The following is a 60,948-nucleotide window of genomic DNA, read 5'->3' as shown; positions in this document are numbered from 1 at the left end:
TGATTGGATTAAACAACGTCATGAGCAGTTGTCATTGATTGATGAGAAAAGGTTAAATGCCATTTGTCATGATCAATGCTATTAAAAGGGAATGACCCGTGCTTACAACAAGAAAGTCAAAGTGCGACTGTTCGAAGAAGGAGACAAAGTGTTGAAACAGATTTTATCAGTACAAGAGGAGGTCAAAGGCAAGTTTGCACCAAATTGGCAGGGCCCTTTTATCGTTAAGAAAGTGTTGCCTGATGGAGCACTTGTTCTAACAGAAATGGATGGACAAGTTTTTCCCCAACCAATCGATTCGGATATGTGTAGGAAATTTTTCATTTGACAAATGAAACTTTTCTTTTAAGGTTAATATGAAGAATGGAATGAAAGTCAGGCATTCTTCCTTTCCAATTAAACATTCTATTTCTAGTTATCCTTTTTGAACCTCCAGAATAAATTATTTCATTTGGCAACCCCTGAGGATCGCAAACCCTACACTGAGGCAATTTTGAGTGAAAAAAAGAGAGAGAGAAAGAAAAACCTCAAAAGGTAAATATGATAGAGAAACAAAAGTGGAAAAGAAAATTAAAGAAAAGAACCTTGATTGAGACGAAACTAGGGCAATTTTAGTTTAATCCTAAGAAGGGTCAATATGAAGATGTGATCTCAGATGATTTAAACATTTATAAAATTTGTTTTCAAGTCTTAACCTTTTTTAGCACCCCACCAAACCCCATTAAAAAATTGAAAGTCTTGACTTCTGTTCTCTGTATCACCTCTTTTAGAAAATTTTCTGATCAAATGGTAAATGATGTCAATACACTTTCACCGATTTTACAAGGGAAGGATTATCGTATTGATGCCATCATTTCTTAAAATACATTTCTGAGTTAATAAAGAATATCGACAGAATTTGTTTATTAGGTGAAAACCCGAAAATGCACCTTTGAAAAAAGAAAAAAAAAAGAAAAAAAGAAGAAGAAGAAAAAGAAAAGATGAAGAAGAAGAAGGAAAAAGAAAAAAAAGAAAAGAAAAATAAAAATGAAAAATAGAAAGAAGAAGAAAATAAAAAGATAGGCGTAGCCTTAGTGAAAACCCAAAAGAGCACTAAAGTAGGGTTTTATGTTAAAAAGTGAGTTTGGATTTGAAAGACTGGTGACTCAATTCCTTGAAATTTCTCTTTACATTGTGATTATGTTGCCAAATGTGGCATTTTGTTCGAGCATCAAAGTATTTTGATTTATCAAACATAAACTCTTGAGTGTACAGGTTCATTCCTTTAAAGTAAATTTTCTTTCAATAAAGGTAAACAGCTGTTTTTCATGTTACTAGAATTTTCATCATTTGTGTAAGTAAAATATTTTTTTATGTGTTTCATGTCTCATTCATCTCTTTGAATTTATCAAATGACAATTCCTCTGATTTATTGAAAGTCCCTGGATACCAAATGTCATACTTCATTAACGTTGGAAGTTAACAAAACTTGATACAGTTCACAGAGTAAAGTTGACTTTTCGCTATATCGGGGAAGAACGTTCAAATACTCATGTTTACATATTTCTTGAAGAAGGGGGTTGATTGGATGGTGGTAACATTATTTGTCATTATGATTATTTCTATTTTTTTGCAGGTTCGAATATCAAAAAACATCACACTGGGGCAAATTTTTTGAAGAAAGTTAACTTCCTCCATCAGAATTTTTGAAATTCTACAAAAAGCATTATGTAATAACGGCAGGATCGAGTTTTATCCCACTGACTGATGTTAAGGTAGGATCAGGTTTTATCCCACTGATCAATTTTACTGTAGGATCGAATTTTATCCCATTGACCGATGTTACGGCAGGATCAGATTTTATCCTACTGACTGATGTTATGGCAAGATCGGGTTTATCCCACTGACCATTTTTATGTTTACATGTTTCAACTCACGGCAGAATAACTACAGGTAAGTATTTGGTTTCTGCGTCTTTGTCTCGAGTTTTTTCGAAATTCAGACAAAGAAGGGCAAGCTGTAGACACAAAAAATTTCATTTATTTAATTTAATATTAGCTTTATTTTTTTATTTTTACTTTATTTCATTTTTATTAAATGATAGTTAGTGTTATTTTTATTTATTTTTATAAATTAGGTTCATTATTTTTATTTTTATTTTTAAAATACTTTTGCAATAAATTTCTGAAAAGGAAAATTCTCATAAAAATTCAAAAAAATTGTTTTTTTAATTCTCTTAGATTCAATTTCTTTAAAATAAATGAAAATTGTGCAATGTAACTTCAGTTAGGAATTAAATTTGTTTGTTTATCTATATTGATTTTGAAGAACAAAAACAAAGGTAATAATGACAAAAGAAAAAAAAAAAAAAAGAAGGGAAGCTCTTTTGTACAGGCCATCCGGATCGATTAAAGAAGGTAAAAGAGCGGTTTGGTACTCTTTTGTTCCTTTTCATCTTGGTAAATACATTTCTTGCCATTCTTTTTTTCTTTATTTTTTTGCACCACGGACATATATACTGATCAGTAATTATTTTTTTTCTAATTTTCAGCTTTGGTCCGAAAATAGAAAAGGTTTTGCAGTGAAATTTCTGTTCATTCTAGGTTAGTTTACCTCTGATTTGTATCATTAATTTGCCGAAATTTTTGTTAATATTATATGGACTGATATTTTAAATATTTTTCCAGGTTAGTTTTCCAGTAAAAGAGACTTTTTCTCTTGACATCTAAACAAAAGGTTGGGTTTGAGTGTGCAAGGTCGCATCATTAGCAAACGGCTTAGCAAAGAAACATCCAAATTTTCTTCAAGTCTAAGACAAAAATATTTGCATTTAGCTAGTTAAGGTTTCGTTTAATAAAACTGAATCTGAATTCTGAATCCTGAATCCTGAATACTGAAACAATTAATTTGCTGAATATTAAGCACTGAAAAGAGACATATGAATATCTGAATTTTAATGCTGAACATATTTATACTATTTGATAAATATTTATAACTTAATGCTTAATAAACTAAATTGTTCAATTTTGCCCTTCTATTTTTCAATCCAAAAAGAAAATAGAACCTATGATTTAATTAGTTTAAAATTGTTAGGTATGAAAATGACAATATTTATTTTTAAATCAAAGTAATATAAAATAAGAAATATATTATGGAAAAGTCCAAATATCAGTGCAAATATATTTTTAAATCAGAGTTTGATAAGAAAAGTCCAAATATAAGCAAAAGAAAGCTGCAATAAACAAGTTTTAAATTCACACCAAATTATATAGAAATTTAATTACTTCAATGGAATTATGTTGAAGCAAAACAACAAATAATCAATGTCACTTATCTTGGAAAAAATGAATTTGAGATCGGTGAGTACGGTAGCAATAAAAAAATTTGGGAGGAAAAAAATGACAAAATTATGAAAGAGTAGAAAGATGGAAAAATATAAGGAGTAGACAAATGTAAAGAGCATGGAGAAATTGTAAAAAAATCATTAAATAGGGAGAAAATAGAAGTAGAAAGCCATTAGACAGAGAATGTCAGGTTATTTAATTAGATAAGGATTTTGGATAGAGAATATTAGGTTGTTTAATTCAATAAGGATTTTGAATGCAATTAACAAACAATGATAGATTTGGTAGATAAGATAAAATAGTTAAAGTAAATCTCTTGATTCTTATCAAATTAAGCATTCAGTTACGATTCTTGTGCTGAAAAAAATACATACAAATTCAGCACCACTTAATAAGTTCAGCAGAAAAATTTTTATTTATCAAACACCCAAAACATCTAAATGTCTGAATGAATTCAGTTTCAGACTTTTTTATGTTATCAAACAGACACTAAGTTAAGGATCATTCATTACATTCAACAAAAAGTTATGATAAGAGAGATTGTAGGTTGTTCTATTCTCTTATAAGGAGAATTGCAATTACCCGATCCCTTGTGTTTAAGTTTTTTGGTAAGTACGCTTCTTTATCTAGTAATGTTTTCTGAATTTTGATTTAGTCTCTAATCATTAATTCATTACTATAAAATAATAATACTCCTAATTCTGATTTCTTCAACAAGTTCAATGGGAAGATTTATATGGTAGCAGAGTCTCGATTATCAGAGCTTCCTATGGAGAAGGCAAAAAAGAGTGTACCTAATGGACCCGTTAATGATTCTGAGGGCACAAATCCTAAGACAAAGTGCTGGTACTTCAGAACCGTCAATAATTTTCAAGCAAGAAAACCAAATTTTCACAAATCGTAATGGACCCGTTAATAATTCCCTTCAACTCAATTCAATCAAAGGCAATATATGTTCAAATACCAAGAAAACCAAATACAAATCACAACTTTATCAATCACCATCTCCCCATGTATCAATTTTCAAGCAAGAAAATAACTAGACTCACATGTGATTTTAATTGAAGTACTGGTGCTTGAGCTTCAGTGTGGTGGCAGGCTGGTAGCACGAAAATTGGAGAAGAACGGGTGCTGGAGCTTCAAGCTTTGAAGCTTGAAAAGGCCAAAATCCGACGGCAACAGAGGATTTCGTAGCTTGATATTCTTACCGAAGCAATGGCTGCTGCAGCTTGAAGCCTTGAAGCTGTCGGCTGTAGCTTGTGGGTTCTTGGTAGAAGCCGCAGCGATTTGTCTTGTGGACTCTTGGTAAGAGCTGTAGCCGAAGCTTGAGGTGGTTTGATGGCTTAAATTAGGGATTTGATTTGGGTAGCGGAGAGGAGAAGAGAAACGACAAAGGTCTGCTTGAGGAGAAGATGAAGAAGACCTGAAGCTTTTTGACGGAACTTTTTGACTTTGAGGCAAAATTTGTTAAAACATTGCAACTAGGGCCTGCAATTCTCTGATAAATTACAAGCCTACTCCAAATGTTTTCATTTACTTGCAAAATGAGTCTTGTATTTCACAAATTAGCAAAAATTTGTGGGATCGAAGTAGGATCGTAGGATCACGATTCTACACGATCTTACCGATCCTATCTCGATCCTATGTAGATTCAAGGAATTTGCGATTCTGAGTGCGATCCGGATCGATTTTGACTTTCCGGATCGTAGGATCGTACGATCCGGATCGCGATTGTACGATCTTACGATCCGGATCGCGATTTTAACAACCCAATTATATAAACATCAGTGCTAGTCAAATAACTGGACCAAACATTGCTTACATAGCCAAAGAGTACTTGATAGTATCAAACTTACAGACTAGAAAATCTGTAGTAATCAAACTTATTCCCCACGTACATCTTGGCCTTATTTTACATCAGAATTCAGAGACAGAGAACTAATTTCTCATGTATAAGCCTCATCTCCCCTTCATATTTCTTTTAAATCTGAAGCTGAGCAGAGTTCTTTGGGATAGCACCAGCCTCATTGAGCAGTGGAACAAGTTCACCCAACTCATGCTTTCCTGTCACAGCTGCAATCACACAACCAAAAAAAGTTGTAAGACTCCCCTAAAATCCAAATATATAAATATATCATTTGTTAAGTACTCTTTCATATTTTATCCTTCCTTCTCTTTTACTAATAAGAACTTGGACCCTAGGGAAGGGAGAATGTGAATAACCAATCCTTTTAAGTTACAATATCTTGAGATACTAAAAGTTGACAAAACTAGTAATCATTGGACTACCATGGTCTACATCAACCATTGACAAGGAAGAATGTGATTGACCAAGCTCTAGAGAAAATTATATCTTGAGGCACTAAAAATTGCTCAACAACCTTTAATCACCTAATTGAGATATAACTATCTCGAGACATTTAAAAATTATGGTTCATAACCACCAAAAGAAAATAACCTCTCTTGTGGACCATCACCATCGTCCACAAATGGATAGACTTTTATTTATGAGAAGTATCAATGTAAATTGGATCTATATCAAAAATTTCATGAAAAAGAAAGAAAGAAAAAAGAGCAAATGGACTTACTGTCACAACCACCAATGTGTTTGCCAGCAATGAACACATTGGGCACTGTCCTTTGGCCGGTCCACACGGCTAGAGCTGACTGCATTTCAGTTCCATCAGCTTCAAAATTGACAAACAAACAACAGCACATCAATTTCGACATCAAATGAAGCTGTAAATCAAGACATGAAATTGCGAATTTCCAATCATTGATCAACAATAAATTGTTACTAGAATACAGCACTTACTTTCCTCATCAAGTTCAACAACTGTATGAGTTGCACCTAGCTGGTCAAGCAACTGCTTCACCCTGTTGCAATAGCCGCAGAATGTTTTACTGCACAAAAACACTACTAATAAGGATCTATATCCAATATCTAAGCCAATACCTATTAACAAAAATAAACAAGATAAGATTAGTTAGCCAAAAAATCAAATATAGCCCAGATCAAGAAAAGATTAATCATTTCCTTTATTGGGGTTAGGAAACACAGGCACACACAAAAGTTGTAATAGGGGGCAGAAACCTGAAGACAACAACAGGATGTGAGGAAACAATTTGTTTAACTTTGGAAAGAGCCATTTCTATTTCTTCCTTGCTCTTGTTTGAACTGAATAAAGATCCCATATGGGCACAAGAATCCCCTTATATATTTCTTGCTATAACAGGATTTGCTTATCAGGTGTTATGTAACTGGAATTCAGCGTTAGTACGTGGGGTGTTGAGATGGGGACAGATATATGAGGCTGGGGCGTTGGAATTTGGGTTTTGGTTAGTGTACTTGAAGAAGGTAATCAGGCGCAGTTGGCTGTGTTTTGTTTAATGATTCGGTTCAGTCAGATTTGTCCCCAGTTTTCAGCTGTCTTTGCTTCTGGAAGGTGGTGCAGTTTTTCCTGAGAATCTCTGATTATTCAATGGGCGGTAGCACTACCAGTAAAGCATCTTTGTTTGGGATGTTCTGTAATGCATTGAATCAATTCCATAATCTCGTAACTTTATTTCATTTTATGAAATCTTGTAAATTGCATCTTATAAGCCTTAAACTCTTTCCTTGTGATGTATTGTACCCCTAACTTTTTTTTTGAACAATTTGCTCCTACTGATTGTCTACCACTTTATTTTGAACAAAATGGTTTACAAAATTCTTTTGGTTTCAAGGAAATGAGGATGGGATAAATCAGATTAGTATTACAAAATGTTTTATCTGATGTAAAATTTTCTGCAAATGGAAGAGCCAGTGCTTTGTTTTCTTGAATTGAGTACAAATGGATGGTTTACATTGTATATCTGTATGCAGGACCACTATTATCTCATTACACTAAGCAAGTAATGCATAATCCTTCATGTCCTTTAACTCAATGTCAATGAACCTCCACACAGCTTCTGCATTCAGCCACTGTTTGGCGATGTACAACTTAGGCCTCTACATTATTAATCTCACTGCCAGAAGATTTATATATTCTTCTAGATATATAAGCTCTGAAACCATCAAGAAATTCCAAATTAAGTAACACTGGAAATTCTAAAAAATTCAGAAGGCAGGCTAATCCTCAGCATTCGAGAGATCAGGAATGGTCAAGAAAGCTAATGACAAGATTTGTGTTAGTGTGGTCATTTAGATGAAAAGATGGATTCTAAATCTTTTGACAGTCTTGATTTTGCCTTAAAATCTGATGATGAAGTCATTGAAGGGCTTCCACTCCTCTTAAGATTCCAAAATCCACTCCATGTGCCTTGACTTGTAGAAGGATCAGTTGGAGTTGCAGCCCTTTCTTTGCTAAAGCTGGACCTAGCTAGTTCTCTTAGTTGCCTCAGCCACGGTCTTTCATCGGAACTTCTGCTACTGGATCTCCTGTCACCTGAAGAAGTAGTAGTCCCTTCACCTTCAGCAGTATTATACAAAGGGAACTTACTTTCCAGGTTTTTTATCCATCGTTGAGGAATGAAGAGCAGAAGAAAACCAATCAAAGCGATTTTCAAGCCAGTCAAGAAGTTCCCAGCAGGGTCAAGTTTCTTTGCCTGCCTATATAATGCGTAACTTTGATTGATCAGTTGGGCTAAGAATGCCAACAAGAAGAGTGAGAGCATGAAGATCCCAATTTTTGTCTCATCCTTGGCCGAAAATCCTTTATATAAGAGCACCAAACAGGTAGCAAAAATGCCAAATTCACAGGAAACTGAGATGATCTCAACCAACTGGACCTTTTTCTTGATGAAAGGTTTCTTAAGCACCATGAAAAAGAGTTGAAAAGAGGTTATGCAAAGTAAGGTAATCGTGGGAGTTCTTGAAGCCCAGTTTTCTGAATATGCACCAGCAACAATCCCCAGAACAACACGTTTGGCCACTTCAAGCAATGTGTAGTATATACGTAGAATTCCAAATACTTTCTGTATAAAAGGTGCTTCTGCATCTTCTGTCTCATCATCTGAGGCAATAATTCTGTCGCGTTGCTTTTGGACATTTCCACCTGTAATCTGAGATAGCATGTACTTAGGGGGACCTCGTAGATCCTCAAACAGAGGTCCTAACATTGTTAGACATGTAGATTTTGAATCGTTCTTCCAAGTCCATTGGCCTCTTTTACCAGGGCCTAGCGTTACTCGGATAATCTCTTGGTACCAGTGAATAGCCTCTCCCTCTTGATGCACCTCCTTGTATTGAAGTAGCTTTCCAAGTGTAATTCCCACAGATAGGAACAAAAGCAAGGCCAGCAGGAGAAAAAATACTACAGCTAATAGCAAAATGCCCACAACCATCCCAGAAGATGCTCCTCCTTCAATCATAAAGCAAAAAAGCAGAGCTTCTTAAACCAAATTGTAAGAATTACTAAAGATGGATATTGAGCAATTGATTTATGCACAAGTTATTTATATTCTTGCTCAGCAAGTCAATGTACTTCCTAAAGAAGTATGAATTGCATAACATAATGTTCCTTATGTTGACCTCAGACAGCACGATTAAGGGTAACAACGCATTGGACCAGTATTAAGGAGTTTTCAGTGGAAGATTGCTACTACACATAAGGAACTCCACACACTACACTAGTTTCATTTAAAAAAAGTACTGCTTGACAAAGGAGATGAGCTACCATGACATATCCCTTTTTCTGTATTAACCATACCACAAACTGAGAGAGAGAGAGAGTCTGATAAGTTGATCAATACCAAAACATTATTCTTCTTTTTCCTAAATTATTTATGGGGGAAGAGGGAGGTTATGGGAGATTATTGATGGATTTCAAATCTAACAAACATCTAAGCTCAATGGTTAAAATTTTAACAGCCTTGCTACTGATGTTAGTCCATTAACCAAGAATCAACGGTTGGAGATATGTTATCTGGACTCAAGATTTGATGCTGTTCAATGAACTTAAAATCTTCTTTCTCTTCCAATATAGATAACAACGAAGTGCAAAGGAAAACTGTCAAAGGTGGGTTTCTTCATGCAATGAACTTTTATTCTACACGTACCCTAATATATCCTGTTATTTGGAGGAGTGGAGTTAAGCAATAAGGAACCTAAATAAAAGGAAAAATGAAAAAGGAACCTGAATTACCTTTAAGCAAAGCTGCTGAAGCCTCACAAATACAAGGCAGTGCAAGAATTAGAAGAAAGATCTCAAAGCGTGGGAATATCAATGCCCCGTAGCTTCTATTTTTTTCAGTATTCTTCTTTCTCAACCATAGAATTGAAAAGAGTAATGTATGCAACAACATTAGACTGCCATAGATTACTGCTAACCAGAACATGCTTCTTTTGAAATCTCTCCACCTGAAAGAAACAGAATGTGGCAAGACATCACTAATATAAGGATTCTTCCAACACTTGAATGATAGTAAATGGGAAATTTTGATGCACCAAATTCCAATAACAAAAACAGGCATGCAAGTACACGGGCAACAGAGACATCAGAAACAAAGCACATCGGGAAACAGATTTTAGTTTCTCAGTATTTATTGCACTAACGGTCAAAAGGCTTCAATGCCTTTCACCAAGAAGCACAACTAATGATTGATGTTTTATACATAATTTGACTAGGCTATTATACATATTATCTCTGCTTATCTCTCCAACCACTATTCAATTCATTTTTTGTCAGGGTAACATATTTTCTTCATTAGCTAAGATGATAATATCTTTTAAAACTTACCCATGTGCAGTTTGAGGATTCACAATATGCTCTGCTTCAGGAATCATACTTTGGCCCTGTGTCACATCATGAGGCAATGAGAACTTGAAACACAAACTAAAGTAGAATAAACACAGAAATCTTGGACAGAAACCTACTTCTGACCTCAAAGAATGTTCTGTATTCCATAGGAGAGAGTGGCAACCCATACACTTTTGGAGCTTTGAGAAAATTTTGCTCTTCAGATGTCAAATCCATAGCAACGCCCGGATAGTGATGTTTAGAAGTAAAAGAATATGGATTCGTCGGGGAATTTGTACCCCCCATGTGCGGTGGAAATTTCAATGTTTCCCATGGGAGTCTAAAATAGGGAATACTCCATTGTAAACCTCTTGCAAATTCAGAATACTCGACAGGCAAGGAAACTGCTAACCACCTAGACAGTGCATAGACCTGAATGTGGCTTGCCATTCTCTTCCTCGATAGAAAAAAGATATTCAGTTAGGTTGAGCATTATGCACAAAAAAATGTTTAGTTGTTTTGCACACTTCATGCAATTTAACTTTATAGTAAATAGCCTAGTTAATATTGCCATGATGAATAACTATTGGAAAATTCATTTTTAATTCTCATAAATGCAATAAAAGGATAAGATGGCTATGTGGAACATACTACCAAATATTGTCTAGCATGCTCACTTCTTTCTTCCCAAAGACTAGAAATTCACACCCTTTTTCTGTAAATTGAGTGTATGCAACAACTGCTGCTAATGTAAAGAGATGCCAGTAAATAGAAATGTAATTACGTTATTAGGGGTATACATCCCATAAAAGTGAACATTCTGAAGTTTTCTCATGAAAAGAGAGCACTAAATCTGAGAAATATAGAAATAAATAGAAAAAGATAATGGAATATGCTTCCCAATTCTGAAAATGTGGATTTCAGATTAAGCTTTTGACCATTGCATCATGTTTCACAGACAAGTAGATGGACGTTGATTCAATTAGGACACTAAGAGACGAACAAATCTTAGTATCCAAATTTCTTGTTTCATAATAACTGAGAAGATTAGAGTATGTGGCAAAGATGGGAACTTACAAAAAGGCTTCTTGTGGGTTCAGATGTCAAAAGAGGAGTTGGCCTTTTGAAAGCTCCAACTGATTGGAGGCTTGCAGTTGAAATAGTCAGAAAGCCTGATACTAAAGATGTAACTGCAAATGCAGCTGTTATGAAGGAGGAAAGCACCAGAGAAACAACAGATACAGAGTCTGCAACAAATACAATGAAATGAAGGAGATCAAGAATAAGAAGAAATAAAGAAGTGGTATCCAAAAGGATTTAAAGTTCTTCTAAATAGGGGTGGCCAAATGGAAAAGGAATAAAACCCTTACAATGTCTCACATGCAGTATATTCGAACCTAGGTTTCTGTTTCCAGCAACATCCTCAGTTATATTTTCTGGAATACTGATGGATATGCTACCGTCGTCTGCTTGTACATCCACGGTATATGTACTTGTGCTCAATTTCTGAAAGCTGGAAATGTATGGAACGACGTATGAATCGTTAGAGAACTATGACAGGCACTTACAAGTAGCAATAGTTTTTTGCATCTCTAGCAGTTAAAATTTCTAATGTGCTTTAAACTCTCAGATGAATAATCCCACTGATCACAGAATAAGCTTATGATGGCAAGAACTTCAAACTGAGCAAATAACCAGCTACTATAATTTACTCAACTTCAAAGTTGCTAACCTCTCCAAATGTCCTCCAGAGATGGATATATGAGAAGAATTAAAGCCAAAAACAGGCTTCATGAACTTGATGAGTACTGGAATACTCTCATCTTTTGTCCTCGTATGAGAAGTTGTACTTAACCTGACAGTAGGCCTCAGAGAGTCTGCAGGTCCAAGCACAAAACAACATCACAAGAAGGAAAAGGATGTGTGAAAGACAATAAGACATCACACTATTACTTGCCTGGAATGTAAAGGATTTTCCAAACAAATGATGTTTGAACACAAAAAGAAAGATCTTGGATGTTCTGGTTAAAACTGATATGTTATGGAATGTTCTTTACACAGCTGTAATACATACCATAAAGGAAAGTTACTGGAGCCATGGGAGAAACAGATGTCCCCTGTCTACTAAGAATTTGGTTTGAATCAAAGCTAACTGTGATTATAGCCATGTCAGGTATATCTTTGACCTGAGTACAGACATAACAAGTAACCAGAAAACATTTACAGATGATTAGACTTAGGAAACAGTCATTAATGCCATGAATTGATATGTGTGTGGAAATGATGCAAAGAGAACAATAACCTGAAAGCCAAATCTACGTTTCCCAAGATCATTGCCTCTAATAGGAAGAAGTGAACCCAGACTTGTATTTACAGTCTTCATAATTTCAGCTGACGAGTTGAGAACAGGTTCGGTAAAGTACAAATACAACTTTAGGTTCTTGGTCTTATTTGTTGCCAGCACTGTTCTAGCCTCCCTGTTAATCTGAAGTACCTTTGCAGGTATATGAGTCCTTAAGTTGGCGAATACACTTCTTCTATCTGGTGTTTCACAAGAAACAAATGAGAATTAGTACTGGCTGATGGTTCTGAAAATAAGAATAGTAAAATTTCTTGGATAATAACTTTCAAGCATTTATCTTTACCATAGACCTCTTCTTTAAAACCCTTAGATAATTAAGAAGTTGCAATAGCTAATTCAAACTCAACAATCATGCAAACTTTGCAGTGTGTGCAGCTTTTACAGTCTTTGTACAATGAAAAGAATAGGGAGTGTGACAAGAAGAAGAGCACAACCAAGGAAATCTGCCATTCAGTCATGCATGAATTTCAAATTTTACTCTCTCTAGTAAGGTGAAGACTTACCAAAATGAATATATAAACTTGAATTTCCTGTCCTTGTAAAACTGTTTCCCGCAGAGTCTGTACAAAAATTTTTGTCCATCACCACTACCACCCTTCCATATTGAACACTTGTGGACAAACTCACAGTAAGTGAAAATTTGAGGTTTGGTTCAATGACATTAAGCGTGTTTGGCACAACCTGGCCAGCACCATAAACAAGAAGCTGTAGATAATAAATGTAATTTGATCAGAATCTTGTTGAAATGGAAATCTGGATGCTAAAAATCTAGGTTACTGAATAAATATACTGGGTAATGTCTATGAAATAATGAGACTGGAAAACAGAACTCATGATGAACTATGAACATATTTGAAATCAGAATGGTCAATGATTCGGAACACTGAAGCTTCAACATCTAATTTTCAAAAAGCAGCAATGAGTATGTGTCTCAGAATATAAATGGAAGGAAAGAGGACTGTCTTTCCACTAATAAAAAAGAAACACATCCATATAATGTGGAAACCACTGTATAAGAAATGGAAGACAGTAGTGTCATTTATCTTCTTATCTTGTATAGTATCATTGATCTGCTTCTCAAGTTCAAGATGGTAACGTACTCACATTGCAGGCATCAGGAGAAGAACACTGGAAACCACCTCCGTCAATACAGGGTTCGCTGAAAGATACATATACAAGAACTTTTGATGCATTTGTGAAGTTTGTTGATGCTGTTACAAAGGCTGTTGGAGGAATAGTGTCTGTGAAAAGTAGATGCAAGATTAGATTCCAATGTACTGAAGTTGCAGCCAGAAATCCAACAAATAATGTGTAAGCATAACATGATGAGGAGGGAATCAGCATGAACTTTTCCATTCATGATTTGAAAAATCAAATATTCATGCTATATGTCAGCCTATATCAGTCAATGAACGGTTTTAGCTCCACAGTACAGCCCCCAGAAAATTTGTTTTGATAAAACCTACCGTCCTACTTTACCACCACTATAGTTAATCCAGAAAGCTTGAGTTGATATAAAGCCTTATATCATTGTTGTAGACGGACACATATGAAGATATGATACATAAAGATTCTCTAACTCTTTCCATGATGAGGACATCTTACATTGACTTGACACATGAAGTGTTTATGTGGATACAGCAATAAGACAATCTTCCAGATGATACATTATATGGTCATTTTCAAGTTGTTTCATCACATCCCTATGGACTCAAGGAGAAAGTCTAAGTTATCTTCCAATGATACAAGTCCTGATAATATATGTGCACCCTGTTAAGTTGATAAAGAATAATTTTGCTTCTATGTCTATCTTAAGTGATTATGTGTTGTATCAAATGCGTGTGTGCAATACTTAGTTTACACACAGTAGTTACTTGATTTTTTTAACAGATTATGAAATATAACTTCATTAAAAGATTGAAGAAACGATCCCTGTTTTTTTTAGCATGTTTAAGTTGTAAAAACCAAAACACCACAGACGATCAAAATCAGTTGAGGCCAATGTCTACAGTAAATTGCACCGAGACTGGAGACTCTTTCAATGACTAACAGAATAGAAGCAGCGTGGGACTATGTAAAGTACTATTAAGTAAAAAAGTGAATTTTGAAGGAAGATTGCTCAACCAACACTCCAATTGTAGCTAGTGCAGCCAACTCCTTGAGACGCATTGGTGCAGACCTCAAAAGTGTGATTTCCATCCTGCAGCTGCGCATAAGATACACTTCTATTCTCACAGACTGTAGCTAATCCATCATCCAGCTGCAGTTGCAAGTTGCAAGCAAGAAGAAAATTGTGAGCACAAGAATAAGGAAGTAAAATTAAGACGAATACAGCCCAACAAGACTCAGCAGAAAAAGTCCAAAACCAGCTAAGTTAGCTTTGAACTAATTGCATCTTCTTGATGACAAAATTAACCAATTTCAGTATGATTACTTTATCTAGCCTTTCACACTGTCATTGCTCTTTTTACTTTCAAATTTGGAGTGGACTTCCTATAACTGTAGCTGCAACTGGATCACCCCCATTCTCTTCTTTTCTGCTCTTCTCTTTCCTAAGAAAAAAAAAATTAGTACTTTCTCCCCAGTCCTTCTTTTCCTCCCAAACCTCTAGCTCAAAAGGGAACAACACCAAAAGAGAATGCAGAAATCCACCAAAAGATTGCTACAAGTAGTACTCAATTGTGTTTACTTTTCTGAAATGCTGATAAAAGTTTGTTACTTTAACCAATTTTATCAATTAAGATTCCCAATAACTAAAGGAAACTAAAAGGAAACATCTTCACACATCAACCTAAACAAAATTATGCATAGTTGCAAGCCAATGAAGTAATGCATAGGCAATGCTCCAAATAACCATTGCATGCATCAAATAACCTTGCAGTTTGTAATACATTCTCTGCAACTTTCTCCATTCACCACGACTTCGAAACGAAATGTTGCATAATCCCTTTTAGATACTGCATAAGGAGTCTTTAGCAACTTGACAGCAACCTCTGAATTACCACGCACAGCTCCCACACCGAAGAGCAAAATAACCCATAACTGCAAAACCAGCCAGGATGATGATGACATGTTCTTTAAGCTTATCATTCTTAGTACTTCACTGAAGCTGGTTAAAAACCAAGTAAAGGGACCATTAGGAATATCTCAACAATGCATTTTTCTGCATGCAACAGGTTTTTTCTCTCCTCAGGAACTGAAAACTCAGTTAACTCGAAGATGTACTTCGATTATGAGCAATGTGCATTCTGCGTGTGGAGGAGAGTGAGATTAGCAGCTGCAATGAATAATTGAAGTAAGAGAGAGAGGATTGGAGAAATGGGATTAGTGGTTGATGAAGGTTCTGCTGTGGATTGTGCACATGAGACTGACAGTGCAACACTGTCTAGTATAGTGTGTCTAGATAAGAGATCAGAGAGAGAGAGAGAGAGATTCTGAAAGAAATAAGAAGTGGAAAATAAATGAAGAGAGTCCAAAGAGAAAGGGAATCATGCAGACCTATAAGTCAATGATACAGCCATAAATAGGACAAGAGGCTTTCAGTATTATGAGAGAATCAAGAAAATGACTCTGCAGCCATCAACAGCTAATAAAATAAGAGAAAGAAAGAAAAAAAATAGAAAGCAAACAAGAAAATTAACGAAAAAAATAAAGAGAATTGGTGCAAATTTGACAGATGAAGTTTAGGACTAGTAGAGGGGGACAGTACAATACAAAGTGTGGAGTTGTGGCCAACGGGAGTTGCATAATCTTCTGCTGTATGGACAATGATTATGACAAATGTCATAAGGCGACAGGACATGCAGAAGTGTGAAGATAGTTAGTTAATAGGATCTTGCCATTCTGTTCTGGAAGAAATTAGTAAAATAATTGTCTTTAATTGGTGAATATAATTCACTATCTTTTAGAGAATATTGAGTTTATTGTAAGGTATACATTTTTTCCCTTTTGTTTTTTGTTTTTTGATGTTACATTTTAAAATATGTAGTGCTGGTGCATCACTAACTAATATCTTGATGAGGGATCAAGCCAGGATCTTTACCAGCCTAGTGGCGGACTGGTAACTGATAATATACATGGACACATTTTTATTTTTTATAACTTGCGTTTAATATGCACTTGTTAGTAATACAGTAAATTTATATTTAACATATTACGTAAATTTATATTAAAAAAATTAACACATGAGACCCATTTTTATAAGGTACTGATTGGACATCTATTAAACAAATACTACATATATATGTTAAAGATAAATGAAGTATTCCGTCAAACATCCGTTAGACAACCCCTAAATATATTAGTAAAAGAGAAGTTTCAAGAGAGTAAGAATCTGCATATGATTTCAACATTACTGTGCAGTGGAAATGTATAAAATAGATCATTTTTTTTGTCGATACGATAGCTTCCTATATTATAAACAGATAGATGCGTACACATTAATTTTATATATAGAGATGTACGCTACATTTTAGATAGAAGTTCTTAGAACCCTGTGACACCGAGCTATTTATGCTCTTATTGTAGGCCATAAAAGTACTAATTTCACGTGCATTTACAGCTTATGGCCTCCAGTGCACAAACCATCACATTGGCCTAGGAATCTTTATTAAATTCAGTCTATTACTGCTACATGCCAGACCATAGAGTACAGCATCAATAAATCCTAACCCCAAAGGCCCTACTAATCCAGCTCATTCTCTGTATTTATTGTCCCTAAAACCTTGTACGATTAAAGAACAATGAGTTATGTGGTAATAATACCCTGACATGAAGCAACAAAGGTTTGCAGCTGTTTGCTACTTTGCTCCACTTTTAGCTGTTTGAATTTATGGCAGACCTACCATTTTTGGTATGTTCCCCTCGAACATTTCTCTCCATGAGGTATATATGCTTTTTCATTTTTAAGGCAACACGAGGCGTATCGCATTTAATCCCAGGAAATTCCTGGTGTTTACTAATGAAGCTGTTAAAATTCTCTTGTTTTAAGGAAATCTGAGGATAATTACATTGAATTCGACCAATTTGTTACTGTAATGCGAGCTAGTAAGATTATTTTATTCTTAGGCCATCATTATATGATCAAAATCAACTTTTCCAAGTGAAAGTTTAAATTCCTCTCTTAATATAACTGGCATTTCACTGCCTTCCATCTTCTCCTTTCCCATAAAATTCAGGTTGGTTTTCAAAGAAAGTGATACTTTGTTTCAGTGAATTGCATGTTTCTCTGTTATAAAATTAGCTCAGAAGGGCAACGTGAGACGGGAGGATGCCTCTCTATCCTCTTTTCAGTGCCCCTTAATGTTCTTTTTCTCCCCTCTCTATAAATAACACCAATTGTAAAGGTATGCTAGGTTGAGAAGGAAAGATAGGTCAGAGGAGGAACTGTGCCTAGAGATAGCGTTTTTGAGGTCAGGCTTGAGGATAGAAATCATACGCAAAAACAGTCACCACAACCATCACTATGAATGATAATGATCTCTTTTTTCATTTGTTCTTCCATTTTGTAACTTAAGAGGGGCTAATATATAGCCAGCGACAATCTCTCTCTTCTTGTCAATTTCCATTTACGTCCTTTTTTTGTAGAGCATCATCTTATTGAGAAGCCTTGGGGTTGGTTCAAATGGTTTCGGGGAAGTCTATCTATTTAGTCCCGAGGTCACGGGTTCGACTCCTCTTTAACACTTGTGTCTCCTTTGAGGGGAGTGCACAAGTATAGGAAGATTAGTCTGATAAAATTGAGATACTCCCTGTGTTAATCAAAAAAAAAAATACTATTGAGAAAAGTGACCCTTAATAAAAAGACAAAAGCAAATGCAAGTCCAAATGAAATGAAGGGTGAGTAGGTAGTGGCACAAACTCAGAATACAAGGCCCTTTACATACAGCTAAAGAAATGACCTACAAGAGAGGGGGGAAAAAAGGACCAGCAAAGAATTTGGGTTTTGTTCAACACCTAACTTAGGACCCCAGAGCTAATAATACTGAGGATTGTCTTGGAAATTAAGAAGTTACAATAAGCAGGTTTGAAAAATTGATCCGTAAATCTGTAGGGTTGATTCAGATGTACTGCCATCCTCAATACCTAACACATGGTCCTTACTGAAGTTTTGTGGTTTATATATTATGTATCTGCCTGACTGTGACTGACTCAATTGCCAAGATAACCAAGTTTATTCTTCTTCTGCATTATTGTTTTTCAGTTGATAAAATGGGAAAGAGAAAGAAAGAATAAGTGACACCTGCCTAAACTAGCACTGAGCTCTAATGTGTTGTAACTTGTAAGCAAACATACTAGACATGGGCCAAATGCAAATGTTAACAGATCCCATATGCCTCAAGCAGAGTAGTTTCACAAAGAATGGGTCAAATTTGTCAAAGTAAATTTAGACGCTTTTCATTATTGCAAACCTCAAAAGAACACTAGTTTTTCAGGAGATATCCAATTACCAAAGTGATCACATAAAGTAAATCAGTATGTCCTAAAGCAATAGGTGCTCGGCCCACTTGACAAATGACAATTCATAATTAAGACAAACAATCAATAGTCTCTCTCTTTATCCATTCTACTTCCTGAGTTACTGGATCCTTTTGCCGCTTCCCACACCATAACAAGATGGTAAATCCTGAACATGCCTCACTCCAATGGCAGCTCAGCTATGTTTCATTTTTCAGTTCGACTTCCTTTTCAGGAAATGAATCAGGGCGTAATTAAATGTAACTGCGCTAGAATGGCTCTCTTAATACAAGACAAAGCACCAAAGAGCAGAAATCCAATGTCAATTTCAGATGCCTTTGGTCCTAGTTTCCAGAAGATCCTCTGTGACTGTAAATACCTTAATTTTCATCATCTGAATTCATAATCTAAATTCCGGTTTCAATATGATTTACAAATACAGTGCTTGAATCAGAAATACCCATCCTTGTAGACAGGACAGTTGAAATGATCTCCACTAATCGACCCAATAGATAAAAGGGGGAATACGCTAAACTCTTGGGAATCTTCACAGATACTATGCATCAGGTTTCATAAGATCATTGATAAACATCAGCTTGAGGAATCCATAAGCGAAGGAGCTTGTCATAAAATGAGCAAGTGGCAACAAGTGACTTCTTTCTCTTTGCTTCTGCATGTTGCTCCCCCCTCTGCCAATCTGCACCATATGCAAGTGAACCATGTTTCTGATATGTTTCAATTAATTCTGCTTTATCCCCATCTATTTTCACAACACCGAATCCATTATGCATGCACGCTGTCAAAATGAGCACAGGCGTAGAAGGATGATGCTTGATTCTCCAAACTCCTCCACCTAAACAAATCGAAGATTCATTTATCGGTCTAGAGATTGATCTAATATCCCATATCCTTAAGTTCTCATCGTAGCTACCAGTGAGTAAAATATTAGCATCATGTGGGCTCTTTGTGATACAGCAAACTCCCATTTTATGAACTTTTGTGTTCTGGAATACCAATTTAGAAGGGCTATCTCGCAGATCCCAGCAACTGAATTTGCAATCATCTGATCCAGTATAAACAAGATGCGGTTGGTGGATATCAAAGGAAGCAGTCCAGAGCTCAAAGTCATGTGCTTTCCATTCTAGTACAGTACTCAGCTGCGACTCTGTGAGGGAAATTATTGAGACTGACCCATCTGAAAGTCCCACAGTGATGGAGGTGGCAGAAGGATTCCAGTCTAGACACAAGCACATGGACGAACTCACATGCTCATAACAATACTCTTTGAGAAAATTTCCTGCATCAATGAACAACTATAAATCCCAAAAGAAGATGGATTATTTAGTTAAAGATGACGAAACCAGGGAATTTCAACTGGAAATCACATATGTTTAACTTAGGTGAAGTAAAAAAACATACGAAACATTTGGATTTTTGGCTGGCATTCAAGCAACGCATATGTTCATATTGCTCATTTTTCAACTTTTACCAGCCTAGAAACAGAATTCAAATGCAAAGCTCCCAGTGCTACTAATATAACCTTGTGACAAGCACTCAAATGCAGCCAACCATCAGGAAGGTTGGTGCTGTTGACAAATGAGCTCCAGCTTTTTCTGTGACTGTGGATCTTGGAAGTACATAACAACTAACAAATTTAGCTTTCAGAGGTTCACACATCCTATCTTGCATTTCAAACTCAAAACAGGATTACTTTGAATCCCATGCCAGGAAAATATTCTGAGATCACATTAAATGCACAAAGAATTGTCTTCTCATCATGGTCATGCGGAGCCAGATGCCTTGTAGCAATTAGATATTAACACTCAAACAGAAGTACTGGAACTTCTTCCTTTTCGACGAGTATACTGAAGTAGCCTATCAGATCATTGATAGCAAATAACCCGGGCTTCTGTAAAACATCTAAACATAATTTTGTAATTCAAGGTTGCAAATGAAACGATATCCAATTAAAATTTGTGCATGACAAGTAAAAAGTTCTGAGAAGCACATCCATTAAATAAATTTCATGGTAATATGAAAGAAAGCACATCTATTAAATGAAGTCTTTTGCTGTTGCAGGTGATTTACTGTTCTAATGACAGTACATAACCATTTGTTTTAATCAATACATCTCAGCAGAATTATACATAAAAGGCTGGAATCTTCAAAGTCCATTTTGTTCATTTTCGATATAGATTTCTTGCATTTTCCTTCAATCCAAGAACCAGCAAAGATAGCAATCTCAGAAAAGGTCGGATCTTCATATTCTTGTTCTTCCCTTGTTTCCCTCTTTTGTAGGAAAATGATATCCACAGGTTACACAAATCAAGGAGGGAAGCATAAGAATTTACTAAAAGTACGAGACTAAGGAAAATGAGGCAGTCTCTCATTTCAAAAAGTTACCAACAATAAAGAGACAAATTGAAAAATGGAACATCAACCAATAATGGTCTCAAGCATACCCGATGTTTCTGAGCCCTCCACACAACATTCAAGTCGATGTATCCTTAAGTAACCATCAGCATCAGCTTGAGCAAGAAAAGGTACAACATCTCCCCCTACTGGGCTCCATTTTATATCAAAAATCCCAGCTGTTTCCACTCTGTAAGTCAACTGAAGACGACCCACCTCAGCATCAACATCAAAAAGTGATATGCTACCAGATCGTTTAGGCTGATCACCTTCTTCTAGCGTGTAGGTGGAGGCAGCGAGGACATGCTGAAACGAGTCATGGGGACAAAACTCCACAGCATCCGCATTACCATCCAAATAACAGTGATTGACATCCATATATTACCTAATCATTTTCAATATAGCATGGAAAAACAAGAACAACTGATCAGCTTTCTCTTAAGCATTTTGTCAAACAACTTGCGGGCATACACGGAAACCAACACCAAAACTCTTCAACCTGTACTGTGATTAACAATTCACCCGAATACAACATAAGCAATAATTACTGATTTTCATGCAATCATTATCCCACAAAAAACAAACATTTTCAAGAGTGTATAACCTTTATAAGATATGATTAAGTAAAAGGGTTGAAGAGAGGTGAAATTACTGTTGGTTGCGGTTGCGTGTTTCGTCCTTTCGGGTTTTCAAAAACTGGCGGGGGTCGTCCGCCCGTGGGTAGCTTCATATTACTAGGAGGCATTTACGCGCTTCGCGCGATAGAAATATAAAATGCCCTGCCCAATTTTGAATTAATCAAAATAATAATTTATGTAGAAAATAATTTTTTAAATATAAGTATTGTACATGTCTGAAGTGTTGTTGATATTTCTTGGATGTTTTTTCACAAAGCGTTTGGTGAATGGCAATTGGCAATGTACATTTTTTAGAAAACCATTTCTGACGTGGTGATGGAGTACCGCACAAGTTCCTCTTGTTTATGATTACAATTAAGAGGCCAATATTTAAATATCTGTACTTTGTTTCCAAGGCACGAATCTTCAATAATTTTCCAATATAAGGTTTTTTTTACCTACCTTTATTACATGCAAACTATTAATTTTGTTATCAATTATTCTTATTTAGTAGTGAGAGGTAAATAATAACAGACTCTAAAAAAAGTATAAATTAATTTTAATATTGTCATTCCATTAAATATTTTCTTTTTCTTTTCATACTTTTTTATCATACATGTTTTATTACGCACCATTGAAAATGTTATTCAGGGCGTGTAGTAAAAAGGACAAAAAAATTATCAGTCACGTGTTTTTTTGTTACCAAAGTTAGCATTAACTTTATTGCTAAACGTCAAAGGCTAATAAGTACATTCCGTTGAAACACCTACTATTAAAGTTTAACATCGATTTGAGGTAACCGAAGTACATTCTTTAGTAGAGCTTGATAAGTTCATTATCAAAGGTTGAAGCAATAAACAACAGCAGCAACTTGCTGAACATTAAATTTCCAGTGGGGCAAATCATCAAATGGAAAATGCAAAGTGCCATGGATACAACTTCTCTATCCCTTTTCGATCGAACACCAGCACCGCAAAGGAAGTCTTGGATTGTGGAATAAAGAGCAATATCTGACCATTTCTTAGAGCGTGATCAATAACAAAATGGTTCCAATTTTGATCTAATAATCTGCCAGTCATACCAACATGATAATATTTGTGACCACTTGTAAGAGTTATGGTTGGCGTGTTATCCTCATTTAGCCTCAAGTCTGCAAATTCTGGTAGGTCCTATACGTGCGCGAAAAAAAAACGTTATGAGTAAAACTAATAAACCTAATAAGTGGAAAACAAAACCTAATAAGTGGAAAACAAAACCTAATAAGCGCCCAAGCCTCAGGTCTGTAACACTTTATTTCCTAACACACACACAAAAAAGAAACCTAATAAGCCTAAGAAGTGGAAAACAATACCAGTTTGTATTTGTACTTTGATAGATAAAATTGATAAAAGCAATTGAATGCAGTCCAATCATGTTTTAGGAATGGATTAATAGACGAGGCAATATGGATGATTGATTCTGGGACTTCATGGCCTGCTCATAAAGTAACAAAAGAAAGCATATCAGCGATACTAAACACCTTGGAAGCCAAAAAAAAGGATACTATCTGTAACAAAAAAGATTAAGGAAATAAGTAGATGCCTTTGTTTGTGAGCATTGGTAATGGAAGAGTCCAAGGCATTAAAATGTGAGTCTGTGTCTCTGAGAAAGCTAAAACATCATAGATAAGATTTCCCTTCGTGCGCAAGAAAACCATATTATTTTCGTCGATAAGATTGTCTTTGCAGAAGGAATGCCATCCTTGTTCGAAACATCCATCTTTGATGTTGATTTGCCAATGCTGTATACCATGGTAGATTGTAATAGCATGACCGTTTTGAAGACCAAGTGAATGAAAAATAGCAGCAGAGATTTCCTATAAGAGGAAAAAGCTAGTGTGAATTTATCTGTTTTAAAAGAATGTATAATAGTGATCTGAACAGGTAACCTGCTTTTCTCTGTTTGAGCAAAAGAAAACGTGACACCATGGTCTTCCTTCTGGTATTTGGGATATCTCTTGATCAGCTATTTCTGTAACAATTATAGTTAGCAATAAAAATAAAAATTATGTTCATGACGAGCGAAAAAAGATTCGAACATATAATAATGGAAACTGGGAAAACAGGATCATATACCTGTATTTGCAAAAGCTTCTGAACTGATATCAATGATGTTTTGCAACCACTGAGTGACGGAAGTGAAAGAGTATAGAGATGGTTCACCTGTGTACTGCAGCACCATTGGATAGTCCTCAATGAATTTTCTGCTGATATAGTATACAGCTGCTCCTTCATCTGATGTCTTAGTTGTTGCAGCATGGATGTGTTTCTTATCAAATGTGCAAAGGAAAAACTTTATGTTATCTGTTCCAATTGCTTTCCATTTTTTGAAAGGATTTCTAGGCTTATCCATTGGAAAAGTGATGGGTTTTGCAACAGGCGCTAGAAAGAAATGGAAGCATGATTTCATGAATGTTTGAGATTTATTTATAAGACCATGTTGTTTAATACATGATGTAATGAAAAGAAGGCCATCAGAGAGGGTAGTTGAATGAGTTAAATGAGAAATGAATAGAGAGACTACAACACGGTCTTCGGTTGTATGTGCAATAAAGAGAGGTGTCTAGATTTTCTAAAATAGCAACAGAGCAATTGATTATGTCAGTTGAATAGAGTTTAGATATATCAAATAGAATAGAGAATCTCTGAACACTGATATTTGTTCAGATACAATTTTAATAGCTATATTAAAGGCTCTGCATTGCAATTGATTATCAGAAAGTTGTGCCGCAGTTCAGGGATCAAATAAGGAAAATAAGCATAATGACATATAGTAGATAGATGAGCTGTAAACAGGCCATAAATAAAAGGGTTTAAATGTCACCAATATGTCTCCAGTGAGACAAGTTTACACAGCAGATAATACAATGACAAAAGATCGCTGGGCAAGAGCAAAAGTGTGATGATAGAAGACCTTCTTATAAGGACAAATAGACCAAGTATTACTTGTTTTTTCGCAACCTGCAAAAGTGCAGGATGCTGATATAGTGTGTAATAAGACAATATGCTTAAATAGGCCTACACAGCAGAAAGAGTAACAACAACAGATGTTCTGATGAGGACAAGCAGATCAAGCATTCTTTGGTTTTTTGCTGCTTGCGATGGCACAAGTATCTGATATAGTAGCTCCGGCTTCCTCGTTGAGTTCCATTCTTTTTGCAAGGCAAACGCGTGTTTTTGAGGAACCACACGGCGTATCTGCACACCTAACAAACATATCTATACACAAAGCCCAACAAAGACCAAAAATAGTGATTAATGGAAGGGATAGGAGATACCTGGAATGGTAATAGCAGAAGGCTGACTTTCTGCTTCGGAAACGTGTTGCTTCTTATCAAAGCAGAGTTGGCTCTTGGGAGAAGAACATGGTTTCTCTGCGCAACAGAACAAGCGAAAAGAAATAAAAAAAGATTTGGGAACGGGCATTTTAAAAAGTATATGGCCAAGCATGCAGCAACTACCTGGAGTATCAGCTACAGAAAGCTGACTGGCTACATGAGAACTACTTAGGAGCTGTTCCTCAAGAAGGTCATGGTCTCCGCTGTCTTCAAAGTAATAAACAATTGTATATCGCTGATAAGTCCCATCATCTTTGGTATTTCCAGGCTTAACCTGAGCAATGAATGTCTTGGACTTCAATGCGTCATGAATTAGTTCCAGCGGGAGTTCTTCATTCTGAGAATAAATTCAGGAGAATGGCTGTGTAAGAAATAGCAACAAAGGGCTCCATAATACGCACTTTTTTGTTTTATATAGCAGAGCATCAGTTCATTAGTGTAATATAAACCTTGTTATAAAATTCCATTGCCTCAACAGCAGAAATGCCAAGCAATTGCTCAGCTAATTCGCCGAATACCGAAGCTGTCATAATGCCGGAATCATCACTAAGATCAACATCAAAGCGGCACCTGGTTCGAAGGTTAAATAACATGAAAAAATAGTAAATGCTTCAACAGTACAGATCAATGTTCGGTAAACAGGAATATGTAGCTTACCGTGGGGTCGCAGGCTGCCTTTCGTTACAGTGATTGCAGGTAAAAGTGTGGCCATAGTTGGCCGATGTTTGACGATGACATTTAACACAAGACATATACCAATATTTTTGGAATATGTTCTGGAAACAGAAACGAGCTTTAACCCAGGCGAGCTGCGAACATCAAAAAAAAAACTAAAATGCACGGCATATTTTCTAGTTTGATAACAAAGCGCAGGTATTTCAATATAATGACCTTCTGAGTTGCGAGAACAACCTGTACAGTTGAAATTTTGTGCTTTGACTGATGAAACATCCTGGGACTATGCATGTTATAAGTTTTTTCCTGAACCAGTGTAGCAAACTGGCTTTCATTTCTCATGGCCCTTTGATAGAAGATAAAAGTAAGTACATAATTAGTAGGTACAATATACAATTGCTACTTTTGAAATCAGCAGAAGGTGAAAAGAAACACTCCAAACTAACCAAGTTTTCAAATGACTTGCATTTCCAACAGGCGGATCAATGAGAAGCACGGAATCGTTTCTAGTGGAGAGGGCAATTCCTGGCAGAAAGAAGAGTGCATGATATTTATATGATCACAAGTCAGGGTTCTTTTTTGATGAAGAAGATATCTAAACTGGATGTATTTTTCCCCAATTTAAAGTCACTGCTTATAGTGAAGCTAGAATTCAAAGATAAGGCAGTATCCCCATATTAGTATCATTTGTGAACTTTGCTGTACCTAAAAAGAGACAACTTGATAAGCAAATGAAGGAAGAATACCATTGTAAGAGACAACTTTGACCCTGCGGCAAATAAGAACTGGCCTCTTTTTAAGCAACTGCATAAGAACCTTGCCTTCAGTTTCAACAAACCTGTTCCAGAGAGAGAGAACAACTGGCTGCATTCTATTTTTCAAAGCGTATGATCAGTGTTATAATAAACCGTAAGACACAGACTGTATTCGTAAGCGATAATTTGAAGAGAAGGTTGCATTCTGCTTTCCAAATTATACGATCAGTTTTGTAACGAATCACAACATATCTGCCTGAACCTGTAAGCGATGTGGAGAAAAGAAGGAACAATCCGCAGCAAAACAGGTTTTTTTAGAAGCTTACTCTTCGTTAACGATTACAAACCGCTGGACATATGAATCCTGCGATTGGATTTTGATTGGCTCAGCAGATTGTACATCGATGACCACTCCGAGGACATCTAATATCAAGGATTTAAAAGTGTTAGCTATTTGAAAGGAGGATTTGATGATTCTAGCAAATGTATCAGGCATGCAACTTAACGTTAGATTACCAACAGTTTTGTTCTTCGAATCAACAAAGAGCGGGAAGTCTCTAAAAGGGATGTAATCAAAATGGAAGGGCAAGACGGAGCCATCTTCATCGTTATCCTCTTCAACAACAGTACGAGTGCTGATAACCCACTGGATGTTTATTCCATCAAACTGGTATTTCTTCTCTATCTCCCTTACTTCGGCATTGGTGATGCGATACCTTTTATACAGCTGTAACTTTGGGCCCATCTTCTCAATAGCATTGTTGAAAAGGATTCCTTGGACTGTAGAACCCTGCCATAAATAAAAAACAATAGATCAGGTTAGCTTGGCCCCTTGGCATAGGTGGATTGAGAAAGGGGAAAAAGTGCCTGGCTAATACAGCGATGAATTAAACAGACCTCTGAATCAGAAAGGACAAATTTCTGATATCTTGTTGGGCTGGTCTTGCCAGAACCAGGATGCATTTTTTCTTTGACAAAAACCTTGGCAGACCAATTCTGCATTTTTGGCTTGATATCAGCAATCTTTAGGAACTCAGACATCCTACAGTGAACACACCAATTACATATAAGTGGCAAATACATCACAAGTAGTTGTTAACAAGCTTAAACAACAAAAGATTAAAAATACAATGGCCAAACCACTAAGGAGCCAAGTCAGAAAAGCTCACCAAGGGGAAAAAAATTACTGTTTAGCTAACTGCAAGACCTCACGATAAACAATATTTCTTGTTTTGACACAAGTAACAGAATCACTATAAGTTCCTGGCACGATGAGGACCTTGACAGCTGCCGCAGTTTTTGCACGAGAAAGAGCAACGTATAGTTGTCCATGAGAAAACACAGGCTCGCGTAAATAAATTCCCACGTAATCCAATGTCTGACCCTGTGACTTGTTAATGGTCATCGCAAAACAGAGTTTAATTGGAAACTAAGTCCTCTTAAAAGGGATTCCGTTCTTTTCATTATCGGATGACTGAAGCGGAATTCTTGGGAGAAAGACTTTTTTCCCTCGATGCTGTCCGACAGCAATTTCGGCACAAATTGTATTTTGCTTCAGTTCTCTACAAATAAGCCGAGTTCCATTGCAGAGGCCTTCAGCCGGGTTCAGATTACGCATCAAAATGACAGGACTGTTTTTCTTCAGGGTTAACTTATGAGGAGGGAGGCCTTTTGGATTCAAAGAATTAAGGAAATCTTCGTAATCTCCTTGATCTCGCTCATTAAGTGTTCTATCAGTGCTTGTATACGTAAAAGGCTGACCCGGGAAGCGATCAATTATCATCTGATTTATATCATCAACTGCACTATTCATTGCGGAGAGAATGCACCTATTGATCATTAGATAGGGGTCGAAGGAATAAATCCGTAAGTCGTAAAACACTGAATCCACTAACCTGTGCGACCAAGTTCCCAGACAGAAAACATATTATTTTATGTACTATAACCCATGAAACAGCGTAGCAACGCTCAAGTAAATACTATAAAGTGGCACCGCACTATACTATATATATATATAGAAGGCACAGGGCAGAACATAACCTGTCAAGAGATTTTTCCTTTTCATCGTATGGCACTAACATGTCATTGGTCAGAGTTATTTTTCCATCGGCATCTTCTGGCTCAGTTCCATCTCCTACTCTAAGAAGGAAATCTGAGAACGGGCTGTCTAGAAGAGCTCGCATATTCTCTTTAAGAGAGACCTTCTGTAGACTGCTCCACAAAGCAGAGTTAACAAAACTGGACTGAACTTGAATATCTCTTGTTGCATTTTGAATAACCGGGAGAGTCTGACGAAAGTCACCGCCAAAAACCACGACCTTACCGCCAAACGGCTTATCACTATCCATGATGTCCCTAAGGAGCAGATCGAATGCTTCAATGGCGTCTCGCTTCGCCATCGAAGCTTCATCCCATAGAATTAATTTAGCCATGACAATCAGTTTAGCAGTCGAGCTTTGCTTACTAATCTGGCAAGCCTTAGTAGCTGATGCATCAAGAGGGAGTTTAAAGAGCGAGTGCGCAGTTCTCCCTCCAGGAAGAATAGAGGCTGCTACACCTGACGATGCGACCGCTAACGCTATATGGCCATGTGTCCGCAGAGTAGCAAGCAAAGCACGATATAAAAAGGTTTTACCTGTTCCTCCAGGTCCATCGACAAAGAAACTCTTGCCATTAGGTAAAAATATCTCAGACATAATGGCACTATATGCAGCTTGCTGACCAGCGTTCAGCCGAGAAACAGTCAGCAAATCGTCTTCTGTACAACGCACGCTTTGCTCACTTTCGATTTCCTTGGTCAAGCGTTCATGCTCAGTAAATAGAAAACTGTCAGGAACAAGATGGTAATCACGTACGTGTTTACCCATCTGCTCCAAGGATCTATTTATGTCCTGTAGCACACATCTCCTGACATAATTAGAATCACAGCCGGTTATAGAGCTCGTTCTTTCTAAATCACTGGACAAGTCAGCTTCATATTTCTCCCATAATTTGATGGGATTGGAAGGAGTACAAAAAACAAGTAACATGACAAACAAGGCTCTAAGTGAACAAGGCATATGAAAGGCAGTGGCCTCATCAAGAGTGTCCTCTATGTAGGTATCAGACTGGAGCAGGCCCATTCGAAAGGCAGCTTCTCGATATGAAGATGCAAGCTGTCCATCGACAGTGAGAAGCTGGTCGAATGATTTTGGCGCACGAACATGAGATAAAAGCAATCTCAGAAAGTATCGTTCGCCCTCGTTGGGACGGACAGTAACCACTCGGCCGATCACCTTTCTACGCTTTCTACAAGTCCATTTTTTCTTATTAGGGTGCCAAACAAAGTACTCTGGAAACTCTCGATACAGGCATTTCAGTTTACGTGCCTGTTTACTGCGCCCGTTCATGGCAAAAAATTCAGTCAGCATCGTCTTAGTAAAATCTGTACTATCAACCAGATTCGACAGATTCGTATTCTTGTGGAAAGAAACAACTTGTTCTCCTGGAAGATGCAACTGAAGTGTGTAAACGGAAGGCGTCATTTCATTCAACGGGAACCTATAAATGCGCCACATTTCTTCAGCAGCTGATACCCATCTAGCAGACTGAAATTCATGGATCTCATCTATATCTTCTGGATCATTCTCAGAATATATGTGAAAGCTTACTCGGTCGTGCCCCTTATAGACATATTTGTACAAGTACTTGACCAGCTTAACAGTGGAACAGATTTCGACATTTAAGTGACAATCTATAAGAGCCAACAGGTATGGAGTATAGGGGACAACCCATCTATTATCCAAAGAATGGTTTCTCACTCTAACGGACCTGCCATTATTCCTTCGCCTATAATGCGGGTAGCCATCTTCAGAATGCGTAGTATGTTCAATATACTCCTTTGGGTAATGATTTTTACACACTCCATTGCGCATACAGACATTGTCTTTGTTCAGCGATCCACAAGGGCCGTGCATCATGTGTTTTATAACAAGGGAGTACAAGTAACTTTGTTCATTTGGGTCGGGCAGCTCAGCAGAAACCATTTTGTCGTATGTCTCTGGATTCAGTGGTTTAGCTTCTGGTTTCAAAATCACCAGAATGTGGGCATGAGGAAGGCCTCTTTTCTGGTATTCAATTACATAAACAAAAGCTGCAACTTCACCAAACAGTTTCTTTTTAACTATCTCTGTTTTTAGCACCTCAAACTTCGCACGAAACACTCTAGCAACCAAATCTGGTCTATCCTGAGCTTCCTCATCATACTTCAAGTTATCATGTATCTCTTTCCACATTGTGTTACAGGTCATAGTCAAGAACAGGTCGGGCTTACCATATTTCTGTACCAGAGACATAGCGTCTAGGTACCTACGTCTCATATCCCTTGGACCACCAATGAAAGAAGCTGGCAGGTATATTCTACGTCCAACCTGGTTCCCAGATGTACAGCCAACAGACATGCTATCAATGACTCCCTTAAGGATCTCGGACCTAATTTCGTTCTGTTTTTTTCTATGAAAATTAAGCCTCGACGTTTCAATTTTAACATAAACATCAACTGCAAATTGCTGTAATAGACGCCTTGCATGTAACAACATCGACCTATCACTATCCCTTATCTGAAATTTATAACAGTAATACTCCCTAGCGGACACAGTGTCTCGTTTTGTCTTCTTGTTCTCGGCACCTGGGAAAAAAATAAAAAGTACAGGAAGCGTTTTCAATAGGCGGACCTATGATTAGGCTGGAGAAAGTTTGTTTTTTATGTCTGTTTATGCACGATAATACCTGTTTTCTCGAGATTAATCAATTCAGAAGGTCCTTCAATCAGGGAAACATCGTCCAGCATATCAATTTCTTCAAGTTTTCTTTTTTTTGGATGCGAAACAGTTTTTTTTGGAATACCATGATGCCAGCCAGACTCCCCACGAGGAAACAATAGCGGATACTGCAAGGGGTCATAACAAGCAAAATAATGTTGTATCCTATGGCTGGAACTCGAATGGCTGTACACCTGAATGTGAACATTTTTCTCGAGCTCGGCATCATCGTCCTCTGTCCAGATTGCAGCTACTTGAGAAGTAGCTGGAAGATTGTATACTCGCTGATCCAACCCTGGATCAGAATTGAGTATGATCCGATGGTGTTCAAGGTGAGGAATTTCACGAAGACTCTTAAAGAACTTGGTATAAGGATTTGTCTGAAGTATATTCATTAGAAACTTAAGAGTGTCCACTCGCAAACGGGGCGAGTCTTGAAGTCTCCTGGACACTTCATCATCGTAGTCATAGAACAGCAGCTGAATACCAGTAGGAGAGGAGGCTGAAGGAACGAGGCTATTAAGGAAGTGATAGACTTGACCTTGTATACGAAAGGTGTAAACCCCCTTGCTATTTTTTGTGAGATTTCTATCATATCTTGCAGCAAATGTAGTGAAAGCAAGATTGTTGTTAAACGTGCGAATATTCCTTCGAAATTCTTTACTTTCCTCATCCGTTCCAGTGAAAAGACGAATGAGATCATAAGGCATTGCATGCTGCACAAGTGAAACGCCTCCGTTTGAACAACAAAAGCCTGGAGGTTCAAGGTAGAACCTCTTTGCACCACAATGACTACAACAAGGTACATCAGGAAGGACAAGGGGTTTAGATGGAATCTTGTCTAAACGGGACAGGCGCGTGGCGATAGGCTTTAACCTCTTGGCAGATTGACCTTCATCTGCTAGGTGCGGACTAACCAAGTTACGTTTAGCAATCCTATCTAATGGAGAAACAGATGGGGAAAGTGGTACGAAGGGAGAGACTTCTTCAGAGTTCATAGCATCACGAGCTGACAAGAGCGGAAGAAAAAGATAAAAATCATGAACAAAAAAAAATTATGAAAAGGGTAGAAAAAACGGGATTGAGTAGCAGGAGAATCAATGGAAGAGATAGTTAAAAAAAGAAGTGTTGTATTGTGGCTGCATTTTATAAGTGGATAGTTGCCTGGGAAAAGACTATACCTCTATGAGGCAGAAACGAGGGATGGGGTGAAGGAACTGGAGGAGGTGCTTGTTGAGACGAGATAGAGATAGCAGTAGATGACTGAATATTAGCAGGCTGAAATGGCTGGTCGTTCGAACTTGACAATGCAGAACAGTTAGAATCGAGACCAGCCCTGGAAGTAAATTTCTCACTGTCCTGTCTGGAATGGTTATGCTCATGAACAGTCAAGTTAGGAGCATGAACCGAAGAGGATTGCGCTTTCTGTTCAGCATATTTTTCTCTCCTTCGCCGCAACATTGCATCTTTTAAATGTTGTGGCATATCAGCATAACGCTTGCGCCGAACGGCATTACGATCCATAAAGGAAAGAGGAGCAGAAAAGGCTGTTTTGGTCCCTAAAAGGTTATGAAGAGGGGGAAAAAAGGAAAGACGAAAAAGAAGAAACAGAAATAAAAAAATATACATTAAATTGCATGTGCGATACAATATCAGCAAGGAGGATAAAAACACAGGCATATTAAACGTAAGGGAGGGAAAAAATAAAGCTAACAGGCTATCAGTGAACCAGGCAAGCAAGCGAGAGCCATGCAAGGCAAGCAAACAAGTCATAAAAAAAATAATGAATACAATCAGTAAAAGGCCTGCAGATTCCTAGCATTCATGGAAACGAAAATGAGATTCAATAGTGTGGGAGGAAAAAAGAAGAGAGAAGAAGCAGTGGACCAAAAAAAAAAAATTGTAAACGTAAAAGAAGAAACGGAACAAGGGGTTCTGCATGGCAAGAATGAAACAGGAGAAATAACTAATAAGAAAGTACCTTTACGTAGAGCAGGAGGCAGAAAGAGAGTAGAACGTGGAGGAAACAACCTTGTGATTTTGCAAAGGACAACTGAGAAGGAGTGAAAGAGGAGAAACAAATGGAACAAAAAAGTCAAACCTGGTTGCAAATAAGAAGGAAAGAAGGAAAAAATGGAGGAGAGTAGTCACCACAGGGACGCGCAGATCAAGCAGGCATGGAAGAGTTCCTCGCTGGAGAGAACAAATGCAAAGGATAAAACAAAGACAGTGAGCTCGATAATGCTAATGAGAGGTAAAAAAGAAGGAAAAAGATAACGTAAAAGATGCAAAAAAACAACTTACCAGGGTTGGCCACCGGACAGGCTCACAGAACTTGAAGCAGACAAGCCAGTAAAGCACAAATATAGAACCCATTGGTAGAAGAGTTCCAAGGCGCAGAGGTTTCTTTTTTGTTCCAGTAAGTTGGCAATCGTGCAGATACATAAAAACAGAAAGTTTTTTGAAATACATTTAACAAGGAACAGAAAAAAAAAACGCATGCATGTTTTTGTACAAAGCAAAGACGAGCTGAGCACGTAGGAAGTTGAAAAAGAAAAAGTCAGCGCAGTCCAAATAAATATAGGATCTGATTTGTGGCAGAGGTAAACGGTCAACAGGACCCACCCCTCCAATTGGGTAGTTAGATTTAATTTTGATGGAGGAAAGACATACGTCTCTTCCTTCCCCCCAGCAACAAGTTGATGAATTTAGAGGTACGATATGTGGCAGAGGTTCAAGGGCAGCATGGCCCACCCCTCCAATTGAGCAGCTAGATTTAATTCTGAGGGAGTTTTTATTTATTTTTTTGATCGAAGAAAGCCATATACGTACCATGAAGGGGAAAAAAAAGAGACCGGGCCTATTACTATTAGGCACGCATTTAAAACCGGAAGAATGGGTACTGACACCCCAAAGTCAGAAACTAATGACTTGGTCAGGGAGCATAGAGCTGTCCATTAAGGACGACTGATTTGAAAGAGTTTTGGTGCATTTCGTGCAACCAGAGCAAGCTACATTTTGGCGGAGAAGTATGTCGAGATCGTTTAAAAAGAAGAGGTGAGGGGGGGAGGTGCCTGAACAACGGGCGTTTACGAAAGATATAAAGCATCACATTACAGAAGCCATCAACCACTGATAACTGGACAAAGTAGCCTATTAAGTATAAAGCTATGATTAGGAAAGCTAAATTCTATATAATTATTACAGGCAGAGTTTCTAAACCCAGTAAGATGTAACAATAATAAAGTTGACCCCAGTCAACTGAATGGATTCAGGAGAACGGCTAACATAGCAGCACAAAACTCTTCCATCGAGAGCATCGGCAACCCGGAGGTTCAGGGTAACGCCCTACAAAGAACAACAGATGCCAGTAAAATAGATGCATCGCACAGGACATGTAAGGAAAAAGCATTCATAAATAAGTAAACTGACGGAAACCTCATGTTCAGCTTGACTAAGCTGGTATGCAGTAAAGCCTATTAGTTTCTCAGCTTCATAGCCCAGGGCAATGACATTGATGGATGCAGTACCATCAGTAACAGTCAACTTAATACGTGCTCTGGAAGTAGAAGATAAGTCAATTAGGATTCAAGGAGCAACAGGGGGAAACATATTCACCAAGTCAAAGCAAACAGCAGGAAAAGAGTAAACACAAGCAAAACATAGCCAATAAGCGGCATAACTGCACCTAGGAAAGGTATAAAGGTCCGTAAGACAGGTAACACAAGAAATCCCTAGAGTCTCAATAAAGTTGTTAGGTGCAAAGCAGTACGGGCAGGCCAAATGCCAGAGCCGATGCAACCGATCTACAGTAACGCGGCCCTTAATCCATGAAGCACCCATAGGCTATAAGGAAAAAACAAGCATTTTCACAAAAACAGCAAAGGGGATAACGCAGGAAAAGAAGGGGGGAAAAATGAAAAAAAAAATAAAACAACAGGGAAGGCGCCTAACAAATCGAACTGTTGCGACAACTCCAGAAACAGTAGACAACATGGCGTCGGTAACAGGAGGAAGAAGTAGAAGGGGGTTGCAGTATCTCTCCTCCAAAACAGAAGTCATTAGTTCAGAACGATTGCTGCGGTACCTACATGGGAGACAGATAGAAGACAGTAATGATAAGCCAAGCCTGCCATGGGTAGGGAAAGAGGGAACAAATCTCCTTCAGAACTGCAGAAAGGAGGAATTTACAACCATTGTTCAAGATGTGTGGCTTCGAGAACTCTTGGAGAAATCAAAACAACCGAAGTAGGCGTAGTACAGAGGGATAAATCTGAACGAGAAAAGAATGGAGCATATAATAAGAAGCAGGAAAAAAAATGAATTGAACTACTCCAGATGGCTATAAGGTATGGAACGAACAATCGTTGGTCTTAACCCTGACTCTAATATAAATAATAACCGGTTTCGATTCAATGGAGGCAAGCGCATCCGATATAGCATTTCCGATTTCAGATTCAAGATCACCAGTCAGCGTCAAAAGAATAGGCATATTGCTGGAGAAAACAAATAAAAAAAGCCAATCAATACAGAAAAAAAAAAGAAATGGTAACCAGGAAAAGTAGCAGCGAGAACAACCTCTTATCAACAACAACGTAGTCTCTCGTAACAACAGAGGGTAGATCAAAACGGGACTCCCTTATCGGCAAAGCATGCAAAACAACTCCCATCATGTCTGTTGGAAAGTAAGGCAATGACATCAAATGAGCAGAACTCGACAAGCAGAATGAAGTGAAGGGAGGGGGAAAAGGGATAACACAAAAGAAAGAACAAAAGAATAGCCAACTTATAGAGACGTGGCTGTCAGCCAAATGCTGGAACGAGGTGAAAGGTGTAAGATCAAAATAAGGCGGAAGGCTTGGCGTTTCTGGTTCAAAAACCTCCTTGATCAAAGTATCCCTGGTTAGAATCCAAAAGAATCGGTACAAATCTGGAGAAGCAGGTCTGGGAACTTCCTCAACAGAAGCGCCACCAATGCAGTATTTCTTGAAAGGAAGAAGTAAACCTTCAATACGAGCAACATTATCATCAAAGGCAACAGCAGAAACTTTCACACCCTATCAACAACAGTAGCATAAAAAACAGTTAAAAAACAACAGCAGAAAGATAAGAAGCAAGCAGAAGAAGAATAGAAGGGAAAAAACAATGCGTTACGTGCGAATCAGAAAAGACGAAGCGACGGTAAATTTTTGATGCACGGCCTGCATGGGTAGTTTTAGTACAAGAAGCTTCCATAACCAGGATAACAGATGTCCACTGGGACAGCGAACTATGAACCTCGGACACGTGCAGAGGCTCCATGGACAGCTTTAAAATTAAAAAAGGAAGGCAGGTCAAGACTGCGGAGTTGCAGTGGTCGAATATGCAAAACGACACAACAAAAGGGAAATGCTTTGGAATGAGCAAAAGAGGAGCAGCGGGAAAAAAAAGGCATGCAAACATAATATCGAGAGTGAGGGAAAAAACAAATTAAATGCACGAGGCAAATTTTTCTAAAGAAATACATCCCAAGGTGCAAGGATTGAAATTCCGGGTGCTCGAAGGGAAGAATGAACCTCAAAGGCAAGATATGGCAATCAATTTAAAGTGGGAAACACATCTAATGAATCCAAATTCATATCAACATAGCCTAATGGACAACAAAATAAAGTAGCCTATTTACAACTCTAATCTGCCGTAAAACTCTAGCCAGGAAGCCGCACCCTTTTCCAAAAAAAATCACTATACATTCCTGAAAAAAACCCAACCAGAAACAAAAGGAAACATGAAGAAATATTCAAATTAAAGGAAAAATTAAGAGAAGATTGTTCATGGATGGACACATGTATTCAGAAACATGTATAGAGTACACTTAAGTGCAGTTTACAAGGTGTACAATCACCAATCTAACTAAACGGAGCCCAAGGAATTAAAAAGATAAGAACACATACATAAAAAGTTAGCAATCTTACACAGTGAAAGAGAATGTAGCAAAACGAAAGTACCAAAAAGTTCCCTAAGGAAAAACATACGAAAAAAAACAAACAGATTAAACAACAAGCATAAAACCAAGCTAAATATTCCACAAGAAGAGAAAAAGCAAGCCATTAAAGAATTGCAAAAAATGGTCAATGGAAAAATCAGCAACAGTACGGAGAATAGCAAAGATAAAGCAGAAATAGATGAGTTTAGTTATATTCAGGACTAATAAAAAGAAAGGGGATAAAAAACAAGCAAACTTAACAATAAGCATAATACCAATCTAAGTGTCCAACTAAAAAATCCAAAAAAAAATGCTCACTGTAAGGAACAACAACAGCATTGGAGAACAACATAGATAAAGCAGAAATAGATGATTTTAGCTATACCAGGGCTAATAAAGAAGAAAGGGATAAAAAACTGACGATAGAAAGAGCTGCAATGTATCAGGGGAAGAAAGACGATTGTTTGAAACCACCACCATCAGTCAAGCGAGGCCGAAAGCATACTGGAAAATAAAGTCCTTGGAATAGATAGGCAAGTGCATCTGTTTTTTTTTTTTTTGGGGTAAGATTTTTTTTTTTGTTTCCTATGAGAACGGTAGACAAATACTAAAGGGCGGGACACAAGAAGGGGGGAAAAAGCGCAACAGTGTAGAACAACCCATAAAAAACACATCACAAAACACACAACTACACATGATCTACATAGCGTCAAATCTGCAAGGGAGGACCAGAAAAAGGGGGGAAAAATAGCGCAACGCAGGGGGGGGGAAACACAAACACGAACGGCAAACACGTGTAGATCAGATAACGGAAAAGTCAAACAAAAAATACAACGGAACGATGAGGGGAAAAGAGGAAAAAAAAGGGAAAAAGCAGCGCAACCAAAAAGGTGAGATCGATGCTCACCGGGGAGGGAAAACACCAGAGGAGGAAACAGAGAAAAGCGACTGCGAAGGAGACATACCGGTGCAGAAGGCGAAGTGCCGACGGTGGTTAGCGCTGGCAGTCCCGGTTCTGAGGGATCTCAGGAGCGGCGGACGAAGAGAAGAAAACCGTTTTCTGGTCTAGAAAGAGAGGCAAAAAGAATTAAAAAGAGAGAAAACTCACAGGAAAGGAAGTTTATGGATGAAGAAATAGGAAATGTAGAATGGCAGAGAAGGAGCGTACCTCACCGGAAAGGAAGAGGCAGAAAAGGTATAATGGAGGAGCCGACGTGAACAGACGGCAGCTTATCTGTTGGAAAAAATAAAAAAATCAGTTCAGGGGAAGTTCACAGAGTAAGCTCACAGCGGCAGCGTATGTTGAGGAGTAAAAAAGAAGAGAAGAGATAAAATAGAAAATGTACAATGGCAGAGGAGGAGCGTACCTCACTAGAAAAGGTAAAATGGAGGAGAAGGAGCCGCCGTGAACAGACGGCAGTTCATCTGAACAAAAAACAAAAAATATCAGTTAACCGGAAGTTCACAGAGTATGAACAAAAATAAAAAAATATCAGTTAAAAAAATAAAAAATATCAGCTAATCGGAAGCTCACAGAGTAAGCTCACAGTAAATCATGAAGAAGGAGGTACCTTTTATCTCATGTACCTTTTCTGGTGAGGTACGCTCACAGAGTAAGGTCACAGAGTAAGCGCACAGAAACAGAGCAAACATAAGAATATCGTCAAGAAGAAGGAGAGAGACAAGCGAGGCGAAAGGAGAGGAACTGGACTCTGCCAGATAGAGAAACACAGCAGAAAACGCAGCAGGAGACACATGGGTTACTGACAGAAAGGACAGAAAAAAGAAAAAGAAAGAAAAGAAGAGAAGCGGCCAACGGAGCTGAACCCGCCGCGCCTTGCGCGAACAACACAATGCTGCTAACCCACACGCGCGGCACGTGAGAGGACGACGAAAAACCTCCAGGTCATCACCCCTCTTCGCATGTTATCTACTTATGTTGATAAGAGCTTTAGGTTAATTACGGTTGCCTCCCTCGTATTTTTGTTAAATTCCCCTTGTTGTCTATAAAAGCCTTGAACTTGAAGGTGTTTCGTCAGCTGGTACTCAGATAACTACTAGGCTACGGCTAGTGATTGCATAACTTTTGATCCAAATAAAATATATCACGAAAGCATAACCATGATATCATAGCTGTTGGTGAAATTTTTTATAATTGAAGAACCCTACTGAGGGTGTTGTTTTGCGCAAATTTCATACTTTGATTAAGAGAAGAAAATACGTAACCATTGAGATTGGTCCAGTGGTCAAGAAAAAACTTTTAGAATACTTATTCTTTCCACAACATTCATCCCCAAGTAGCTAATCTTTTAGGAGAATAAAGCCTCCTTTTGCAAATTGAGGTGGGTCCCAAGCCATCACCTCAACTACCCATCCGTCCCGAGGCTATGGCTCGATATCTATGAAAGATCAGCATAGCCAAGTTGCATCTCTAGCTAAACTGTGGCTAATATAATGTTCTGGCACACCTGATATGATGGCGGTTGTAAATTGTGGTTGACGTAACGTTTTGCCGCTTGACTTGATAGCGGTTAGAAGTCCTCGGCCATCCATACTTTTCGAGAATTTGGTCCAATATCCATGAAAACTTGGCACAGCTGAGCTACACCTCTATCCAGATTGTGACTGACGTAATGCTCAACTACTTGATGTGACAATGGTATGAAGGCCTCAATTACTCATATATCCCAAGGTTATAGTCTGATATTCATGAAAAATCAGCACAGCTGAGCTCTTGTTAGACTATGGCTAACGTAACGTTCCACCGACTGATGTGATAAAGGTTAGAAGGCTTCAACTTCTCATAGCTCCTGAGGCTATGATCCGATATTCATGAAAGCTCCGCTACACTTCTAGTTAGACTGTGACTAATGTAATATTCCGTCGTTTGATGTGACAGTGATCAGAAGATCTCAACTACCCATACCTCTTGAGGCTATGGTTTGATATCCATGAAAGTTTGACTGTACCGAGCTTTCACCTTTAGATGAGACTATGGTTGACGTAATGCTCCGCCACCTAATGTGATAGTGGTAAGAAGGCCTTGGCTACTTGTACCTTCCAAGGCTGTGGTTCAATATCCATGAAAGCTTGGTATAGTCAAGTTGCACCTCTAGCCAGACTGTGACTGATGTAACGCTCCGCCGCCTGATGTGACAATAGTCCAAAGCTACTTGCCTAAGAGATCAAGCTTACCTCAGGCTCCGCCTAGGGCAATTAATGCACCTTGATTTCCTAAAATTCGTACTAATCTTTTGGAGCTATAAGTACACACCGCCGACTTACTTCGGCCTCTAACCTAGGCATTAGAGCTTTTCCAGGGGATAAGCCCTGTTTCTTTGCCTTCTTTATCTTGTGTTCACAGGCAAGAAACTCATCCCCGATAGTTTCCTACTAGTGACCCATTGAGATCAATAGAGAAGCTTGTTGTGATGATACAATTACAACCAGGTTACGAATAAAGGCATGAAATTCATAACCCTCAGAAGAGTAAATTAGAAATGTCACCTCAATGTATCATAGGTCTTCATAATGTCCACTTTAAGTTCACATCTAGTTTGGCCTCCTCTCCTGTGACAATTTTCTACTAGCTCATGCATTGATAGAACGTTGTCAGCTATACTCCTACTCTTCAGAAAAGCATTCTGCCTTCTGAAATAAGTCCATCCACCACTCCATTTAATGTTTCTGTCAATACTTCGGAGTAAACTTTGTACAACACGTTACAACAGGCTATAGGCCTATATTCCTTCATACCCACAGGTGAAGCAACTTTTAGCGCTGAGGAGGAAATTGTGCTATTTAAATCATTACTCACAGTGCCGGTGGAGAAATTAATAGTATCTAACGACATTTATCTCATCTTGTCCCACAAGAGAATGGTTCCTTTTTAAAAATTCCACAGTATAACCCTTAGGTCCAGGAGCTGCTCTTTCTCTCATACTAGAGTGTTGATGAACTTCCGCATTAGTAATATCTTTGATCAAACTACACCCTTGCTCAGCCGTAAGTTTATTCTGGATAATGGAACTCAACCTTGCTTCCAAATTATTAGAATATGGCCTTTGATTTCTAAATAATGTCTGATAATACCTAACTGCTTCCGCCTTTACATCCTCATTTTGTTAGCTTAATACTCCTGGATTTAGTCAAGGTAAGGATCTTCCTGTGAGCATAGTGAAATTTCAGTTTCCTATGAAAAAAAATGCTGTATTTGCATTCCTCTCTTGCAACTTTCTAATTCTGGATTTTGCTTTGTAAAAACTCTCCTCTACTTGAGCCAATTCAGCATACAACAACATTGATAACATCTTTTAGCTTCCTAAAGCATTCCATAATGAGGGGTAATCAGCAGCTGTTCGTTGAGTACTACAGAGCTCCTCTCTAGCTTTCTAAGTTCTCAAGGAGATGTTGCTGTAGTTTCTTCTATCTAAGGTTCTCAGTTCAAATTTCAAAGACTTAGCTTTCTATAAATCACATTCACAGGATCCCTTTCAAATATGAATATGCATGCCTGGCTAAGTTAGAACATTAAATCAAGTTATCACTTATCATGCCCCATCCAAGTACTTCTAAAATTGAAAAGGTTTGGGACCTGCATTGAGATCATCTTTAAAATGGGCAAATACAAGTATATGGTCAGATATTAAAGGATCTAGAAATGCAGCTTCAATGAGAGAAAAAGCTGCAAGCTATTCATCATTACACATTATTCTGTCTAGTTTGCAATATAATAGTCTATCTTCTTCATCTTGTTTGTTGCACCATGTCAAGCGATATCTTTTGGTTGGTAAGTCATCAACATCAACAAACTCAAGACATTCCCTGAATTCAGATATTACAGGTAGATAGACCATATCCTGTACCTCCTAATTTCTCAAAGTAGTAGCTGATCGATATTGAAATCACCCATCAACAACCAGGGCATAGAACCAATAACAGTGTAGTCTGCAAGTGATGCCTTAAGAATCTTCTCCTCTCCATCTCAGCATTTAGTTCTTGTACTGAAGCCAAAACTGTTCGTTTAATTAGCTTTTTCACTTGTTGTTTCTTGGTTATAATTAGAATTCTGAGTTCAATTTCGGTCTGATTCACATCTCATCTTGAAGAGGTGATTTTTGGTTGCTCGGGCTTTATCTCACATGTCGATCTATCCTTGGGTGAGAAATGCAGCTCCCCAGAAGTCACCTGCTCGAGTTTTAAGAAATGCGGGGCTAGATCCCCTGATTCTCCTCCGGCGCGCTAGTTAGTTCTGTTAGAAGTGAATGTAAAGTTATTGAATTAGAGAAGGAGTCTTACCCTTTCTTTCTGAGGGGTCTTAAAGGTATTTATATGAGAGGAGGAGAGGACTGAGAGGATCTCTCTCCCTAGGGGCTGTCATGCCCAAACTGTCAGCTTTAATTGACAGATTGGCGGCGGCAATAGGTCCTATCAATCGTTCTGACCCCTGACATGTGTCAGACTGTACCTGAACCCAGTCGTCCCATCACTTGACAGGAGCACATGGGTAGGAGTCACGTCTTTGACCCCGGCCTTTGGTGGAAATCATGCCAAGGTGAGACCCTTCGAGGTCTAACACGTCAGGAATTCGGTCCCTTCGGCGGTCTTAAGCTGTGGCAGAATCAAGATGTGCGTATTCACGACGAACCGGAATGACCCTCCTCAATAAGCCCCCCAAGCCTCGGGAAAGATGAGATGGGCGGTATTTTCCGGAGCTTCCGTACGAATACAGTAAATGGCAATTGTGTCAGGATAGGTCCAGCAAGTGATATGAAATGGTGACGGGACGGGTGTCAGTTTTAAATGATAATACGAAAAGACGCGTGATGGAAGACCAATGGGCTGGCAGTCATAAATGAGGAGAGAGGCTGCCCGTCTGGGAGATCCAAACGCCCCATCTTTCCGTCTTCCTTTCTCCTGTATAAATAGGAGGCTTCCATCCCCATTTACATTTTACCGCAAGCATTTTCAACACCCTATAAAGTAGCATCAGAGTGAATATCTGCAGTGTGTGAATTCTCTGAAGAGTTTCGACAGTTTTTCCCGACCCCTTTACTTCATAACCAGTAAGTTTGCTTTGCCTTTCTCCCTATTCTTTATCATCATGGCTTGGGTGGCCAGCACGCATAAGGAGACAGTGAGATTGGACTTCACGACAGTCGAGAGGTCCGACCTTGTCTAAGAAGAGGAAGACTTGTCTTCTAGTCCGGATGAGGCAGCCGTGGATGTTGGCGGGGATGAACCCTCTTGAGATCCGAGCGAAGGGGACTCCGAGGTGATGTATGACGACACCCTCGGGATCAAGGTGCCTAGGGACGAGGGGGTGCTAGAGCAGGCCCCACCTCCTGACCTGTCAATGGTAGACTTCGATCTACTTCCCCAGTATCACAACGTGGTCAATATTCAAGAAGCTAACGAGGTGATTCGTCAATATCCCTTTCGCTCTTGTTATAGCATCTATCCGTCTCGGGAGTATCAAACAACTGAGTAGCCCCCGAGGGGAAGAGTGACTATTTACGTTGACCAGCTGGAAACCGGACTGAGGATGCCCACGACGAAATTCTTCTGGGATAGCCTAAGATACTGGGGCGTCCAGATTACCCAGTTGTCTCCTAACGCAGTTCGAATTCTCATTGGATTCGAATTACTTTGCCGAGAGCAGGAGATAACTCCCACAGTGACCCTCTTCCAACACTGCTACACGATCAAGAACAGCGATAAGAAGGGTCGATTTTACTTCGGCAACCGAAATAAGTACGTGCCGAAGTTAGTGGTGGATGCTCTCTCTTCAATAAAAGAATGGAAGCATAACTTCATTTTTGTCCTCGCCGAGAACTTCCTCAGGGGGTTTTGATGGAGGCCGCCTATCTCGATTAAGGATCCCTTTCCTGGTCGTCACGAAGAGGAGAACTTCCGAAAGCTTCTTGGATCGGGCCTCAAGATCAACTGCAGAGACTACCCTGAAGTGATCCTTGTCAAAGGCGGGATCAGCCGAGTCTTGATCAACCTGGATCATCCCCCTCATTTCTCTACTAGATTTCAGAAATATTATACTTCTCATTTCGTATCTTTTCCTGTCCTTTTACTTCGATTCTAAGTAGTAATATCTTCATCTCCTGCAGTGGTGAGATTATCAAACTTGACCACCGCGGGCACTGCCGAAATCGCGAAGAAGCCACAGAATAGGAAAGCTCTGGGGGAGACTTCGGAGACTCAAAAGAAGAAAATAGCCACCTCAACTCGGACTCCCCCTATCGTCGTCATCCTTGAAGAAACCTCCCAAGGTTTCACGATTCCGGAGAGGGTGGTCAACAGAGGTGTCACATTGTGGCCCGTCCCCTACCGGCTGGGGCAAGCAAGCTCAAGTCCTTGCTGCCGAGACGCCCGTCATAGGGTCGTCCCTCTGGAACCGACACTTCATCCTACCTCAAAAGGCCGGAGATGACAAGAGGCATCCCAACTGGCATTGGTGTCCCGAGTGGAATGTCGGCTTCAACGACCGATGCCTAGACCCTAGGGTCGTCCAGCATCTGCTGGTACACTCCAACCTGCCGAGGGATAACAACTACGCCAAAAAATTGACTTCCATCGAGTTAATATAGAGCACCTCGGTATCATGGGCCTCGACCTCGGCGTTCCTGTCCGAGTTGGTACAACTCTATACCAACATGCTCCCAGAACCAAGCTCTCGCCGAGCTTCAGGATAAGGTCTTCCTCTGGAAAAAGAATCTGAAACTGGTCGAGGAGAAAAAGAAGCTGGCTGAGGAGGAAAAGACGCAGTTTCGCAAAGAACGCCTGGCTGAAATGGAGCAGTTCGAAGCCAGCATCAATTCCCTGAAGACTGCTCTAGAAGAGGAGAAGAATAGGCGACTTCAAGAGGAGGAGTCTTCCTGGGAGGCCATAGAGAAAGCGGGAAGCTCAGCAGTGGAAGCTTTCCGTTCATCCGAGACCTTCACTCATGAGCTCGGCCAGCTAATCCTGCCTAGCTACATGTTTAGGTATATTTCGGTTATAAATGAGGCGGCTCCCTTCCTTATCTCGGAACAATTGGACTTCTTCAAGAACAAAGCAAACTACAACGAGGATGCCCTGGAGTTTTGCGACTGCATGGCTGAGGGGATCCAAGTTGGAAGAGACCTGGCCGAGGTTAGGGAGGAATTTAACAGCGAAATGACAGATTTTGAGCCCAGACTTGAAGGCGGCAGGGAAGGAGATGACACAACTGTGGAAAAAATCAGGGCTGACATGGGCCAAGGGACTGCCGAAGGAAAGGACTCTTAGTAGAGTTCTAGGCCTCGGCGTTTTGTACTTTCAATTTTTTGTAACTGTTCCTTTTCAGTATTAATATCAATCTTCGTTCCTTTTTCTCTATTAACTCTGTCTTCTAACACTTCACTCTTTTGTTCGTTTACTACTCGCTTGTCCCTTTATTTTCTTTAACATAAATCGGCAGTGTTAAGAAAATAACTAAGTACATGAAATGGGTGTAAGCAGCTTCAAATAAGATGCAAGTGTCATAGAAAGTACAAATTAAGGTTCTCAGCGTGCCAAGTTCTAGGTACTAGAGCACCACCTCGATAGGCCAACTTACAATACCCGTGTTGGATAGTTTCGACTACGCGGTACGGCCCCTCCCAGTTCGGAGCTAGTTTACCCTGGGGCTCAACTCGGCCAACTGAATTCTTTCGGAGAACGAGATCCCTCGGGTTGAACCGAAAGTTTTTGACCCGGGAGTTATAATAATTAGTTAGGGTTTTCTTGTATGAGGCCATTCGGGCTGCTGCCGCCTTCTCCTCGACAAGGTCGAGGTCAGTTCTTCGTTCGTCTTCATTGGCCAGGGCGGCAAAGGCTGCAATCCTAGAACTCGAAGTAAGGAACTCGACAGGGACCACCGCTTTGGATCCATAAGTCAACGAAAACAGGGTCTCTTGGGTAGCGGTTCTAAGTGTAGTCCGATAAGACCAGAGCAAACTAGAGAACTCGTCTAGCCAGGAGGATCCGAGTTGAGATAGCCTATTCTTGAGGTCGTATAAAAGCGTTCGGTTGATGTTTTCAGCCTGTCCGTTGGCCTGAGGATGTCCAACCGAAGTGAAATGTTGCTTGATCCCAAGCTCTTCACACCACGCTTTGAAGGAGTTGTCTGCAAATTGCTTCCCATTATCAGAGATGACCATCCGAGGTAACCCGAAATGACAGACTATGTGCTTCCAAAAGAATTTCTGGATGGCTTGGCCAGTAATGCTCCTTAGGGTTTCGGCTTCTACCCACTTCGTAAAATAGTCAACCGCCACCACGACATAGGCATAATCACCCGTGACTCTCGAGAAGGGACCAATGATATCTGTACCCCATTGCTTGAAAGGCCACGAAGACGTGATGGGGACCATGAGATTGGTCGGCCGGTGGTGTTCGAGCGCGTGGTATTGGCAAGAGGGGCAATTCAGGACTAATATATGGGCATCTTATCGAATGGTTGGCCAAAAGTAGCCAAACAATAAGGCCTTTTTGACCAACATCCGGTGGCTGACGTGTGCCCCGCACATTCCTTTATGTATATCTCGAAGGATGTTCTCACCCTCCTTGGCAGTGATACAACACAGTCAAGGGCCGAGATAAGAACGCTTGTACAGGTTGCCACCTTGAAGCGCGTATCTAGCTGCTTTGTGCTGAACTCTCCTCGCCTCAGCCTTGTCATTGGGAAGAATTCCATGTTCTAAAAAGTTGATGAGAGGACTCATCCACGTATCCTCCGACGTCACCGGATAAACCTTTTCCTCGAGGTATCCTGGCTAGGACAAAACCTCCACGTGGACCGTTTTGTTGAGCGTGGAAAATGCAGTGGAGGCGAGTTTTGACAAGGCATCCGCCCACCTGTTTTTGGACTGAGGTATCCTTTCGATGTCAAATGACCCGAAGTAGGCGGCCAGCTGATGTACTTTAAAAAGATACTGCTGCATAGTTTCCTCCCTAGTTTCGTATTCTCCTAACACCCGACACACTACGAGCTAGGAGTCGCTGTAAATCGAGATATGGTAGGGCTAACTGCAAGCCCACGATTAGCGCTTCGTACTCAGCCTCGTTGTTCGACACGGCAAAATCGAACTGAAGCGCGTAGGAACACATCTCTCCGTGAGGGTCTTTGAGGAGCAAACCAGCTCCACTACCATCACTATTGGACGATCCATCCACATACAAGATCCATCTTTTTAGCTTGGTGTCAATCACAGCGGCGTCTTGGCTCACAGGAAAGGTGAGTTCGGCCAAGCAATTCGCCAAAACCTGGGCCTTGATACCAGTCCGAGACTCATAGATTATGTCATACTCCCCTAACTAAATGGCCCACTTGGTCAGTCGTCCGGACGTTTCGGGACGTGACAGGATCTGCCTAATTGGTTGATCAGTCCGCAGGCTTACAGGGTGGGTTAGGAAATAAGGTTTCATCCTACGGCCCGCGTGGACTAATCCCAATATGAGTTTTTTCGCTCAAGTGTACAGCTTCTCAGGACCTCGGATGATCCGGCTGACGTAATAAACGGGTACTTGAACACTATCATCCCAGATTAGCACGGCGCTGACGGCCTCATTTCCGGCAGAAAGGTATAGATACAGCTTCTCCTCAAGTCGAGGTGACATGAGAGTAGGGAGCTGGTGGAGATATTCTTTCAGCTCCTCAAAAGCCTGTTGGCATTCAGTGTTCTAAGAAAACTTGTCCGCTTTCTTGAGTACCTTAAAAAAGGGTAAGACTTTGGTTACGCACTGCGATAAGAACCGGTTCAAGGCGGCCAAGCGTCTGGTCAACCTTTGCACCTCGCGAGATCCAGGGTGAAGACATTTCTTGAATAACCTTCACCTTATCGGAATTCATCTCTATACCTCGTCGAGAGACTAGGTATCCCAAGAATTTGCCCGAGGTCACTCTGAACACGCACTTCTTGAGATTTAACATCATTCGGATGTCACGGAGGACCCCAAGGACCTTTTTCACGTCGGACAGTATTGCCGAGGTCTCTTTGCTCTTAAGGAGGATGTCGTCGACATACGCCTCGACATTCTGACTTATCTGAGCTTTAAAGACTCGGTTGATCAGCCGCTGATAGGTGGTCCCAGCATTTTTCAACCCAAAGTGCATAGTCATGTAACAATAAATCCCCTGATCTGTGAAGAAGTTATTTTTTCTTGGTCCTTCTCACTTATTCCTATATGATAATAGCCTTTGAAGGCATCTAAGAAGTAGAGAACCTCATATCCCATCACCGAATCAACTAGGGTATCGATTCTCAGCAATGGGTAACAGTCTTTCGGGCAAACTTTATTTAGATTGGTGAAGTCTAGGCATATTCTCCAACCACCGGTGTCCTTTTTTACCATTATCGGATTGGAAAGTCAGGTGGGGGATCTCCTTGATCATCCGCGTTGGCATAAGTTTGTCCACCTCTTCTGTTACAGCTTTGCCGCACTTCGAGCCGAAATGTCTTCTCTTCCGCCTAATCGGCCGGGCTCTCGGATCAACATTCAACTCGTGCAGCATTAGCTGGTGAGGCACCCCGACTACCTGCTCAGCGATCCAGACACAGGCGTCCTGATACTCCCTAAGAAGCTCGATCAACCCGCCGTTGAACGGTTCAGGCAAATTTGTGTCGACATGAACGGTTTGATCGGGATTGTTAGAGGCTAAGACAACGTCTTCGACCTCATCTCCGGTCTCCAGCCTTGGAGGTTTCACGGATTGGTAAGGGTCAATGCAGTCTATCGAGAGGATATTAGATCTCTTGCCTTCGGCCTTCGGCTCGGGCGATGATGATGACGCGGCCTGCAAAGTAGCAAGGTAACATTCCCGTAGCGCACAAATATCGCTGCTTATCTCGGCGATCCCCACGGGAGTGAAAAACTTGAAACTTAGGTGGTACGTTAAGTACACAGCTCGCAAAGCATTCAAGGTGGACCGACCCATCAGCAGGTTGTAGGAGGAATCAGCCCTAACTACCACAAAATTGATCGCGACAGCTCGACACCGAGGGTGGTGCTCGACTGTTACCATTAACGTGACCATTTCCTCGAAGTGGACAACGTGTTCCCCAAATCCCACAAGAGGTGTCCTGACTGGGATGAGCTGCTCTCTTGTCAGTTTTAGATTTTCGAACGTTGGATAGTACATGACGTCTACTAAACTTTTCGGGTCGACGTACACCTTTTTGACGATGTAATTGTTGGTGAGTACTTCGATCACCAAGGTTTCAGACTGCTAGATGCGGCCGGGACGGGGTCACTCGGGCCATAGGTGATCACTTCGGATAGTCGGGAGCTTGGCTCGGTTTGGTCCGGATTAGCTTGTCGGTAACTCATCTTCCGAGAGTTTTGGCTGTTACCTCCTGTCGGACCACCAGATATGGTGTTGATGACTCCAGCGATGTTGGACCTATATCCTGAACCCTATTCGGTGGGGCCATAACCCGGCCCATGATTGGGGGACCCATCTCGAGGTGGTCTCCTGACATCCCTAGGGTCCTCCGGGGGTCGACAGCTGTTTCTACCACCTCAATTTTCATCCCGACATTGGTTACCGCGGTTTTCACGACCCGAGTCATTTCGATTGTAACTTCCGTCTTGCCGGATGAACTGTTTGCGGTAACCTTGCTTGATGAGATGTTCTATCTCTTTCTTGAGATCATTGCAGTCCTCCGTCTCGTGCCCGACATCTCGATGGTACAGGCAGTACAAGTTAAAATTTCTTCCCTCTTTCTTTCCACTCATCTTCGGAGGGGCTCATCCAAACCCGTTTTGATCCATTACGGATAGTACACGGGATCGGCTGGTGTTCAAGGTGGTCAATTCGGCTTTTGAGACCGGCTGCTTCCCCTTGGTTATCTTTTCGAAGACACTTCGACGATCTCGACGGGGGCTTTGGATACTAACGCTAAGTCCGGTCTCGCCTCTACTTGACTCCCTCCTCCTAAGGTCAGGTTTCGAACGGGTTACCTAGGTCTCCTTTTTCATGCGGTTAGGTCCTCGGTTTGTATGCCTTTTTCAACCTTTAACCAGAGGTCTTGGAGCGTGCAGGGATATTTCTTGTGTATCGCAGTGTTAAACGTCCCGGCCACAAGTCCATTAATAAAGGCAGCTATTGTCACCTGTTCATTAGGGTCGGGTATCTGCACGCTTTCATCTTGAAACTGACAGGTCGTCAGCCTGTGCAATAATAAAATTAAACCTGATTGCCAGTTAAAATGACCAAACCCAATACCAAGTACTGGAGCAGGGACTCTAGGTGTGCAATGGGTTACTTGATTCACCCTGTTCCCGAAGAGTTTGCTTAATCCGATATACCCGAATGGAATGGTTATTTCTTTCTACAAATAATTATGAATTCGTAGACAGAGCAAGTAGGGTCGTATCCACAGGGACTGGGTATACTTGTTTCTTAAGAAATTCAGAGTAACACATGGGGTGATTTTGTAGGAATGATAACAAGCAAATGAATTCAAATAAGAAAATGAAAATAAAAATAAATGACTGCCTGGAAATTAAACAATAATTCACTGAACTCAGAGTAACAATAACTAAAAGCCTGAATCAAATAAAACAAGAAAAACAATTAGGAATAAAATAAAATAGCCAACTAGAAATTAAATAACAAATTACTAAAATCTAATGAGTGATAATTAAGGATCTAGCCAAGGAATAACTTCAGCAATGGTTCACCTAATTAATCATCGATAAGCAAAGGCAATTCCAATTATTTATCAATAAATAGGTTATAACTGCCAAACAAGCGATGACAGTCAACCCCTCATTACTGCGTCGATGATTAAGGTACGCCCGTTAATCACTGCTCTAATTGAGAAATAATCCTAAGTACGCCCATAGAATTTAATTCCCCAATTGCCTTACGTATTAGAGGAGCCCTATTCTAATCAAATAACGCACTACCAGGGTTATTTTAGATTAGCCCACGTATTCCCCTGACACGAACCCAATCATGCCAGTTGTCACTATTTTGAGACAATTAAACAATTACGGATTTAACGTCCCAATTGACAATAGATTATCAAATTAACTAATTATCCGGATCCAAAACAACCAATTAATTAAATAACCATAAGTTTAGCAACCAAGAAATATGCGAATACCAATAAATAAAAGAAAAATATTAAATTAAATCGATCTCACAATTTTTAGGCGAACCAGAGCCTTCGTTGCTCCTTGACTAGAAAAAGGGAATTAGTTCATTTTTGGTGAACAAATCCCACGCAAAATTGAAGAGGAAACTGCAGCCATCAATTGGGAAATGCACAAATTCGATCCGATGAAATACTGACTGAAAAGAAAAGCTACTGGAAGTACTCCATTGTTTTTGCTTCTTCTCACATACGGAGAAAAGAAAACTACTCAAGGCTAAAAGGAAAAGTCAAAGATAAAGCTGCCAACTCCTTTTCTTCCTAACATCCGTACATGTCTTTAGCCCAAAAAAAATCAAGTACAAGGGAAAGTCAAGAATTGCTGCTAAGCTACCGCCGGCCAAAAACTCCCGAAAAAAGGCCTTTTTCTTTTCTTTTAATTGCGGCGCACCTCCAGCAGAGCCAAACCCTCCCAGGTCACCTTCCCTCGCGGAATTTACCAAAATGGGCGTGATATCTTCTGTTCCAAAAGTGCCCCTGGGACAAACTTAATCATCTGAATTCTTTTCCTCCAATTTGGCACCTGTTATCATATTTATATTCTACTCCCTGAAATAAACGTCAAATACTAAAAATGAGTAGAATCCAGCAAATAAATCCACATCAAGTCAGGTAATAGGAGGAATTGATAATAAAATAAATTGATAAATTGCAGCCTATCAATTCCCCCCACACCTAAATCATGCTTGTCCTCAAGCATAAGACACCAAAATTTGATAATGATCATTGCCCAATCTACCAAATTGCCAAGATATTCGAGAAAGAACCACATATCGGGCACTAGTAATTAAAATCCGAGAAGCATCCCCCCAGTTAGTCTCTAAACCACGAACTCCTTCAATTCCCGAATTAACTAATCTAAGGAAAAGGAATGACACACAGCATTTATCAGCTAATGGTCCAAATATTCACACAAGTCCCCATATTAAGTCCATAAACCAGCAAGCTTCCCTATTATTTATTCTCTCCTTTTTGCCCCCTTTTTTTTGTTTTTTTTTTTTGAAGCACATAATAATACTTGGCACAAGAAGACTTAGTCTCTAGCCGCCGGGGCCTTTCGACGCGAACTCAAACATTTTTAGATGAAGGAGCCCGGTTACTCAGCTCCTACCGCTATACGACCACGTACTCATATAAAGCACCACCTTTTGACGCGAGAATCGACACTTTTAGGTGCAGATCCCCGGTTACTCAGTAGTAACTCATAGCGGAGTACAGTCCAGATTATTCACAACCAAACAAAGCCAGAAACACATAATAGCAACACTAATAACCAAAAATAGGAGCAGCTCGCCTCATTATTGCCAACCATAGAAAACTGGAGTCAATATCGGACCAGTTCACATTAAAATGCCAACAGTCATTCCCTATGTTTAGAAAAGTTAACAAAGAAGTCAAACGAGTCAAGCAGTCCGATACTCACCACGGGGATATCTTGGACCCAACCACATTAACCCGATACATTTTTATTTTAAAAACTCGGCAAAATTAGAATTAGAGCCAATAAACCAACATTTTTTTCTCTTTTTTTTTGTTTTTTTTTTGTTTTCTTTTTCATTTCACATGAGGAATAAGCACTAAGAAAAGAAAGGAAATACGCGCTAGAAATAAAACTAAGAACTACTAAAAAACTAAAAACTACTAAAAACTAAAAAACAACTAAAAACTAAAGAGACTATAGACCCCCCCACACCTATAGGACACATTGTCCTCAATGTGTCAAATAAACAGCAAAAATGAGGGAGAAAGTAACCAAACTTCCCTAAAACTGGGTCATAGTGGAGGACGAGGTGGAAATGGAGGTGCAAAGCCTGTATGAAGCAAAAACTGCGCCAAATTCTGCGCTATGCCGGCGACATTGGCGTCAACGTTGACCATTCGAGCCTCCAAAGTCTGAACCTGCTCCCGGAGTTGCTGCCATTCAGAAGTCCTACGTGGTGGAGGTGGCGCAGAAGATGACGGCCCAACTGTGTCCTCGGCTGACTCATGAAATGAAGTGGGCCCTGCTCGGGGCGAAGGGTGTGCACCCGGAGGCCGAACTGGTCCCGGAGGAGTGAACTGGTAGGAACCATCGGGTAGGCGCTCGACGACTCCCATCCGCTCTAAGCAATCCACATCCAAGAGCTCCATCTCGAACGCCAAATGTAGGTCGTGGTCCTCCAGGTTGAGAACCCCTAGCTCTGTCGCCAAGTGAGTGATAAAGGACCCAAGGATAAGGGGTTTGTTCTTTTTGGCCAAGACGGTCTTGAACTGCGCTACCAACCAACACCCCAAGTTAGCCTTGATGTTATTCTGCATACACCAGATGAAGAAAAACTCGGGTCGAGAGAGAATGCCGGAGCTGTCCTTGCGACCGGAGTAGCTGTATGCTAAGAATCGCTGGACGTATCTGGCGCTAGGGTCCCTGAGAAAAGAGCTCCTAGACCTAGAAGAGTCGTAGCGCTGCGTATCGGTGGACATTTCTTCCCATACAGTGCGGTAGCGGAAAAGAAAAGGCTCTATGTAATCGCAGGCACTCTCAACATACTCCCTCGTTTCAGCAAACTCTCGAGTAATGAACCCAAATGCTAGATTAAATTCAGTAATTGAAAAATTAAATTTCCGACCCATCAGACGGAAGCGAATGACATTAGGTGTCGCAACGGTGAACCTCGAGGGCAGCTCAAACTCAAAGGTAGAATAAAACTCCTGAGTCAGCTCGACAAAGGCGGGGCAAAAGATATCGAGATATGGGCGCCACCCGATGGCTGTAACATCTGCTCGACCTCCTCTCGTATGTCTAGGCCCATCACGGTTAATTTTTCCCAAGTTTTGCAAGGTATAATACGCCGCTCACAGACCTTAGCATATCTCTGCTGATCGGCGGGTCTAGTGAAGGTTAGGTGCCCTCCAAAGTGAGTTGGGGTATCTACTTGAGCACCCCTACCCCTACCCAAACGGGTTCAGACATTAGAAGAATATGGTAGGTTGGTAGGTGTATTCACAGGAATAGATGCCTGTGGAGGGGGCTGAGAACGAGAGGCCCTAGACCTAGATGATGATTTTGGTCGGACCATTTCTCCCACAGTTAGATGGAACAACAAAATACAGAATTTCCAAAGCCCAGTGCAACCAGCAAATTACCGAATTAATTAACCAGCAAATATACAAACGAGTTACCCATAATTTATACCAATTTCCCAACAAAGCAACAAGGACACCCACTAACCACAGGATGCCCAACCTAAACCACAACTAGCAACTGGTAGAGGGAATTCAATAAGCACAGGGATTATCCAAGTCACTCAGTCAACAAGCAAAAGTTGTCCACCCAAAAGTTCCAACAAGCAGCCCAATTAATGAAATAGCTATAGAAGAGCAGAGCAGATGCTACCTATGGCCCCACAACTCATCAGTTACAGCAGAGTATACAATCCCAAACTTACAAAGTAAGTCAAATGACACAGGATTTCAAATCAAAATGCAATCCCAGAAGTAACTGAAGCGAAACCCCTCACAAACCTCAACAAGACCGCCACCAATGCAAGCAAAATAGACCTCAGCACATTGACACACGACTGCAGTATTGCAGCAAAATTTCAACAAATGGCTCCAGTTGGCCAATCAAGTGCACCAGTTCACCCAATTCCAAAATAAGCAACAAATTCGAGTGAAAATACTCCAACCACTGGTGGATAGCTCACAATTGAAGAAATAACCCCCAACAGTTAACAACACCGTCAAGAAGCAACCCAAGCAATACCAAGCAATATTAGAAAATCGGGAGACAGCTTCTAAATACCTTCACCGAAGAAGGTAGCCAACCAAATGGGACAGCAGCGGGGAAGGAACGAGGGCGGCGCGTGAGCTGATGCAGTGGAGCTCAGAGGAGTTGGAGGGAGGCACGACTGGCTGGCTGTGCGGCGCTGAAGAAGAAAAGGAGAGCCCGCGCAAGCGGGTGGCGTGCGTCGCGACAGCAGGTGGAGGCGCGCGGCGTCGGCGTGCGCGTGGACGGCGGCGGGCGCGGGTGGTCTGGTGCGGCGCGAGGGAGATGGGCTGGTCGAGCTGTGCGGAGGAAGGAGGCGGCGTGCTGGGCTGGCGGACCAGCAGGGGAACAGAGTAGAAGAAAAAAAGAAAAGAGAAAGAAAGAAGAAGAAAGAAAGAAAGAAAAGAAAGAAAAGAAAGAAGGAAAAAGAAGAAAGAAAGAAAGAAAAAAAATGGCTACGGCTAAAAGGGAAATTTTTTTTTTTTTTAAGTCAAGGAAACGCGACTTCAAAAAAAAACTCTAGTTTCAGGCGCGTTTTCAGTCCTGCAAGATTTGTGAAGAAAACGCGACTTCGGGAAACGCGAGTTTCGGGCGCGTTTTCATTCCTGCAAGATTTGTGCAGGAAACGCGACTTCAGAAAACGCGAGTTTCAGGCGCGTTTTCAGTCCTGCAAGATTTGTGAAGAAAACGCGACTTCAGGAAACGCGAATTGTAGGCGCGTTTTTTGAACCTTGCTCCAATACACACTGAAAACGTGAGCGTGTCAAGAGGGAATGTCACCTACAAATCAACAGAAACGAAAACCAGAACCCAAAATCAGTCGAATTCTCATAAAACATATCTAAACTATAACACGAAATCAACCAAACAATTAAAAGAAACAATTGGGTTGCCTCCCAATGAGCGCCTTCCTTTAATGTCTGTGACTAGACATGGTAAAGTGTCACTGTTTCGGACACGGTGGCGCATCTAAACTTATTGTCTCCACCTCTCCACTTGAAAATCCTTCGTAATAATGCTTGAGACGGTGTCCATTCACCACAAATTTGTTGTCTGTTTTAGCACCATGGATTTCGACTGCACCATAGGGGAAAACGCGAGTCACAATAAAAGGTCCAATCCAACGGGAACGTAGCTTACCTGGGAATAGCTTGAGCATTGATTGGTATAGGAGGACTTTCTGACCAACTTCAAATGTTTTCCTTGAAATTTGCTGGTCATGAAATGTCCGACTTCTCTCCTTATAAATTAATGCATTTTCGTAGGTTTCGTTCCGAATCTCCTCCAATTCCTGCAAATCCAACTTCCGTTGAACACCGGCCTCTTCTAGATTCATATTGCATTGCTTTATCGCCCAAAAAGCCTTGTGCTCGAACTCCACTGGAAGGTGACACGGCTTCCCGAATACCAACCTGTACGGTGACATCCCTATAGGAGTCTTGTATGCCGTACGATAGGCCCAGAGTGCATCGTCCAACCGTTGACTCCAATCTTTCCTATCGGGGCGCACCATTTTCTCCAAAATGGATTTAATCTCCCGATTCGATACCTACGCTTGACCATTGGTCTGAGGGTGGTACGACGTTGAGACCCTGTGGAGTACACCATACTTGCGAAATAATGCAGCAATAGTTTTGTTACAGAAGTGCGCTCCCCTGTCACTGACAATAGCTCTTGGCATTCCAAATCGTACAAAAATATTAGACCTGATAAAATCTGCGACTACTCTCGAATCATTAGTCCGAGTGGCCTCAGCCTCCACCCATTTAGACACATAATCAACTGCCAGTAAAATATATAAAAAACCAAATGAAGTAGGGAAAGGCCCCATGAAATCTATACCCCAAACATCAAAAATTTCAATAAAAATCAAAGGGACTTGGGGCATTTGATCTCTACGGGCTATGTTACCTACCCTTTGACAGCGATCACATGACTTACAAAATACATAGGCATCCTTAAACAATGAAAGCCAATAAAATCCACTTTCTAAAACCTTATGAGCAGTTCTCTTGGGTCCAAAATGACCTCCACAGGCAAAAGTATGACAAAAATTTTAAATCGATTGAAATTCCATCTCACTTACACATCTCCGCATCACTTGATTTGCACACCTCTTCCATAGGTACGGGTCGTCCCAGATAAAATACTTGGCGTCGCTCTTCAATTTATCCCTCTTCGATTTTGGCCAACCTGCAGGGAAATTACCAGTTACCAAATAATTGACCAGATCGGCATATCAAGGCAACTGAGAATTTATAGAAAATAAGTGCTCTTCAGGGAATGCATTCCTCAATGGTTCATTGTCCTCTCCAACGGGTATACGACTCAGATGGTCAGCTACTAAATTCTCTGAACCCCTTTTATCCCTTATTTCCAGGTCAAATTCCTATAGTAGCAATATCCACCTGATGAGCCTCGGCTTTGCATCTTTCTTGGTCATCAGGTACCTTAATGCTGCATGATTAGAAAATACAATCACTTTAGCACCTAACAGATATAACCTGAATTTTTCTAGAGCAAAAATAACTGCAAGAAGCTCCTTCTCAGTGGTGGAGTAATTCAACTGGGCTCCATTCAATGCTCGGGATGCATAACAGATGACGTGAGACGCCTTTCCTACTCGCTGCCCCAATACGGCCCCTACAGCATGATCACTAGCATCGCACATGATTTCAAATGGTAGACTCCAGTCAGGGGACTGGATAATTGGGGGTGAAGTCAACAATTCTTTCAACTTGTCGAAGGCCTTCTCACATTTGTCATCAAACTCGAAGGCTACATCCTTTTGCAAGAGTTGGAACAACGGGGCCCCAATTTTTGAAAAGTCCTTGATGAACCTTCGATAAAAACCTGCATGTCCAAGAAAAGAACGCACCTCCCGCACATTTGTGGGGTAAGGTAATACAGAAATAATGTCTATTTTAGCCTTGTCAACCTCGATGCCCTTAGACGATACAATATGACTCAGAACTATCCCGTACTCAACCATAAAATGACATTTTTCCCAATTAAGTACGAGATTAGTCTCTATACACCTTATCAGGATCAATTGCAGGTTATCTAGACACGTGTCAAAACTATCACCATACACACTGAAATCATCCATGAAAACCTCTATTATTTTCTCAACATACTCAGAAAAGATGCTTATCATACATCTCTGAAAAGTTGCAGGTGCATTGCACAACCCAAATGGCATTCATCTATAGGCAAAGGTACCGAACGGGCACGTGAAGGTTGTCTTCTCTTGATCCTCCGGTGCAATTGCTATCTGAAAATATCCTGAAAATCCATCCAAAAAGCAATAATAAGCCCTACAAGCTAAACGTTCAACCATTTGGCCAATGAAAGGAAGAGGGAAATGGTCCTTTTTGGTGACGGCGTTTAGCCTACGGTAGTCTATACACTGCCTCCATTTAGTGGGCTTGCGTACTGGCACAAGCTCACCCATTTGGTTGGCCTCTACCGTCACTCCTGCCTTCTTTGGGACTACCTGGACCGAGCTCACCCAGGGGCTATCTGATATAGCAAAAATAATCCCCACATCTAGCAATTTTAGAATTTCTTTTTTTACAACTTCCATCATGAGGGGATTGAGCCTCCTTTGAGCCTGCCGTACAGGTTTGGCATCCTCTTCTAGTCTAATCCGGTGCATACAGATGGCCGGGTTGATCCCCTTAATATCTGCGATTGTCCAACCTATCGCCTCTTTATGTTCCCTAAGGATCCGGATCAGTTTCTCCTCCTGGGTTTTTGACAGTGCCGATGAGATAATCACCGGGAGTGTCTCATTATCACCCAAATATGCATATTTCAGGTGCTTTGGTAGAGGTTTCAACTCCAGTACAGGTGCCTGCACCACAGATGGCAATACCCTCTGGTGAGGTTCGGGAGTGAAAATAGGCAAGACTTCATACCTTTTTGAGGTGGTCGGCAATGAGTGTAATGCACCTATTGTGCATTTTAAATCCTCACTCCACTCCACCTTAGGAGTTGTCTCCAACTCGAGGTGCTTGGTTAAACCCACCTCCAACTCATCCCAGCCATCAGTTTCAAACACTTCCCGCACTACCGGGTCAATAGCACTCACAGAAAAAACCAAGCTAAAGTTGGAATTCGAGGGGTATTTCATAGTATCAAAGATATTAAAATGCACAGTTTCCCCGTCAAATTCCATGGATAAGGTACCCTTATTAACATCAATTTTTGTCTGTGCTGTGCTCATAAAGGGTCTACCTAACAACAACGGTGAGGGGTCAGGGGAGTGATCATCATCCATATTAAGTACATGAAAATCAGCTGGAAATACCAAATCATTAACTTTTACCAACACATCTTCAACCAACCCGTCAGGATATGCATTAGTTCGGTCAGCTAATTGAATGATTATTCCAGTTTCTTTCAATGGACCTAATTTCAGAGAGGTATAGATAGATTTAGGCATAACATTGATTGATGTTCCCAGATCCAACATGGCTCTTCTGATCACAGTATTACCTATCCTACAGGGAATAGTAAACATACCTGGGTCCCCGCACTTGGGTGGGAGCTTTCTCTGCAGGACCGCTGACACATTCTCCCCAACAATAACCCGTTCATCTCCCCTCAATCGCCTTCGATTGACACACAAGTCCCTTAGGAACTTGGCATATTTTGGTACCTGTTTGATTGCGTCTAAGAGGGGGATATTTATCTCAACCTTGCGAAAAACCTCCAAAATCTCCTTCTCCTTATCCTGTTTCTTTGATTTTTCCAACCTGCTAGGAAAAGGAGGCGGGTTAGTTTTAACTTTAATTATTGGGTCAGGAAGTACCTTTATATCTGCACCATTGCTGTCCTCCCTTTCAAGCTCATTTTCGATCTTTTCTTCATCCTTATCCTTAGGAATCACAGGTTCAGACCCCTGAATTTCTTTCCCGCTCCTTAGGGTCATTGCGCTCACGTTCTTCGGATTTAATTCGGGCTGAGATGGCAATTTACCTTGGTTCTGGGAATCCAAACGATTGATTGTTGTGGCCATTTGACTTATCTGATTCCTTATATCCTGTATTTCGGAGTCCGTCCTTTGCTGATTTTGCAAAATGGCTGCCTCCGTTCTTTGCTGATTCTGTGCCATGGTTGTCATCATTTGTTTCATCATCTCCTCCATAGACGAACTAGAGCTTGGGGGCGGAGGTGGTCGGGGTTGGTATTGCTGCTGGTACCCTGGTGGCTTATTTGGCACAAAGTTAGACTGCATGTTCGGTGTAAAGTTGGGTTGCCTATTCCCTCCATAACTGAGGTTGGGATGATCTCTCCACCCGGGGTTGTAGGTGCTTGAGTAAGGGTCGGACTGCTTCCTTGGCGCGGGTGCGTGGTCAGCCATGTTCACCTGTTCTGTAGTTTCTTCCTGAATCATTGGGCACATGTCCGCAGAGTGACCTATACCAGTGCAAATCCCGCATACCCTGGCTTGTGATGCATTTCTCACAGCCTGTTGCCTAACAAACGCAGTCAAATCATTTAGCTGCTGCTGCATAGAGGGTGTCTCTACCTCATTCACCCTGTGTATTGGAACATCCTCTCTTGTA

The 60,948-nt window shown here is 40.1% G+C and overlaps 6 protein-coding genes and 1 long non-coding RNA gene across 8 annotated transcripts; all 7 read right to left on the bottom strand.

Annotated features, from left to right (window-relative positions):
* Positions 1-4,227: 4,227 nt before the first annotated feature.
* On the bottom strand, positions 4,228-6,869 carry LOC113739893 (glutaredoxin-like). Its single transcript, XM_027267300.2, has 4 exons — positions 6,418-6,869; positions 6,139-6,227; positions 5,912-6,010; positions 4,228-5,396 (listed from the first exon to the last, which is right to left on the bottom strand). The coding sequence occupies exons 1-4, from the start codon at positions 6,516-6,518 to the stop codon at positions 5,305-5,307; spliced, it is 381 nt and encodes a 126-aa protein (XP_027123101.1). The 5' UTR covers positions 6,519-6,869; the 3' UTR covers positions 4,228-5,304.
* Positions 6,870-7,106: 237 nt separating this feature from the next.
* On the bottom strand, positions 7,107-15,849 carry LOC113739892 (uncharacterized). 2 transcript variants are annotated; one of them, XM_027267297.2, is made up of 13 exons: positions 15,279-15,849; positions 14,529-14,664; positions 13,509-13,645; positions 12,908-13,109; positions 12,345-12,583; positions 12,117-12,228; positions 11,775-11,919; positions 11,413-11,555; positions 11,120-11,289; positions 10,187-10,495; positions 10,043-10,098; positions 9,449-9,663; positions 7,107-8,665 (listed from the first exon to the last, which is right to left on the bottom strand). In XM_027267297.2, the coding sequence occupies exons 1-13, from the start codon at positions 15,492-15,494 to the stop codon at positions 7,503-7,505; spliced, it is 3,243 nt and encodes a 1,080-aa protein (XP_027123098.2). In that variant the 5' UTR covers positions 15,495-15,849; the 3' UTR covers positions 7,107-7,502. The 2 variants fall into 2 exon arrangements, with proteins under 2 accessions (XP_027123098.2, XP_027123100.2); XM_027267299.2 differs by lacking the exons at positions 14,529-14,664; positions 15,279-15,849 and having other exon boundaries at positions 13,505-13,633.
* Positions 15,850-19,016: 3,167 nt separating this feature from the next.
* Positions 19,017-22,147, bottom strand: LOC113738753 (uncharacterized). The gene is made up of 3 exons (XM_027266010.2): positions 21,925-22,147; positions 21,323-21,657; positions 19,017-20,157 (listed from the first exon to the last, which is right to left on the bottom strand). The coding sequence occupies exons 2-3, from the start codon at positions 21,648-21,650 to the stop codon at positions 19,439-19,441; spliced, it is 1,047 nt and encodes a 348-aa protein (XP_027121811.1). The 5' UTR covers positions 21,651-21,657; positions 21,925-22,147; the 3' UTR covers positions 19,017-19,438.
* A 5,977-nt stretch (positions 22,148-28,124) lies between these two features.
* LOC113739003 (uncharacterized) lies at positions 28,125-33,018 on the bottom strand. Its single transcript, XM_027266260.2, has 4 exons — positions 32,676-33,018; positions 31,463-32,503; positions 28,736-31,361; positions 28,125-28,590 (listed from the first exon to the last, which is right to left on the bottom strand). Exons 1-4 carry the CDS (start codon positions 33,016-33,018, stop codon positions 28,125-28,127), a joined length of 4,476 nt encoding a protein of 1,491 aa, XP_027122061.2.
* A 1,547-nt stretch (positions 33,019-34,565) lies between these two features.
* LOC140004686 (replication protein A 70 kDa DNA-binding subunit B-like) lies at positions 34,566-36,795 on the bottom strand. The gene is made up of 9 exons (XM_072044825.1): positions 36,649-36,795; positions 36,281-36,551; positions 36,073-36,169; positions 35,857-35,990; positions 35,689-35,767; positions 35,449-35,581; positions 35,183-35,340; positions 34,933-35,053; positions 34,566-34,842 (listed from the first exon to the last, which is right to left on the bottom strand). Exons 1-9 carry the CDS (start codon positions 36,793-36,795, stop codon positions 34,711-34,713), a joined length of 1,272 nt encoding a protein of 423 aa, XP_071900926.1. The 3' UTR covers positions 34,566-34,710.
* Positions 36,796-38,401: 1,606 nt separating this feature from the next.
* Positions 38,402-38,880, bottom strand: LOC140004923 (uncharacterized). Its single transcript, XR_011812739.1, has 3 exons — positions 38,824-38,880; positions 38,625-38,690; positions 38,402-38,521 (listed from the first exon to the last, which is right to left on the bottom strand). It is a non-coding gene; the product is annotated as an uncharacterized lncRNA (long non-coding RNA).
* Positions 38,881-48,764: 9,884 nt separating this feature from the next.
* Positions 48,765-49,610, bottom strand: LOC140004685 (uncharacterized). The gene has a single exon (XM_072044824.1). It carries the CDS (start codon positions 49,608-49,610, stop codon positions 48,765-48,767), a length of 846 nt encoding a protein of 281 aa, XP_071900925.1.
* Between the last annotated feature and the right edge of the window lie 11,338 nt (positions 49,611-60,948).

Source organism: Coffea arabica, chromosome 4c, assembly GCF_036785885.1.
Source record: "Coffea arabica cultivar ET-39 chromosome 4c, Coffea Arabica ET-39 HiFi, whole genome shotgun sequence".
Lineage (NCBI taxonomy): Eukaryota > Viridiplantae > Streptophyta > Magnoliopsida > Gentianales > Rubiaceae > Coffea > Coffea arabica.
Note: the sequence above shows the minus strand (reverse complement) of the source record. Positions and strands in the feature narration are given on the sequence as shown.

What these genes read in the sequence shown, in the direction of transcription:
- LOC113739003 (XM_027266260.2), bottom strand. Translation starts at nt 33,018, where the DNA reads ATGGATCGTAATGCCGTTCGGCGCAAGCGTTATGCTGATATGCCACAA. An exon ending in GATTAATCTCGAGAAAACAG is followed by an intron (nt 31,362 to 31,462) that starts GTATTATCGTGC and finishes TTTTTTTCCCAG; the next exon opens with GTGCCGAGAACAAGAAGACA. An exon ending in AAGGAAAAATCTCTTGACAG is followed by an intron (nt 28,591 to 28,735) that starts GTTATGTTCTGC and finishes TTGGTCGCACAG; the next exon opens with GTTAGTGGATTCAGTGTTTT.
- LOC140004686 (XM_072044825.1), bottom strand. Translation starts at nt 36,795, where the DNA reads ATGGAGCCTCTGCACGTGTCCGAGGTTCATAGTTCGCTGTCCCAGTGG. An exon ending in TGACAGCCACGTCTCTATAA is followed by an intron (nt 36,170 to 36,280) that starts GTTGGCTATTCT and finishes ACTTTCCAACAG; the next exon opens with ACATGATGGGAGTTGTTTTG. An exon ending in TTGTCGCAACAGTTCGATTT is followed by an intron (nt 35,341 to 35,448) that starts GTTAGGCGCCTT and finishes TTTTCCTTATAG; the next exon opens with CCTATGGGTGCTTCATGGAT.
- LOC140004685 (XM_072044824.1), bottom strand. Translation starts at nt 49,610, where the DNA reads ATGTACTATCCAACGTTCGAAAATCTAAAACTGACAAGAGAGCAGCTC.
- LOC113739892 (XM_027267297.2), bottom strand. Translation starts at nt 15,494, where the DNA reads ATGATAAGCTTAAAGAACATGTCATCATCATCCTGGCTGGTTTTGCAG. An exon ending in CTTCTCCTGATGCCTGCAAT is followed by an intron (nt 13,110 to 13,508) that starts GTGAGTACGTTA and finishes TATTATCTACAG; the next exon opens with CTTCTTGTTTATGGTGCTGG. An exon ending in TCCAGTAACTTTCCTTTATG is followed by an intron (nt 11,920 to 12,116) that starts GTATGTATTACA and finishes TTGGACCTGCAG; the next exon opens with ACTCTCTGAGGCCTACTGTC.
- LOC113738753 (XM_027266010.2), bottom strand. Translation starts at nt 21,650, where the DNA reads ATGGATGTCAATCACTGTTATTTGGATGGTAATGCGGATGCTGTGGAG. An exon ending in GGAGGGCTCAGAAACATCGG is followed by an intron (nt 20,158 to 21,322) that starts GTATGCTTGAGA and finishes TCATTGATGCAG; the next exon opens with GAAATTTTCTCAAAGAGTAT.
- LOC113739893 (XM_027267300.2), bottom strand. Translation starts at nt 6,518, where the DNA reads ATGGGATCTTTATTCAGTTCAAACAAGAGCAAGGAAGAAATAGAAATG. An exon ending in CATCCTGTTGTTGTCTTCAG is followed by an intron (nt 6,228 to 6,417) that starts GTTTCTGCCCCC and finishes GTTTTTGTGCAG; the next exon opens with TAAAACATTCTGCGGCTATT. An exon ending in ACACATTGGTGGTTGTGACA is followed by an intron (nt 5,397 to 5,911) that starts GTAAGTCCATTT and finishes GTGTGATTGCAG; the next exon opens with CTGTGACAGGAAAGCATGAG.